This window comes from Odocoileus virginianus, unplaced genomic scaffold (assembly GCF_023699985.2).
Source record: "Odocoileus virginianus isolate 20LAN1187 ecotype Illinois unplaced genomic scaffold, Ovbor_1.2 Unplaced_Scaffold_23, whole genome shotgun sequence".
NCBI lineage: Eukaryota > Metazoa > Chordata > Mammalia > Artiodactyla > Cervidae > Odocoileus > Odocoileus virginianus.
The window spans coordinates 239,836-311,639 of NW_027224285.1; the positions used below are offsets into that span (position 1 = coordinate 239,836).

The 71,804-nt window shown below is 41.7% G+C and overlaps 1 protein-coding gene, 1 long non-coding RNA gene and 1 other non-coding gene across 3 annotated transcripts in view; 2 read left to right on the top strand and 1 right to left on the bottom strand.

Moving 5' to 3' along the window:
* The first annotated feature begins 2,505 nt into the window (after positions 1 to 2,505).
* On the top strand, positions 2,506 to 38,877 carry BMS1 (BMS1 ribosome biogenesis factor). Its single transcript, XM_070463055.1, is given in 24 exon segments — positions 2,506 to 2,683; positions 4,086 to 4,195; positions 4,198 to 4,294; positions 5,144 to 5,334; positions 6,320 to 6,399; positions 8,434 to 8,622; positions 9,229 to 9,371; positions 10,088 to 10,209; positions 10,885 to 11,078; positions 12,069 to 12,208; positions 21,595 to 22,358; positions 22,572 to 22,673; positions 23,506 to 23,663; positions 26,690 to 26,771; positions 28,628 to 28,701; positions 29,354 to 29,530; positions 32,001 to 32,189; positions 32,278 to 32,458; positions 32,658 to 32,716; positions 33,713 to 33,835; positions 34,819 to 34,966; positions 35,482 to 35,657; positions 37,667 to 37,828; positions 38,366 to 38,877. Coding segments are annotated over 23 exon segments (3,858 nt in total). The 5' UTR covers positions 2,506 to 2,683; positions 4,086 to 4,119; the 3' UTR covers positions 38,597 to 38,877.
* Positions 38,878 to 43,688: 4,811 nt separating this feature from the next.
* Positions 43,689 to 71,804, top strand: part of LOC139033625 (uncharacterized) — a 329,098-nt gene continuing 300,982 nt past the window's right edge. The window contains exon 1 of the long non-coding RNA XR_011486155.1: positions 43,689 to 48,726. This is a non-coding gene — a long non-coding RNA (uncharacterized lncRNA). The remainder of the gene's footprint in view (positions 48,727 to 71,804) is intronic.
* LOC139033629 (U6 spliceosomal RNA) lies at positions 67,586 to 67,692 on the bottom strand. The gene has a single exon (XR_011486159.1). It is a non-coding gene; the product is annotated as a U6 spliceosomal RNA (small nuclear RNA).

Here is a 71,804-nt window from a genome sequence, read left to right on the forward strand (position 1 = left end):
CATTTATTCTTCCTTGTCATAAAGTCTGGCAGGGTTACTCTTAGGTTAATGTTCAATTGCTCTTGAGTATGTATTGACCTGATTATTGGTTTTGTATTCATTATACCTGCTAACAATTTTGGTTACATGAATTTGATTTTGTTAATTTCACTGTGAAGTTGGGGTGGCCATCTTTGAATGTGACCACCAAGAACTGGGTGATAACTTGTTCACTGTTTTGCTATTCATCCTTTAACACTTAAGCAGATATCCAAATTGAAAGATGATGCCCTACCATCAGCTTTTGAAATTTGTTATGCCAACCTTTCACTGTGTTGCTTGTCCTCTGATCACCATTTAGTACTGAGTTATAGACATTCCAAGTTTCTGATGGAAATCTTGCAGCTTCTAGTGTTCTGCTTCTGCCATTCTTTCCATGGACATACACTCTCTCAACTTAATCCATTAGGTATCTAAATTTTCTTTTGCATTCTCCCCAGGGAATGCAAAAAGTGTCCTTTAAAACATGGATGTACACTTACGTGGTGGTGGTTTAGTCGCTAAGTCATGTCCAACTCTTGCAACCCCATGGACTGTAGCCCGCCAGGCTCCTCTGTCCATGGGATTTTCCAGGCAAGAATACTGGAGTGGATTGCCATTTCCTTCTCCAGGGGATCTTCCCAACCCAGGAATCAAACCCGGGTCTCCTGCATTGCAGGCAGATTTTACCGACTGAGCTATGAGGGAAGCCCATACACTTATACATGTTACTTTCCATTGTTATATACTGGAGTAACATCCTGGAGTAGGAAGGGATCCTGCACTCAAGTACAGAATTCCTTCAGGTGGACACGGTGGTAATTAATCTACAGTAACAGGCAGGCAGCAGAGAGCTACATGGGTGGATGTGGTAGTGGAAATCTTTGGTGGTGGGAGTCTCCACTTCCCTTTTTTTAGTGAAGTAGGAAGCAAGAAGGGGGAGGTGGTGAGAAGGATTAAAAAGAGAAGATGAGGTGTGAAATACTCATTTAGAATAATAGCATAGATCAGGCAAAGTTAGAATTATTAAAGTGAGGGTAGTCAGCATGGTTCTGGGTTTTCCTCCAGTTGTTTATTTGCATTGCTGCAGCATGGAATAGATGGGCAATTGGGTTTATCCAGGGCTTTCAATTTACCAAGCAGGAATGATGAGGTGACAGGGAGGTGAGGTTGAGGATGCAAGACACTGATTATCATGATTAACCATGGACTTGAAACTAGTTTACTAGGGAGGGAGAAGTCATAGGGAGTAAGTTAGTACTAAATGGGTTGGAGATACGGGTTGGGTCATGATGTCTTGACTCAGGGTATTAGATGGAGTGAACTGTAAAGAAAGCAAGTCGGAGTTAGAGTCGGATGCTTCTGGGGGCTCCAGTCCTTAGACAGGACAAAGTCCAGGAAGGGTACCATCTTAGGGAACGTGAAAGCTTGAAGTAAGGCAGAGGATAAAAGTGTCATTCATGGAGCCAAGAGGTCGTTGGAAGGATTAGAATGTGTATACTGAAATTTCCAAGAAGTGAGGGGAACAGTGTTGCACGATATCACAAAATTATAACCTCTTCACAGATGAGGGAACTGTGTGCCCTGTACAGTAGCCTCCGAAGCACAGCACAGAGGATATAGAGTTCAAAGAGTGAATACCTGTGGGATGCTGAGGGTGAAAAGCATAGGTGAGCCTAGTTTTAGGAGGTAGAAGAACTGAGCCTCGGGTGCCTTGGTGGGATCATACTGAAACGAAAATCTCCAGGAGGGAAATTTAAATTCTGAAAATGTACCTAGCATTGTTGGCACTAGAGCATCCCAGATCACCTGAGAGGTGGAAATGGGCAGAGCCCTGGGCGGGGGAGTTGTGCCCCAAGAAAAAGACAAGAAGTCCACCCCCCCCCCCTCACCCCACCCCCCCAGGCAAAAGCTCCGCTTTCAGGAACAGAAAATGGTCAAAGAATTTCATGCTGGGGCAGAGTGTCCTTGCTCTTAAAAGTCTGTTGGTCTCCGCAAAAGAGGGTCCTAACACTAAAAGCGTCCTCCAGCTCTGTCATCTTTAAGGATGAGCAACCAGTGCACACGTACCAACCAGCGCGACTCCCAGTGGAGTGCTAGTCCGTTTAGCCAGTTGGAGGATGCAGTACCTGGGGCTTTCGAAGTGGATGGGCTCAGTGACTCCGGTGTGACTAGGACAAATGTGTCATATCTAGCTTTAGTCTCGAACCAGGGAACGGGTACCGTGCCGCACCATCACCACGGCCTCGGGGTGAAGCTGGGCGTGTGCGGCGCCAGGGGGCTCTCAGGCTCTTAGCAGCAGCGCGCGTGGGGATGCAGAGCCGGGCGGGGCGAGGAGGGATTGGGCTGCGGAGCGGGGCGGGGCGGGGCTCCCGGTAAAGCGCACGGCGCAGTCTTTGCCAACCTCTGCCCTCAGCCAATCACAAGCCTTCCTTCTGGCTTTCCTCAGAAAGTCTTCCTCCCGTTGCCCTTTTTCTTTTGCCTCCTTGTTTCCCGCCGGCATGTAGAGTCCGCTGGTAGGTTACATTTCCGCTTCCGGCGCTGTCCATGCGGGCCTGAGGAAGAGTAGCAGTTGGGACCCTGGTAACGGCCGCGGACTGGGGGCAGAGGCGGCAGTCTGGTCTCCCGGGCTGGGGCTCTAAGAGAGTCGCGAGTCGCGCGCGCGGTAAGGTCCTCCCTCGGTTCTTCTGGACAGTCTGCTCCTGAGGAGCGTCTCTTGCGCGGGGCAGACAATTTCGTACCTGCCAGAGAAGTGTTGAATGAAATTCACTCAGAGAGCCAGGCCCGGGGTTGAAGGTGGCCGGGAGAGGTGAGAGGTCGTTTCATAGCTGGGTAATCCTAGCAGTGACTTAGACCTGAGCCAGATCTGTTGACTCCAAATTGCGCTTTTCTCACCACCCCCACGCCGCCACGCCCCACCCAACCGTAAGAAGGAGAAAGCCATCCGTACAAGTTCGGAACCAAAATATATTCATAGTAGAGAGGAAAAATAATGTCTCTGAAATTCTTCACCTGTTTAGTCAAAGCTTTCCTAGAATCCAGCTCTCCTAACTCCCGGCTAGTGTTTGTCTGGGTGGTGTTTTGTGTTTTTTTTTTACATTATGCTGGTATATGTGCCCTTTCTGTTTCCTCTGGTGAGTGTCTGTGGGAAGTCTCTGACTGACCGCCAACAATTGTGCAGACTTCTGATGTCCCTATAGAGTGTCACAGAGCATGGGTTTGGGTTTCCTCCACTAGTTTAGATCTTAGCTGTAGTCGTCTCCGTGTACAGTGCCTAGCTTATTATAGGCCGATGCAAATATTTATTGAACTGAAATAAATTTAGTACCTTATTGAATTAAGTAACCCCCCCACTTTTTTTCCCCAAGCAAGTGCGCAGATTGTATGCGACCTGATTTTCTAAAAAACTCTTCAGTCTAGTGGTTCCTAATTTATGGGCCATGAATTCCTGAAACTCGCAGAAATCATTGTAAGGGTTTCTGCAAACCTATGTGGTGTCAGCAGGGAGATACTGCCGTTTTTTAAAATATATATACATGTATTAGAACTTAAAAAATTTTGCATATTCAGCAATTGCTAAATGTAACACTGCTATTATGTTGGAAGATTATAAAATGATTTTATTTTCCAAAATAAAAATATCTAAATGTGAAAGCCATTTCATTAATCCAGTTGATTTTTAAGGCTGAGTTTATAGGGTAACCACTATAGGTTAACATAGGGTAACATGTGGCTATTTAAATTTAGAGTTGAATTAAGTAAAATTAAATAAAATTTAAAATTCAGTTTCACTAGTTCTTAATACCTACATGTGCCTGGCAGCTACTGTGTTGAAGAATACAGGATATTTAAGACAAAAGTAACCTAAGCAGAGGTAACCAATTTATAGAAAAAAGTGAAATCGGGGATAATATTAAGCAGTTTCCCCCCCCCTGTTGAGTACCAGAGGTGGGAAATATATATCTTTTCATAAAGATTTAAATGAAATTTACTATTTTTCTCTGGGTTTTTATTTTTATTTTTTTGATTGTAAAATGCTTCTCTTGCCTCCATCCCACTCAGTATAGGTTAGAGTTACTTGTGAATTGGTAAAAGGCCACTATGGACGCTAAGGACCAGAAGAAACACAGAAAGAAAAACAGTGGGCCCAAAGCTGAAAAGAAGAAGAAACGGCATCTGCAGATCTCCAGCTTGGTGATGAGGAAGATGCCCGGAAGAGAAACCCCAAAGCATTTGCAGTCCAGTCTGCTGTGCGGATGGCGAGATCCTTTCACAGGTGTGTTTAACTGGAGTCTAGTGGTTCTTCCATTTATTCTTTTTAAATAGTAGGAGCCTCTCCAGTTATTTGGGTTCATGAGTCTGTTCCAACTCTGAAGGACATGGAGGTACAGGCTATGTTTCTTGTACTGAAATATAAGAAGTCTTTCCTGTGGAAGCCACTTAGCCTCCAGCATCTGCATACAGATTGGCTTCTTTTGTCCAAGATAAAAGCTTAAGAATTTATAGAATTTGTAAATTTTAAACAATTTCTATGACAACAGGTACACTTGTGTTGTTTTCTGGATATCTTTCATATAATTACAGTGTGTTGTATTAAATAGCTTTCATTAATGAGTCCTTATTATAAGTATATTAAACATTATTGAATTAAATTCTTCTAATAGGAGAGCCAAAGCCTCCTCTTTTATTTATTATGGTACACTGCCTCCATGTTTGTCTCTTGTTTTCTTTTTAAAGTATTGAAGTCAGCTAATAAGGCAAACAGACTTAAGGTGTGTATGTTTTCAACTCTTTACTATTGAAGTCAGCCTGATATATATATATATATATTTACTGAAGTGGTTATTTGGACTGGGACCAGAAGTTAACAATGTATAATTGTATTCACATATTGTCTGTTCCGCTCTCTTTAAAGTCTTTGCTTCTAGGGAGAATGCCTTCTATATTTTTTTTTTTTAATTTTTTTTCCATTTATTTTTATTAGTTGGAGGCTAATTACTTTACATCATTAGTTTTTGTCATACATTGAAATGAATTAGCCATGGATTTACATGTATTCCCCATCCCAGTCGAATGCCTTCTATATTGAAAGTGAGTTTTTTTTTTTTTTTAAACACACAAATAGGACTCAGGATTTGAAGACAAAAAAGCATCACATTCCAGTGGTTGATCGAACTCCACTAGAGCCCCCACCAATAGTGGTGGTTGTGATGGGGCCTCCAAAAGTTGGAAAGAGCACTTTGATTCAGTGCCTCATTCGGAACTTTACCAGACAGAAGCTGACAGAGATCAGAGGCCCTGTAACAATCGTGTCAGGTAAGAGGTGCTGTCACAGCCCGGCGTGGCAAGTGTAGTCACCTGGGGGACATGCATGTCTTTGTTGAACACTTTCTTGGCTGGTAAATGTTAAAGTAATATTGTCACTTCATGTTACTGCTCTTATACTTTTATTGTGGCTGTAGCTTCAGAAAAGGATAGGTTCCCCAAGATAATAATAATGTAAATGTATACCTTATTCTGACTGCTATATGGATTTGCACGCTGTGCTCCTCTGAAAGGCTTGGCAGACCGGGGTGGGCTGGCTTGGTCATGGTGAGCACCTTCATTTAACAGATAGTGAGTACCTGCTATGCACCAGGCATAGCTCCTTGCTCTCATGAAGCCACATTCTTGTGGAAGTGAGAGTTTTTCATTTCTTTTTCCTGTGAGAACTCATTTGCTCTGGGAAATGTTGACCTTTCTAAAGTCTGAGGGAAGATGAAACAAATTCCCATATGACAGTGGTAGAATCTGAAGTCTCTTCTGATAGCAATAATATATTTGGATTAAGGCTTTTCTTTTTCTTAAGGCATTCCCATGATTATGACTGATTTCTTTTAGTTTAATTTAAAAATAATGATTGCTACAGGAACTTTCTGTTGCATTATGTTTGAGGGTTTTTTCCACTGTTATGAGAACAGGGAAAACTTTAATAGAGATAGAAGTGTTTACCCACTTCTAAATATCATGATCATGGCCATCATGAAGCCTACTTATCTGCCCATCCAGTTGGAATTTTACCTGTTTGAGCACTTGATTCATAGGATAGACTTTTGATACTCTTAAAAGTTAGAGAACATAGCAAGAAAACTAAGATGGAATTTGTTTGATTAGTTTTCTCCCATAAAAATGAATTTGTGATATACTCTTTTGAATGTATAAGGTGCGTAAAGCAGGTACAATTAAAAAATAATAACAATTAGAATTGACAGATTTTTTACAAGATTTTTTAAAAGTAAAATTTTCATTTTTTCACTTATAGGTAAAAAGCGCAGACTCACCATTATTGAATGTGACTGTGACATTAACATGATGATTGACTTGGCTAAAGTAGCAGATTTGGTAAGTCACTGGGGATAGCATGGGTTTCTGATGGGGACTTACTGCAGTGAGATAGGTTATTTATCACATGTTGAAGGAAAGAAAGGTTTAAGATTATAGAAAGAATGATGAGTATCATCAGGGATACAAAAGATATGTTTGAATTTGTGATGATAATGATAATTGTCATAATAAAAATAGAATGTGCATAATGAAACATATTCCGAAATCTAAAGGTAAACCACAGGTCAGAGAAAACCTTTAATGAATGTAGCTAGTAAAAGCTTATTGATGGGACTTCCTTGGTTTTCCAGTGGCTGAAACTCCCTGCTCCTAATGCAGGGGGTCCAGATTCAAATCCTGGTCAGGGAATTAGATTCCTCCATGATGCAACTGAAGATCCTGCGTGTTGCAGCTAAAACCTGGCACAACCAAATAAGTAAATGTATATATTTTTAAAGCTCATTAAGATATACATACATACATACAAGTTTATAATAATACCATTTCTTGGACCTTTGCTAACCGCTTCTACAAATTTAGCTCAGCTAATCCCCCAGGATGCCTTTGAAGTAAGTAGGTATTATAACTCTAGTTTATATATGATGAAATTGAGGCTCCCAGAAATAAACAACTTGTCTCAGAATGGGACCTCTGTTCTTGGTTGTATCAGAAGCTGTTCTTAAATTATGATAAAATACGGATCTTTTTACTGTATTGGGTAAAAAAATCTTATGACAACTTCTGAGTATTTACAATAGAAAAATCTATGCTTTACTTAGCATATGGAAATTTTATAGCCTTGATTGCATTTATAGAAATGTTAATGTCTGTTAATTACCTTTAAAACTAGCAAAAATAAAGCCAAAGAGGAAAAAAATTAAACCATATTGATTAGTAAGTGTGGGTTGATAGATACCTTTTTTTTTTTAAAAAAAATTTTTTGTTTAGCACCTCTGAAGAGCTATTTGGGACAAAGAGCTGCAGATTTTATCCTTTGGCCCAGGAACTCTCCTAAAACATAAAAGTAATTTAGTATAGGTGTTACAGTTGTGCCATCTTAATATCAGAGAAATAAGTACCATTCAAATTTTGAATAGGTAATGCTACCATTAATAAAAATAAATGTTATTGCCAATACAAAATAGTATAAACTTATTAAATCTTGTGTATTTAAAGTGATTGAAATAGTTCAGCATGTCATTAGTTTCTCTTTTATGTAATGTACACCATATACTAATTTTAAAAGTATACACGTATTAAGAAAAATGCCTTTCATATACATATAAGATTTAAAAACGAACACATGCCTTTGGTGAGAGATTCAAATTGCTATAGGGTATGCACAATGCATGATTTTTGCTTTCCTTTCTCTGACCCCTTATTCTCAGTCCCTCTCCAATATCTTTCCAGATATGTATAGAAACACACATACAACCCTTTTAAAGCTCACACTATTTATCATACATGCTGTTCTGTGCTTTGCTTTTTTTTCACTAGTATGTCTTGAAGGTGTAAAATAAGTACTATAGTTCAACCTCATTCTTTAAGTATCCAATTATGTAGATACTTAAAGATTTATTGATTTATTTATTCCAGCTTAATTTGATTGCTCTGTTCTGGGTTGTCACAAACCCTCTGAAGTCACAGTGAAGGCACAGTGGTATATGGATTTGTGTGCACATGTATGAACATTGGAGGATTAATAGTGGCTTCACTTATCTTTAGTTGACAAAGGGAGTGCTCTTCTCTATCATGGTGATTCTCTAAATAATCATTTGATTTAGTCTGGAGCAGGAATTGGCAAGCTTTTTCTATAAAGGACACATAGTAGATATCTTAGGCTTTGTGGGTCCCAGTTTCTGTTGTAGTTACTAAGTTGGCAGTTGGAGTGCAAGTGTAGTGTGGACAATATATAAACAAATCAACCTGGCTGCATTCCAGTAGAACTTTAGTTATAAAACAAGTGATAGGCCAGATTTGGCTCATGAGCCATCCTTTGGTGGTGGTCTATTTTGAGTAGCCTCCTTAAGAAATTGTGTCTTCTGTTTTTAGGTTTTGATGCTTATAGATGCCAGCTTTGGGTTTGAAATGGAAACATTTGAATTTCTAAACATCTGCCAAGTACATGGCTTTCCTAAAATCATGGGCGTTCTCACTCACCTGGATTCCTTCAAGCATAATAAGCAATTGAAGAAAACGAAGAAGCGACTAAAACATAGGTTCTGGACAGAGGTCTACCCGGTAGGAAGAGAATTAATTATTGAATATTAACACTGTAATCCTTTAAAAATAGAATAAGTAGGAGAGATTAACAAACATCTCTGCAGGATCACCTCCTTAGTTTCGTTAATATATCTGTTCACAGTCCCTGGAATATTGCCTTTAGATAGTCTTTGTTCTGGACTTCTTTCTGTGTCTCATTGGTCTCTGCATCCCTCCTGCACCAGGCTCTTAAGTATTTTGAATTTGTGATTTAATAGAATTTATCCAGAGTTTTTCCTTGTTGCGGGACCAGGAACTATAGTGCACACACACTGCTCCTCGTTCCTCTTCCCCATACTACTGTGTCCCATCCGTCATAGAATGTTTTCTGTGCCCAGGAACCTGTGTTCTTTATGTATCATACTCCAGACACATGCCACTGCTTAACTTGAAACTAAATATATTTGCAGTTCTGTCCCTACAAAGCCTTAACAATATGAATCCTGAAAGACGCCAGAGAAGTTCTGGAAGCGTTGGCACAGTGGGTTGCTAGAAGTCTCCCTTTCTTAGAATTGCTTCTTTGAAGGCCTTTATTTTGGTGCTGTATTGACAAGAATTTAATTTTTTGCTTTTCTTAATATTTAGGGTGCCAAGCTATTTTACCTTTCTGGAATGGTACACGGAGAATACCAAAACCAAGAAATTCACAATCTGGGCCGTTTTATTACAGTTATGAAGTTTAGGCCTCTTACGTGGCAAACTTCTCACCCTTATATCCTGGCAGACAGGTAAAAAGTGAATGTAAACTTTTTCCTTCCTGACTCATATAAAGCTAAAAAAGGTTAGCTTATTTTGTCTTAATTATTGAAAGTATGGAGAGAAGTATAGTTGATGGAAAATATCTACTGTTTTTGTACCATTACTTATAGATACAATGGCTTCAGGAGTAAAAAAAAAAGTATGAAAGGTTCAAAAAAATGTGAGGATTTTGAAGGCTATACTATGTGGGCCCCATCCTGCTGTTTGAGCCTTAATTCTCAGTGATGCTGTTTTTGGACTGTGATGCTCCGGTCACTCCGATGTGCCGTGTGCTCTCCTTTCTTTGTGCTTTTTTCATATTTTTTTATCAACCTGGAATACCCTTTCTCCACCTACCAAAATCTAAGCCACACTAAAAAACCCAGATCAAAGCTTATCTTCTCCCTTAAAGGGTTTTTCTGGATGTGTTCTCTACTTTTCCTTAACCCCGGGTACATGTCGTTTCCCATTTCTGGTGTCTTACTTAAGGAATGTGGACACTGTAGAGCCTAAGAGCGATATAGTCAGGTGTTGCTTCTTTTTCTCTAGTAGATGGTGAACTCTGCTCCCTTATTTTTGTATTTTCTATACTTTTCTAAATAATATGTGTAGGGAATTACTGAATGTGAGAATCATTGAAATGTGAAGAGAGTTATAAGAACTCTGACATTCATTTCTGCCATATAAAATTGGTTTGTTTTTCTAGGATGGAAGATTTGACAAACCCAGAAGACATTCGAACAAATACCAAGTGTGACCGGAAGGTTTCTCTTTATGGTTATTTAAGGGGAGCACACTTGAAAAACAAAAGCCAAGTTCACATACCAGGTATCCTTTTGCTATAAAATATATTTGTAGAACTCTTGGCATCACTTCAGTTCTCAGCTCAGTGACTCAGTCATGTCCAACTCTTTGCGACCCCATGGACTGCAGCTCGCCAGGCTTCCCTGTCCATCACCAACTCCTGGAGCTTGTTCAAACTCATGTCCATTGAGTTGGTGATGCCATCCAACCATCTCATCCTCTGTCGTCCCCTTTTCCTCCTGCCTTCAATCTTTCCCAGCATCAGGGTCTTTTCCAATGAGTCAGTTCTTCACATCAGGTGGCCAAAGTATTATAGCTTCAGCTTCAGCATCAGTCCTTCCAATGAATATTCAGGACTGATTTCCTTTAGGATGGACTGGTTGGATCTCCTTGCAGTCCAAGGGACTCTCAAGAGTCTTCTCCAACACCACAGTTCAAAAGCGTCAGTTCTTAGGAAAACTGGAAAATGGCCAAACAAGATAAAGCCATCTTGCTGAAATTTTAAGAGTAACTCAGCTCTATATTGGTCACCAGAGGTGTTGAGTTGACCAAATTTCCTCTACTCTGATAGTGTTGTTTAGCTGGACAGGCACAGTGCTAGTGTCAGGCTCTGCCCTTGTGGTTGAAGCCTTCTATGCATGTCATTTCTGCCACCAGTCACTTGTCAGCAAACACCATCTTTCTGTATCTGTCTTCCAGGTGTAGGAGATTTTGCTGTGAGTGATGTCAGTTTCCTCCCAGACCCTTGTGCACTGCCTGAACAACAAAAGAAGCGCTGTTTAAATGAGAAGGAGAAGTTGGTGTATGCACCTCTCTCTGGAGTTGGTGGTGTGCTGTATGACAAAGATGCTGTCTATGTGGACCTTGGGGGCAGCCATGGCTTCCAGGAATCGGTGAGAGGGAAGCCACGGGAAGTAATGTAGTCAGTTTTTATTTAACGAAGCTTTTTATCTTTAAAATAATGTATGGTAAAGGCCACAGTGCATGTTGTAAATGTTCAGAATATGTAAGTACAAGCAGAAAGGGAGAGTCATGTCCTCCATACATCCCCGCTGCCAAGACACACCAGGGATCCCATGTCACCCAGTGTGAGCTTTGGAAGCAATTTGGTGCCTGTACTTCCCATTTCTCCAGCTCTCTTTGGTCATTCTCTTTTCTTTCTGTTTTTCTCTAAACATACACACATTTACTTAAATTATATTCTAGATTATTATATGCAGATATCATATACATAGTATTTGTGTGTTAGACAGAGATAGTATTTGTTACATGCTGACTGTAAATGCTTTTGCAACTTCTGGGGAGCACCTCAGAATATGTGAATCTGGTTTTCCCTGTATTTGCTTCAGGCTTTTAATAGCCATGTTGTCTTTCATTGTATAGATAAACTTTATTTACTGAACCAATCATTGGAGGACTATGGGGCTCAGTCCCAGTGTCCCCTGGTTTGAGCAGTTGAGTGCTATAGTGAGTGCCCTCACACATGCAGCTTTGCTCACTGGGAGGGATCTTGTTATGTGGTAAATTCCTTGAAGTGCAATGTTTATATCAGAAGATAACACATTTTTTAAAAACTATACTCCAAATTTTTATTTCTTGGACTGCTCTGAAATGAGATTTTTCTGTAATTGCTTTCTGTAGCATTGGCAACACAGTATTCAGGTTATCAGATAGTTTACTCCATGAACTTTAGAAGAGTTTAATGAGGACAGAGATCAGTTGTAGGCCTTGTTGTAGGAATTCTTTTTTGTTTGTTTGAGGCAGTAAGAAAGGTTCTCAGAAACTGTGTTTAAGGTAATTTTGAGAAACTGATTGAAACCAGTGTGTTTTTCTTCAGAATCCTTGTGCATTCCTCACTTTCCCTTTCTTGGTGGCCTTGACAGGAAGAGGTGAGGCCCACTCATGAACTGGTCCAGAGTCTCATTTCCACCCATGCCACTATTGACGCCAAGATGGCTTCAAGTAGAGTGACACTGTTTTCTGATTCCAAACCACTGGGTTCAGAAGATATAGACAATCAAGGGTAAGTGTGCTGTTTTTCTATTCTTAATATGTAAAAAAACCTTTATTATGTAAGATTATATCATACATCATTTTGCCATCATAAAACATTTTGGTGGGATTCATTCCTGGTGGTTTGGTAGTGCTTTGCTTTGTATTGCTTCTGTTTCTGAGGGCTCTTCACTCATGTGACAATACATGGAAATATTTTCTTGAAATTATATGAAGGATTCAGTTTTCACAGACTCAGGAAGCTTTCAAATATTACAAAGCCTTTTCCAATAGATTGCTTTTATTTCTTAGGAGTCCTGAAGCCACTTGACTTTAATTGGCCAAAATAACAGGCAGAGTTCAGGTCTCTGTCCAGTAGCCACATACCTTGTCTCTAAAATTTTTACTTAGCTTGTGTTGTAGTATCTCCTGTGGGTTAATTTCGACTAATATCTGACTTAAGTGAATTATTTTCAGTCTGGGTTGGGAATTTGTATATATCTATAGAGAGTGGGTATTTTGGTTGTATATTAGTAGTAGTGACATGACTGCTAATAAAATTTAGTCTGAAAATGATTGAGATTATCTACTTTATAACTTACTATACATATATGTATATATATATATACATATGTATATATATACACACACAAAAGCAGGCAAACATCTAATTGATTTTTTCACAGTTTTATATAATGCTGCTACATTAAACAGCTTGGTAGTTTTTTCTTACCCACCCCAATTTTGGCATCTTGATTATTCTTTATCAGTTATTGCATTGGTGATTTAAAAATGGCGGTATTTGTAATCTGTTACTGCTTCTATGTTGTTGGTTTTTTTTTTTTCATTTATTTTTATTAGTTAGAGGCTAATTACTTTACAATATTGTAGTGGTTTTTGTCATACATTGACAAGAATCAGCCATGGTTTTACATGTGTTCCCCATCCCGATCCCCCCTCCCACCTCCCTCTCCACCTGATCCCTTTGGTTCTTCCCAGTGCACCAGGCCCGAGCACTTGTCTCATGCATCCAACCTGGGCTGGTGATCTGTTTCACCCTAGATAATATACATGTTTCGATGCTGTTCTCTTGAAATATCCCACCCTCGCCTTCTCCCACAGAGTCCAAAAGTCTGTTTTATACATCTGTGTCTCTTTTTCTGTTTTGCATATAGGGTTATCATTACCATCTTTCTAAATTCCATATATATGTGTTAGTATACTGTAATGGTCTTTATCTTTCTGGCTTACTTCACTCTGTATAATGGGCTCCAGTTTCATCCATCTCATTAGAAACTGATTCAAATGAATTCTTTTTAATGGCTGAGTAATATTCCGTGGTGTATATGTACCACAGCTTCCTTATCCATTCGTCTGCTGATGGGCATCTAGGTTGCTTCCATGTCCTGGCTATTATAAACAGTGCTGCGATGAACATTGGGGTGCACGTGTCTCTTTCAGATCTGGTTTCCTCCGTGTGTATGCCCAGAAGTGGGATTGCTGGGTCATATGGCAGTTCTATTTCCAGTTTTTTAAGAAATCTCCACACTGTTTTCCATAGCAGCTGTACTAGTTTGCATTCCCACCAACAGTGTAAGAGGGTTCCCTTTTCTCCACACCCTCTCCAGCATTTATTGCTTGTAGACTTTTGGATAGCAGCCATCCTGACTGGCGTGTAATGGTACCTCATTGTGGTTTTGGTTTGCATTTCTCTGATGATTAGTGACGTTGAACATCTTTTCATGTGTTTTTTAGCCATCTGTGTGTTTTCCTTGGAGAAATGTCTGTTAGTTCTTTGGCCCATTTTTTGATTGGGTCATTTATTTTTCTGGAGTTGAGCTGGAGGAGTTGCTTGTATATTTTTGAGATTAATCCTTTGTCTGTTCTTCGTTTGCTATTATTTTCTCCCAATCTGAGGGCTGTCTTTTCACCTTGTTTATAGTTTCCTTTGTTGTGCAAAAGCTTTTAAGTTTCATTAGGTCCCATTTGTTTATTTTTGCTTTTGTTTCCAATATTCTGGGATGTGGGTCGTAGAGGATCCTGCTGTGATTTATGTCAGAGAGTGTTTTGCCTATGTTCTCCTCTAGGAGTTTTATAGTTTCTGGTCTTATGTTTAGATCTTTAATCCATTTTGAGTTTATTTTTGTGTATGGTGTTAGAAAGTGTTCTAGTTTCATTCTTTTACAGGTGGTTGACCAGTTTTCCCAGCACCACTTGTTAAAGAGGTTGTCTTTTTTCCATTGTATATCCTTGCCTCCTTCATCGAAGATAAGGTGACCATAGGTTCCTGGATTTATCTCTGGGCTTTCTATTCTGTTCCATTGATCTATATTTCTGTCTTTGTGCCAGTACCATACTGTCTTGATGACTGTGGCTTTGTAGTAGAGCCTGAAGTCAGGCAGGTTGATTCCTCCAGTTCCATTCTTCTTTCTCAAGATTACTTTGGCTATTTCGAGGTTTTTTGTATTTCCATACAAATTGTGAAATTATTTGTTCTAGTTCTGTGAAAAATACCGTTGGTAGTTTGATAGGGATTGCATTGAATCTATAGATTGCTTTGGGTAGTATAGCCATTTTGACAATATTGATTCTTCCAATCCATGAACATGGTATATTTCTCCATCTGTTTGTGTCCTCTTTGATTTCTTTCATCAGTGATTTATAGTTTTCTATGTATAAGTCTTTTGTTTCTTTAGGTAGATATACTCCTAAGTATTTTATTCTTTTTGTTGCAATGGTGAATGGTATTGTTTCCTTAATTTCTCTTTCTGTTTTCTCATTGTTAGTGTATAGGAATGCAAGAGATTTCTGTGTGTTAATTTTATATCCTGCAACTTTGCTATATTTGTTGATTAGCTGTAGTAATTTTCTGGTAGAGTCTTTAGGGTTTTCTATGTAGAGGATCATGTCATCTGCAAACAGAGAGAGTTTCACTTCTTCTTTTCCTATCTGGATTCCTTTTACTTCTTTTTCTGCCCTGATTGCTGTGGCCAACACTTCCAAAACTATGTTGAATAGTAGTGGTGAGAGTGGGCGCCCTTGTCTTGTTCCTGATTTTAGGGGAAATGCTTTCAATTTTTCACCATTGAGGGTGATGCTTGCTGTGGGTTTGTCATATATAGCTTTTATTATGTTGAGGTATGTTCCTTCTATTCCTGCTTTCTGGAGAGTTTTAATCATAAATGGATGTTGAATTTTGTCAAAGGCTTTTTCTGCATCTATTGAGATAATCATATGGTTTTTATCTTTCAATTTGTTAATGTGGTGTATTACATTGATTTGTGGATATTAAAGAATCCTTGCATTCCTGGGATAAAGCCCACTTGGTCATGGTGTATGATTTTTTTAATATGTTGTTGGATTCTGTTTGCTAGAATTTTGTTAAGGATTTTTGCATCTATGTTCATCAGTGATATTGGCCTGTAGTTTTCTTTTCTTGTGGCATCTTTGTCTGGTTTTGGAATTAGGGTAATGGTGGCCTCATAGAATGAGTTTGGAAGTTTACCTTCTTCTGCAATTTTCTGGAAGAGTTTGAGTAAGATAGGTGTTAGCGCTTCTCTAAATTTTTAGTACAATTCCGCTGTGAAGCCATCTGGTCCTGGGCTTTTGTTTGCTGGAAGATTTCTGATTACAGTTTCGATTTCCTTGCTTGTGATGGGTTTGTTAAGATCTTCTATTTCTTCCTGGTTCAGTTTTGGAAAGTTACACTTCTCTAAGAACTTGTGCATTTCTTCCAAGTTGTCCATTTTATTGGCATAGAGCTGCTGGTAGTAGTCTCTTATGATCCTTTGTATTTCAGTGTTGTCTGTTGTGATCTCTCCATTTTCATTTCTAATTTTGTTAATTTGGTTCTTCTCCCTTTGTTTCTTAATGAGTCTTGCTAATGGTTTGTCAATTTTATTTTTTCAAAAAACCAGCTTTTAGCTTTGTTGATTTTTGCTATGGTCTCTTTTGTTTCTTGTTGTTGTTGTTGCTGTTTTAGTTTCTTTTGCATTTATTTCTGCCCTAATTTTTAAGATTTCTTTCCTTCTACTAACCCTGGGGTTCTTCATTTCTTTCTTCTCTAGTTGCTTTAGGTGTAGAGTTAGGTTATTTTTTTGACTTTTTTCTCGTTTCTTGAGGTAGGCCTGTAATGCTATGAATCTTCCCCTTAGCGCTGCTTTTACAGTGTCCCATAGGTTTTGGGTTGTGTTTTCATTTTCATTCATTTCTATGCATATTTTGATTTCTTTTTTGATTTCTTCTATGATTTGTTGGTTATTCAGAAGCGTGTTGTTTAACCTCCATATGTTTGAATTTTTAATAATTTTTTTCCTGTAATTGAGATCTAATCTTACTGCACTGTGGTCAGAAAAGATGACTGGAATGATTTCAATTTTTTTGAATTTACCAAGACTAGATTTATGGCCCAGGATGTGATCTATTCTGGAGAAGGTTCCGTGTGCACTTGAGAAAAAGGTGAAGTTGATTGTTTTGGGGTGAAACGTCCTGTAGATGTCAATAAGGTCTAGCTGGTCCTTTGTGTCCTTTAAAGTTTGTGTTTCCTTCTTAATTTTCTGTTTAGTTGATCTATCCGTCGTTGTGAGTGGGGATTAAAGTCTCCCACTATTATTATGTTACTATTAATTTCCTCTTTCATACTTGTTAGCGTTTGCCTTACATATTGCGGTGCTCCTATGTTGGGTGCATATATAATTGTTATATCTTCTTCTTGGATTGATCCTTTGATCATTATGTAGTGTCCTTCTTTGTCTCTTTTCACAGCCTTTATTTGAAAGTCTATTTTATCTGATATGAGTATTGCGACTCCTGCTTTCTTTTGGTCTCCATTTGTGTGAAATATTTTTTTCCAGCCCTTCACTTTTAGTCTGTATGTGTCCCTTGTTTTGAGGTGGGTCTCTTGTAGACAAGCATATATAGGGGTCTTATTTTTGTATCCATTCAGCCAGTCTTTGTCTTTTGGTTGGGGCATTCAACCCATTTACATTTAAGGTAATTATTGATAGGTATGGTCCCGTTGCCATTTACTTTGTTGTTTGGGGTTCACGTTTATACCACCTTTCTGTGTTTCCTGTCTAGAGAAGATCCTTTAGTATTTGTTGAAGAGCTGGTTTGGTGGTGCTGAATTCTCTCAGCTTTTGCTTGTCTGTAAAGCTTTTGAGTTCTCCTTCATATCTGAATGAGATCCTTGCTGGGTAGAGTAATCTAGGTTGTAGGTTATTCTCTTTCATTACTCTAAGTATGTCCTGCCATTCCCTTCTGGCCTGGAGGGTTTCTATTGATAGATCAGCTGTTATCCTTATGGGAATCCCTTTGTGTGTTATTTGTTGTTTCTCCCTTGCTGCTTTTAATATTTGTTCTTTGTGTTTGATCTTTGTTAATTTGATTAATATGTGTCTTGGGGTGTTTTGCCTTGGGTTTATCCTGTTTGGGACTCTCTGGGCTTCTTGGACTTGGGTGGCTATTTCCTTCCCCATTATTAGGGAAGTTTTCAGCTATTATCTCCTTGAGTAACTTCTCATGGCCTTTCTTTTTGTCTTCTTCTTCTGGGACTCCTATGATTCGAATGTTGGGGTGTTTCACGTTGTCCCAGAGATCCCTGAGGTTGTCCTCATTTCTTTTGATTCTTTTTTCTTTTTTCCTCTCTGCTTCATTTCCACCATTTTATCTTCTACCTCACTTATCCTATCTTCTGTCTCCGTTATTCTACTCATGGTTCCCTCCAGAGTGTTTTTTATCTCATTTATTGCATTATTCATTTTTAATTGACTCTTTTTTATTTCTTCTAGGTCCTTGTTAAACATTTCTTGCATCTTCTCAATCTTTGTCTCCAGGCTATTTATCTGTAACTCCATTTTGTTTTCAAGATTTTGGATCATTTTTATTATCATTATTCTAAATTCTTTTTCAGGTAGATTCCCTATCTCCTCCTCTTTTGTTTGACTTGGTGGGCATTTTTCATGTTCCTTTACCTGCTGGTGTATTTCTCTGCCTTTTCATCTTGTTTAGATTGCTGTGTCTGGAGTGGGCTTTCTGTATTCTGGAGGTCTGTGGTTCCTTTTTATTGTGGAGGTTTCACCCAGTGGGTGGGGTTGGATGATTGGTTTGTCAAGGTTTCCTGGTTAGGGAAGCTTTTGTCAGCGTTCTGGTGTGTGGAATTGGATTTCTTCTCTCTGGAGTGCAATGGAGTGTCCAGTAATGAGTTTTGCGATGGGTCTATGTGTTAGGTGTGACTTTGGGCAGCCTGTATGTTGACACTCAGGTCTATGTTCCTGTGTTGCTAAAGAATTTGTGTGGTATGTCTTGTTCTGGAGCTTATTGGCTCTTGGGTGGTGGTTGGTTTTGGTGTAGGTATGGAGGCTTTTGGATGGTCTCTTATTCCTTAATGTTCCATGTAGTCAGGAGTTTTCTGGTTTTCTCAGGATTTGGGCTTAAGTCTCCTGCCTCTGGATTTCAGTTTTATTCTTCCAATAGTCTCAAGAGTTCTCCAACTATACAGCACTGATAATGAAACTTCTAGGTTAGTGGTGAAAAGATTCTCCACCGTGAGAGACAACCAGAGAGGTTCACGGAGTTACATGAAGACTAGGAGAGGGAGGAAGGAGATAGAGGTGAGCAGGAGGAGAAAAAGGGGGACTCAAGAGGAGAGAGACAGATCTACGCAGTTATCTGTTCCCAAAGTGTTCTCCGTAGCCCAGACACCCACAAAGATTCACAGAATTGGATTGGGAAGAGAAGGGGAAAGGAGGAAATAGAGGTGTTCTGAGGTAGAAAACAGAGAGTCAAAAGTGGGAGAGAGTAATCAACACACTCCTGAATAGAAATGGGAACTGAATATTGGATTCTTAAATGTCCAAAATTTATATCACATACTGAAAAACAAAGATTAAAAATCTAGCGTAGAGGTTAGACTCTTTGAAATACAATATTTAAAAACAAAAACACACAAAAAAATTTAGAAATATATATGAAGTTCGGTTTAAAAATAGGGCTTCTCTTTTTTTTTTGGCAAGGTTATAGTGAAATGAAAATGAAAATTAAGGAATAATAGAAGAGTATTAGAGGACTTTAAAAGGAAATAGGAGAGAAAAACAAGAAAAAAAAAATTTTTGTTTTTCCCTAATTAAAAAAAAAATCGTAAAAATATATGAAAATGAAAGTTGAGGAGTAATGGGGGAGTAATAGGGAATTTTAAAAGAAAATAAAAGAGAAAAAATTTTTAAAAAAAGGAAAGAAAAAAAATTTTTTTTTTAATTTAACAAAAAATATACATATATATCTAGGAATTTCTCTGGAGCTGTTGCAGTCAGTGTAGGTTCAGTTCAATTTCAGATAGCTCCTCTTTCCAGCTTACACTTCTCGATATCTATAGGCCCCTTCCTTTGTAGTCAGTGTTACCTTCAGGGATTTTAATCTGTTGCACCGGTCCTTTCTGAAGCGGTTCCCTTTGTTTATTTGGCTTCTGTTTGCTGTCTCTTTGGTGTCTAATTTCCGCCCTGACACAGGCGGGCGGAGGTGATCTCTTATTTAGGTTCGCTAGTTCAGTTCAGTCCTGCTACGGGGAGGGTGGGGCGCTGCAGACAGATAGTGCTCTGTGTGGATAGCACTCACCGTGTTCTGGCCACACTGGGTTTGCCCCGCTCACGGGTGTCAGTGCTTTCCCCGTCTACACTGCTCAGGCTCCCGGCTGCTCTATATGGAGCGGGCCCTGCGTTGAGTGCGGTTCCAGTTTTCAGGTACTCCACAAAAGCGCAGATTCGGTTGCGCCTGCGTTTTGTGCCTTCCCCGGCCTGAGCGGCTCTGGCAGCCAGGGGCTTGGGCGCACTCTCCCCGGGTACGGCGCGCCTTTTCCCTCCGCGGCCCCAGCGCGCGCAGGTCGGGTGCCTGCAGCTTGTGTTTGTTCTCAGGAGCCCGGCGGCGGATGTCGACCATCCAGAATCTCAGGAAGTCTTTAGATAGACACCGGAGGCCTGTTTGCCGCCCACCTCCCCTGTGGGAGGGGGTGGCTTCTCTGGGGCTGAGTTTGCCCCTTTCCCCTCCCCCCTGCCTCCTACCTCCAGTGGGGATGGGCCGGCTCTTCTCTGGAGTTTCTCAGTCCCTTTGTTTTGCGAACGGCCGGCAGTGTGTTCCGCCGGTTAATTTTCTCCCTTGCTATCCCACAGTTTAAAAGAGCTCCCTCCGATTGCTCTCAGGGCCTTCAGGCCCGGTCCTTACCCTAAGCAATGCCGCCCGCTCCTCTCCGTTCCGCCCCCACTTGTTGGTGGCGGGTGCGGGCGTCTGGGGTACTTTTCTGCTGGGAGTTGCTTTTAGGCACGTAATCTGTGGGCCTTATTTAATTTTTCCTCCCAGTTAGGTTGCCCTCCGAGATTCGAAAACTTCCCCCAGACCCGCCAGTGCGAGGGTTTCCTGATGATTGGAAACTTCCTTCAGTAAAACTCCCTTCCCGGGATGGGACTCCATCCCTAGCTCTTTTGTCTCCCTTTTTATCTTTTATATTTTGTCCTACCTCCCTTCGAAGACAATGGGCTGCTTTTCTGGGCGCCTGATGTCCTCTGCTAGCGATCAGAAGTTGTTTTGTGAAATTTGCTCAGCGTTCAATTGTTCTTTCGATGAATTTGTAGGGGAGAAAGTGGTCTCCCCGTCCTATCCCTCCGCCATCTTGGCTCCTCCCCGCTTCTATGTTTTTTAGCTGGCATTCTTTGACACAGAGCTTTCACCTTTTTATTTTAGTATCACAGTTGAATAATGGGGTTTAAAAAGGGAATTTCCCAGCAGTCCAGTGGTTAGGACTTGGTGCTTTTACTGCTGGAGCCTGGGTTTGATCCCTGGTTTGGAAACTAAATTCTCTCAACCTTTGGGGGCAGCCCGCCCCCCCAAAATTTACTTATTATTATGCAATTACTATCATTATTGTTTGTGATGCCTTTATTGTCCCTTCAGTCTGTCTTCCGTGTCCTTTTGGCATGTTCCTGTTAATGTCAGAGCACATCTTGCTTTCTAATAATAGGATATTTCAGGCTTGCTTTGTACTTAGCTGCCTTGGACCTGGAGTCAATTATTTCTCTGAGGGTCATCTATTTCAAGCTTGGAAATGATGGGTTTTCTAAAAGATCTATTAAGCGCCCACTTCCATTTTGAGCCATTATTTTCTAAAATTAGACTTTCTTTTTTTAATGAAAGTTATCTCTTTATTTTCTCTGTACGTTCTTTTGAAGAGTGGTACTGCGTAAATATACATGAGTTTGCGTATTACTGTAACTATTCCAGTATTTATCAAATCATTCCTTTATGTGCTGTGTCATTAAAACCATTTCTTGACGTTATTTTCTGTTTCTTTGCATATTTATTGACTTGCCGTCTCTGGATTAGCTGGTTATTGTACAAATAGAATTATTTTGCATTTTTTTGTTCACATAGGCAGTGGATGCCAAAAGAGGAAAAGCAGGTGGATTTGAAAACTGGTCGAGTGCGTCGGAAGGCCATTTTTGGAGATGAAGAAGAAGAAGATGAGTCTGGAGATAGTGATGATGAAGATGATGAAGAAATGTCTGAAGGTGACAGATTGGAAAATAACTCTAGTGATGATGAAACAGAAGAGGGGCAAGATGCTTCAGTGACTGATAAACAGTATATGTCTGGTAAAGGTATAAAACGGCAAAAACTTGAGATGGAAGAAGACTTTGAGGTGGATTTGCCAGCGTTTGCAGACAGTGATGATGACCTTGAAAGGAGCTCAGTGGAAGAAGAAGCAGAGGAAGCTGATGAAAGCAGTGAAGAGGATTCCACTGCAGAGGAAGAGAGGGGTATTTTAGAATCTAAGGCTATTAGAGAAGGTGGTAAGCCAGAACTGTTACATACTGATGAGTCAAGTGATAGTTTGAATGTGGAGAAGTCTTTGACAAGGAAAAAAGCAACTTTCACCACTTCAGATTCAGGTCATTGCACAGCTGAAGAGGCTTTTGCATCTGAAGATGAACCTGAAGAAAATTCCTCTCTCAGTACAGAGGAGGAGGATTCAGAAAATGAAGAGGCTATTAGGAAAAAGTTTCCAAAGCCTTCTCAAGTGGTCAGTTGTCAGAAACTGGGGTCAGAGAACTTAATTGATGAGACCAGTGATGTAGAAGACTTACTCAAAGAAGAAGATTATAAGGAAGAAAATAACTATTCCACAGACACTTCAGGTATGCTTAAATTTATTTAACTGCCATTGTAAACTTGGCACTGAAAGGGTTCTACAGATAGAATGTCTACATTTGAGTTTCTGCTGTTTTGGAGATTTTGTTAACTGTTCAAATATTATAACTGATAAAAGGTTTTCAGGATGAATGAGCAATGAGCTTGAATCATAGGGGACAGATAAACAGATTTAACTGATGTCTGTGTTGTCCTTTCAGGTGCCCTCAAGTGGAAGGAAGACCTTTCCAGGAAGGCAGCTGAGGCCTTTCTGAGGCAACAGCAAACAACTCCAAACCTTCGAAAGCTTATTTATGGGACAGGTAAAAGAGCTCATTTTAGTTTCTTAAACTGTTTTCTGAAAAGGAGATTGGTTAAGAGGATTTCTGTCATACTTTTGACATCCATAACATATTCCCGGCTGTCATATTTTATGCTTGGCAGATGTTTTTAATCATCAGCTGATGAGGACTGTAAATCAGTCATACAAAGTAGATTTATGGGTTGGCCATAAAACAAAACTTTTGATAAGAATACTCTTATGTCATTTTGTACCCCCTGTAGAAAATCCTTCATGGGAATTTTTTTGTAGAATTTAGTATCAGAAAAAATTCTGCCTCTAAAGGTGTTTTCTCCTCTCTGAGAATGAGTGTTCTGTGTAACTCATTCTGTTTTTTCCTTTTACCCTGCTCTGATTTTATATTTTACTGATTTGTATATATATTCTTTGTGGAAAGAGCTTGACTCAGTAATGCAAAAGACAAAGTGGTGAACCTGATATTGCAGTCCCTATTTACTATATGATTAGAACAAAGCCAAGGAGTATATGTGACCTAGGAGCTTTGAATTGGATTGGTGTTTAATGATTTCTGTTCAGGTTTTGCCTGAGTAATCTTAGTGATTAGAGACTCAACACTCTTCAAGAGAAACTCTTTATGATAGTTGAAAGCTCTGTCTTTAAACATCCCCTCCCTGCCCCAACCCTCAGTATTCTCCCTCCAGACTACATGCTGAGCAGTAGTTTCCTGGCCTTTCTGTGTCTGTGGCTGATGTGCTTAGGGGCATCACCATATCTACCGCAAAGAGGGAACCTCAGTGCCAAGTCCTCTAGTGGGTAGATTTGTTCTCACTTTTCTATCATGGTGATTTCTTTAGTGACAGAGGATAATGAAGAGGAAGATGGTGATAATGGGGAAGAGCTTGGAGGATTGTTTCGTGTCAGCCAGCCTGCCAGCGAGTGTAAACACAAGGCTGACTCTTTGGACTGCTCCAGATTTCATGTAGAGGCGCCCCATGATTGGGATTTAGAGGAGGTAAGGCTGAATATTAATAGCATATTTGACTTACAAGAGAATTCAAGAATTGTTCTAAAAGATGATATAATTTCAAAATTGCCTACTTGTTATTAGGCTTATTTTTATAACATAACAGGGCATTTCTCCAGATATTGGAATGAGTGTTTCATGCATCCTGAGCAATAATATGTTCTGAGTTTAGTCAGACCATATGCATGTGTTATGGAACAAAGGAGAATGGTTAGCTCTTAGTGTGGATAGTATTATTAATCTTTATTTTGAAGTGTTGCATGTAGGTTTTCATACATATTTTGTGTTTTATAACTAGGAGATGTATAGTATCCCTGAGTTAACATTTAGAATTTCTACTATTTGTAAGGAAACAGATATCCATAATACTGATAAATTTTCATCTCCCACTCATCACTCTCTAGTCACAGAATTCATTCAGTTCTCAGACTTTTAAGGTTTAATCCCATCTTAGACCTCTTGCCCTCTATGTTCTGGAATATTCTTCTGACCTTTCCGTGGCTGGCTTCTTTTGATCATTCAGTTTAGTTGAAATGTTAGGGAGGGCCAGTCACTGTCAATTATCTGTTTTAATTCATTTTACATAATCCTTTTTTTTTTGGAGGGGGGGGCAAAATTTAACACAGATTATAGAAAAGCCTCATAAAGTAATTGTTTGACTTAATGGCTGGCTGGGTGAGTACCTCTGTGACCACCTTGTGTCCATCCTAGTCACAGTCCACTCTTCTCTGCAGAAGAGAGGTGATAAAATGATCTGCAGAGAACCATCCTATGTTGCTACTTGTGGCTATTGAGCACTTTAAATGTGGCTACTGAGACAGAAGAACTAAAATTTTAATTTTATTTGTTTTGTTTGATCTTAATTAGAATTTAAATAACCACATGTTGTAGCTACCCTCTGGACAGCACATCTCAGTGTGTTTTTGTTATTGCTTGTTTAGTATCATATCTAAGAAACCATTGTCAAATCCAGAATCGTAAAAATTGACTCCTATGATTTTGTGTTAGAGTTTTATAGTTTAACTCCTACATTTAAGTCTTTGATACATTTTGAATTAATTTTTGAATTTGGTATGAGATGAGCCCAACTTCATTTTTTTGCATGTGGATATCTAGTTGTCCTAGCCCCATCTGTTGAAAAGTCTTTTTTTTTTTTGAAAAGTCTGTTCTTTCCTCCATTGACTTGTCCTAAAACCCTGGGTAGAAATCTCTTGACCGTAGATACATGGGTTTATTTGTGGGTTCTTAATTATATTCCATTTATCTATACAGCTATCCCTGTGCTAGTATCATAGTATTTTGATTATCATTTCATCCTAAGTTTTGAAATTAGGAAGTCAATCTCCTGACTTTGTTCTTTTTCAAGAATATTTTTTCTTTACTGCATCCTTTGGATTTTCTGTATGTCAAACTTTTCCATTTCTACAAAGAAACCTGCTGGGATTCTGATAAGAATTGCTCTCGATCTGTATTTTGGGTAGTATCAATACCTTAACAATACTGTCTTCTAATATGTTAACATAGGATGCCTTTCCATTTATTTAGATATTTTCTTTTAATAATGTTTTGTAGTTATCAGAGTATCAGCTTTGCACTTTTGTTGAATTTGTTCCTAGTGTTCTTTTTTAAAAAAATATTTATTTATTTGACTGCATCAGGTCTTAATTACAGCATGTGGGATCTTTGTTGTGGTGTGCAGGCTCTAGAGCACAAGGTCTCAGTGGTTGCAGCACTGATATTTTTTCTGTGGGTTCCACAGGGTTTTCCATACCACCTGCGAATAGAAATAGTTATTCTTTCTGAACTGGATTCCTTTTATTTAAATTTCTTGCCTAATGGCCCTGACTAGAACATTTAGTAGTGTTGGATAGAAGTGGTGAGAGGAGACATATTTATCTTACTCCTGATCTTAGAGGGAAAGTTTTCTCAGTCTTACATTGTTAAGTATGATGTTAGCTGTGGGTTTTTTAAAGGATGCCCTTTATCAGATTTAGGAAGTTCCTGTCTAAGTTGTTGAGTGTTTTTTATCATGGAGTGTCTGTTTTTGAAAATTTGTTTGATCCCTGGTTTCCATAAGTCAGTTGCTAAGCTTCATGACAGCAAGGATCTTCCTAGAACCGTTTGTCATTCAGTGCCTGCAAAGCTTCTTGGCGTAGAACAGGTGTTCAGTAATAATTAGTGAGTAATCGTAGGCATGAAGGGATGAGTGAATGCGCAGACTTGCTTTTGCAACCATTGTAATCATACTAGCTTCAGGGCTACTTTTTCTTTTTTTTGGAGGGCACCACTCCATGTGGCATGTGGGATCTTAGTTACTTGACCAAGGATTGAACCTGTACCCCTTGCAGTGGAAATGCAGAGTCTTGACCACTGAAACACCAGGGAAGTCCCCCAAGGCTACTCTTAGAGAGTGAGATTATATATGAAAAACATGAACCATAATCAGAATGTTATCATGTGAAGATTTGAGCCCTTGGCAGTGAGGGACGTGTTCTGTCTTAGGTCAGGTTCTCTAGGAAGCACTCTGAAACACAGAGTTGTATACAAGTTTTAGTCTATATTTGAGAACTGCACCTCGCATCCACTACATGCATATACTGGATGATCTAGCTAGCAGATCTGGGACTGGGAGCCTCAGTACTTCTTTGCAGTGTTGTATTCATACAAGACATTTTGTCTTTGTTAAGAGTATTAACTAAAGGAATTAAGTTTTCAAACAGTCACGATAAGTAGAGATTAATGAATTGTTAAATGTCTGACTGTTTACTTATGAAGTCACTAGGCAGATAGTATTTCCCTATCCACTGTTAATGCTATGATATTTGTTTTTATCTCTGTTATTATACTATGTACGTCAAAGTTTGGAATGAAAATATCCATAGAATTAAAATGAATATATCTATAGAAGTATCTTGAAAAATATTTAAAGGCAAATTGTCAGCTACTGTTTCTAAAAGCAGTTATTTATTGAATGATTGGAGCCTGTCAACTGAGTGCTGACTTTTCTGTATAAGGTTATGAACAGTATCAGAGATTGCTTCGTGACTGGGAAGTGGGAAGAGGATAAAGATGCAGCCAAGCTCTTAGCAGAAGATGGTAAGTCCTGTATTCTTCAGAGAAGACTGCCTTCTCTATATCTTATTTTCTTCCATATCTTTAATAGTCAAGTTGAGATACTAGTCAGTTGTGAAATGCTTTGGGCATCTCCTTTGCTTGGTTCTGCCTGGATGCATATTGCGTCTAAGGTGGAAGAGGAAAGTCTCATGCCCAGTGGAATTTCCCCTTGCTGATAACCCCTGGGCACCTGGTGTGTCTCGGTGGAGGAAAGGAGATTCAAGCTCTTTGGGAAAGTGAGCACTTTCCTTCATCACTTACTTTCAGTGGCATTCCTGATTTACCTGGATTGCCAATGAGATCTGGTTCAGTCTGAGGCAAGAGTGACCCTATCTGGGCTGCCTTCTCTTGCTGCTTGGGGGTTGGGTAACACTGGCATTAAGTTGCTTTTCTGTGGGTTGTGGTATAGGGAGACACAGGCCACTGTGTCATTCCTCTGGTCCTGGGGACCCTCACCAACCCATATTTGTCTTTCCACCTTTGAGAGTTCTCCTTTGGTTGTCCCTTGTGCTCTTGCATCATTTCTGGAGTTGATGGTTATACACAGGAGGAACAGAAGAAATATGTCTATACCATCTTTTCCAGACTAGAAAGCCTTGGTGATTATTTTCACTGTAACTGTGTATACAAGAGAATTAGAGTCTTCATGATACTGAATTGTCCTTTCCAAACACATGGTCATCTATTTATTCAGTAGATAATACTAATAATACCTTCTTCATTGAGCCACGTTGAAGAAGGTAGTTAAGGAACTTAACTTAGAGCAGTCCCTAGTATGTGAAGCACTTAAAAGCATCAGTTAAGGTTATTCCATGTGTCCTTTAAAAACCATATTAAAACTTTTAGCATTTTTAAAATGAAGTTCCAGTACATTTCTTGTTTAGATTAGTCCTAAGTATTTTATCCTTTTTTATTTTTATTACAAATGAAATCTTCGCATCTTTTGTATCTCTTCTGGTCCTTTTGCTTTTTGTCGCATGAAAATATTTTGATACCTTTCTAAATGATGCCTCCCAAAGTTTAACTTCTCTGTTTCTTTTAAGGGTAGGATCCATAACTAAACTTAGAGCTCTAAAAATGAATGAACGAACACTTCTTCTGGGCTTGACATCCTTTTGGATACTACTGTTACTCTCAATGCTGTGTTTTATGTAATCTAAGATTTTCGCTGGGCTTCCCTGGTGGCTCGGTGGTGAAGAATCCATCTGCTAATGCAGGAGATTTGGTTTTGATCCCTGAGTTGAGAAGATCTCCTGGAGAAGGAAATGGCAACCCACTCCAGTATTCTTGCTGGGGAAATCCCATGGACAGAAGAGCCTGGCGGGCTACAGTCCATGGGTTCACAAAAGAGTCAGACACAACTTAGTGACTAAACAATAACACAACAACAAGATTTTCCCTAGGTATATCATATGGTTGTACTGTATTAATCTTATATTGAGACGCTTTCACATGTGCTGTATCATGACATGGATTTTCAAGTCACTCTTTGAACTTTTGGTTTGGGGACTAATGTACATGGCCATGCTTGCCACCTCTGTATGCTTCTCTACTCCAGAATATCTGTCACTAATCCTGGGAAAATAGCTCTTGGCTAAGTGGGATTTTGAAGTAAAATATGGAAAAGTGGATTAAATTAATTTACTTAACCTAAATAGGTGATGAAATACAAAATTTGACAGGAAAAAGAAGGCTCTGTAAATGCAGGATTCTTTAGGGGTGTGTAGCTATAAGAACAATGAAAATGAAGTTTGAGATGCAGAGCATATAGTGCACTCGGTGCTGGGTGGTGCTAGAGTGTCACATGCAGGGGAGTCATTTGAATGTTCTTTTCCCAGAGGAGCTCTATGGTGACTTTGAAGACCTGGAAACAGGGGACATGCACAAGGGAAAACCAGGCCCAGATACTCAGGTATGACTTGGCCATGGCTCACCCAGCGTCAGCCACTGGCCCTTCCTTGATCTGTGGTCAGTATGTTCTGCAGGAGGCCCCATATTGAGAAACACAAGTCTTGTTTATCTGTGTAGATTACAGACTGGATGAATTTCTTCCTAAAAGTGAAGAGGGTGAGAACAGACTAAAAATTGTTGATTTATTTGTTATCCTTGATTCTTTGAGTTTTTTTGAGTGATATTTATTATCTCCTCTTCTTGTTAGGATTCTTCAGTCATTGAAAGTTTTAGCTCCTGGGTCACTGTCTTTTGTCATCATTTTCCTCTTCTTACACTAAGTGCTGTTTTAAAAAAACTAATTCTCTGTTCTCCCTAATATTTTTTAGAACAGTTCCTGGGAACATTTGGGTTGGGGATACTTGCTGTTATTTTTATTCATGTTTGGCATTCCCAACCATATTAAGGAATTGCAGTTAATCGTAATGCAGTTGTCTTAATGTCTCTTGTTGCAGTGCGTGTTATTTAGAGCCAAAGGCTTTGTTTTATTTTGTTTTCATGATGAGCATAGCTATGATTTTTGCAGCTCAAATAGAACTTTTAAAATCTGCCTTAATATTTAAAGAAAAGGTCTCCACAAATTTTCACAAAATGTACTCTTCTGGAAATTTAAGATTGAAGATGTGGAGGAAGAAGTTAAAGAAGAAATTGACCCCAGTGCAGAGGAAAGTGCCAAGGAAAAGCTTTTAGATAAAAAGAGAAAATTGAAAGAGATGTTTGATGCAGAATATGATGAAGGAGAAAGCACCTACTTTGATGACCTTAAAGGAGAAATGCAGAAACAAGCACAGGTGAGAAAACCCAGTTCCTGTCAGCCTCATCGTAGTAGTGATGAGAGTGTGTAGCTTTGTTTAGGTCTCTGCTCCCTGACCTGCATCTGGGCCTCTTGTTTGCACTCCTAGGTTAAGATGCAGATGGGCGTGTTTATTCATGCAGTCATCTAATTATTTCTCCAGTCAGACATTCATCAGAACTATATCAGTATTTTGTACCAAGCATTATATGTTGAGGAAGCAGAAATGGCTGAGACATTGCCTCCATTTTTGAGGATCTCAAAGTGTAGTGATTTGAGACAGTGTGTTTATTTACATGCAGGCATTGTCTTAGTATTTTGATTACTGCTCCCTGGAGTGATAATTGAAAATTTTGAATGGGCATGTGATTCTTGGCCTTGTGTGGCTGATGCACATACCAGCGCTCTCCAGGGAAGATTTTCTGAAAACCCTCCTTAATCAGAGTTCAAAGGATACTTTGAATGTAAGGTCAGATACAGAGGTAAAGGGAGCATGTAGAATGCTGAAAGGGAGATGGTCTGGCTCTGCTGTCTGGGGTTGCTGAGCAGGCTGTTTGAGTTGATGAACTCTAAAGTTAGAGACACAAAGATGTGTACATAGTTGATGGTGAGTCTTTGAGTTATACTTTCACAGATGGGGCCACCAAGAATTCCTGTAAACTGGAGCACACCTTAATATGTCTTAAGCAGATTAAATATATGATTTATTGGGGATTTTTCTGGTGGTCCAGTGGTTAAGAATCCATCTTCCAGTGCAGGGGTTGCAGGTTTGCTCCCTGGTCAGGGATCAAAAATCCCACATGCCACAGAGCAACTCAGCCTGAATGCTGCAACTAAGACCCAGTACAGCCATATAAATAAATATTTTTAAATGTATGTGACTTGTGAAGATGCAGTTAAAGGGTTTGCTCAACCTGGGCCTTTATGTAGTCAAAGAAGTATGGTTAGTCATTAACAGTGATTCCTAGTGTTTACTGCCCTTTGATAGAAGTGACTAGGGAAGTGTAAGGCTAGTTCTATTTAAAATCACCTGGAACATTGTGGGTCATTTATAAAGAACTTTGAATGTGAAATGTATAAGGGGAAATAAGGATGACTTACTGAAAGGATTGGGTTGTCCTAAGTAAAATAGGAAAGCCTTTCACTGATGTCAGTCTGCCAAGGAAGATGAAGTTGGGATTGGTTAAGTTTGAGATACTTTTCGGACAAGAGGAGTGTCAGGTGGTCAATGAGGAGAGCTGTTGGGGGCCAGGGACTGTGCTGTCCTTATAGCATCTGGTTGCTTTGTAAAGCTTTGAGATGGGTGGAGTGACCTGGGGAGTGAGTGTAGGGGAGGAGAGGAGAAGACAGACTGACACCAGGTCCTCTGGGGGCTGGGTGGAGAGGATGAAGCAGCAGTGGGGACCGAGCAGCATTCAGGAGATACAAGATCTAAGAGAACATGCGGTGCGCCGAAACCACTGTAGATGGAGGTGATGAATTGTTTCAGATCCTGCTGATGTATTAACTGTGGTGAAGGCAGAATTGACCACTAAACTGTGAGGCCTTTAGTGACTTTGACAAGCATTTCGAGAGAGTGTTGGTTGAAGTCTAATTTTAGGGCATTTAAGAGGATAGGAGTGGCATAACTGGAAACAGCCTTTAGAACACATCTGTTACATTTTGCTTCAAAAATAAGTGGAGAAATGGGGCAATACTTATAGGAAGTGAAGTCAAAATGTTTTAAGATGAGAGAAATAATAGGCAAGATTTGTTGGAATAAAGTTCAAGAGTACATGATCTAGGGTGCAAGTAAAGGTTGGGATTAAATTGAAGCATGGGTAGTCTCTTAACAGCTGCCTAGTAGAGCTTCCTGTGATAATGGAATGCCACATGTTGATACTTACCACTTGAAATATGGCTATTGTGAATGACTGCACTTAAATTTTATGTAATTTTGATTAATTTCAATTTAAATAGCCGTGTGTTCCTACCATATTGAATAGTGCAGAGCTATAAGGCTGAATATGGGTATAAACCCTGGTAGAAGGGCTAATTGGAAGTTCTTTTAGATTGATTAAATTTTGAGTGAATTAGGAGACAGTCAACAGTTGAGAGTGGGGATGCAGAAGGAGGTATTGATTGATGAAAAGAGGAGACGTGTGAAGTAATTGGAGAGTAAAAAGAGAATCTGTGGATGGAAAAGTTCAGGGTGTGTGTCAACCAGCATTAAGGGCTTCCTTCAGAGTTGTTTGTATTTGCTATACTATAGTTTGGAGCACCAGAGAAGACAGTTGGGACATATCCTCAGCAAACTGTAAAGATAAAACATGTATTATTTTTAACTAGGATAAAGCCTAAGTAATTCTGTATATGATTCCTTTATTTAGAAATTGGCTTTTTTTTTTAAATGTTAATCTTACATTTAGTAAAGATAACAGCTTTGTGGATTTTTAATTGTTTTCTTTTTTCCCCTCTCATATATATAGCTTAACCGGGCAGAATTTGAAGATCAAGACGATGAAGCCAGAGTTCAGTATGAGGGTTTTCGACCTGGGATGTATGTCCGAATTGAGATAGAAAATGTCCCCTGTGAATTCGTGGTTAACTTTGATCCGCATTACCCAATTATTTTGGGTGGTCTGGGCAATAGTGAGGGCAATGTTGGATATGTACAGGTAGGTACCCTTTGCTGTGTACTTAACAGCTGAGGTTCTTTGGTCATACTTGAGGCAATAATCTTACCAAAATCTCTTCTCCCCTCAGATGCGTCTGAAGAAACATCGTTGGTATAAGAAAATCCTCAAGTCCCGAGATCCAATCATTTTTTCTGTAGGGTGGAGGAGGTTTCAAACCATCCCACTTTATTATATTGAAGACCACAATGGAAGACAGAGGCTTCTAAAATATACCCCACAGCATATGCATTGTGGAGCAACCTTTTGGGGTAAAAACACATTAGAATAGACTTGTTTATAGGTTAAATTTAGACCTTTTAGGATTTATCATTGTAATTTTGCTTTTTTCCTTTCATGAAATCACAATTCATAAGATTTTTCTCATTTCTGGGGTTGGGGTATATATGTGAAACAGAATCCAGAATGTGTGGTTCACTGTATTTTTTATTTTTTCCTGTTTCCTTTAAGGTCCTATCACTCCACAGGGTACTGGGTTCTTGGCAATACAGTCTGTCAGTGGCAATATGGTAACTATCTTGGATGTTTTACTTTATAGATTGTGTTTGAGAAATAATGTCTTGATTATAGAATATGTACCTGAAACTTTAAGTTGAAAATACTCATTTTTGGTATTTATAGCCTTCAGGGAGTGGCAGCCCGCTCCAGTATTCCTGCTGGAAAATCCTATAGACAGAGGAGCCTGGCGGGCTACAGTCTGTGGGGTTGCAAAGAGTCAGACATGACTGAGCGACTAACACAGTCTTCTCTTTGCTTTCTTTTTTTTTTTTTTTTTCCCATTTATTTTTATTAGTTGGAGGCTAATTACTTTACATCATTACAGTAGTTTTTGTCATACATTGAAATGAATTAGCCATGGATTTACATGTATTCCCCCTGTGTCTTTTTAATAAGTATGGTGTGGGAGCAGAGAAGAGGGAAGTAGAATTGTAGTGGTACTGATAATGTTTTGTATTTTTATGCTTTTATGGACATATTTTTCTAAAATTATTTAAGCAGTGCTCACCACAAGCTAATCACTCTACTGGGTTCTGACGTCCACTGGATACCAGCTAGATATTAGACTATCACCTAGTAATGCTGCTTTAGCAAAGTATGTTCACACAGCCTTCATTTGACCAATCAGAGCAGGTTTTATTAGCCTCATTTAACAGCAAAGAACACAGGATAATGAGCAAATGTAATCTATCCTAAATGTTCAAAATTTAATTTTTCAGTCATTGTGGCCAAATTACATATTCCCTTTCATTTATCCATCTTTGTGAAACTGTGTTACTATGAAATCACCCTCAGTAAAATGCTCAAGATATCATCAGTTTGGCTTATGTGTATTATAGTTTCAGATAACTTTTGTTAAAATACTGGTTTGTATGTTCACATATTCTTTCCTTTTCTTAGGTGACTAAGTGAATTGCACTAAAGTAATTTATTGCATTACAGAGAAATGTTAGTTTTTCTCTTGCTGATATTATTCCTGTATTCAAATTTTGGGGGTTCCTTTTTAGCCTGACTTCCGGATAGCTGCCACAGGAGTTGTCCTTGACCTGGATAAATCTATAAAAATTGTAAAGAAATTAAAACTAACTGGTTTTCCATATAAAATTTTCAAGAACACTTCATTCATTAAGGTCTGTATATCTCTTTATATATTCAAATATTTTTAATGTATATATTGTTAAAGGAGGAATGAAATACTTCTCATTTAGGTCTAAGGTATAGTTCTAATGTTTTCAGAAAAGTATTTGAAATCTTTTATAAACTTGGTTTTTTATATTTTTAGTTTACTCCTTTATATTGTTCTCTGTGTTACTTAAATATGCCCAGAAATCTTAAGGTGACATAAAATAGAGATATTTAGTAATTAAGGCTATTAATTATTATTTCCCTGTGAGATTGTCACAGAGCCAATATTGAAAATATGTAATCTCATTCACTAGGTTTTGTTTCCTACCTTTTTGGTTTGTGTAGAGAGAGGGGAGAAATCATGGGTTTGTCAAACAGATCAGTAGAAAAATAGACAAAGTAGTTCTCAAAATACTTCATTGGCAGGGGTATGGAGAAACGGATGTTATGTCAAGCAGTATAACATGGGAGGGTAGTTTGAGCAACATTTATTGAAAATTTCATTAGTGGGGTGTTTCCATTAAAAATACAGAGTTAAGATGATCATAAAATGTTCTTAAGGTAATATGCAACCATCAGCATTCATTTGTCTAGCTTTCTTTATTTTCGGAGTGTGTGCACGTAAGTAATAGGATATGAAATATAGTCCAGCCCTTTGAGACTATAGCAAAGGCCATCTAGGCTAGTTCAGCCAATAAACATCCATTTGTTCCTCTCTTCTACAAAGATAGCAGTAATGAGCATATTTATGAACCCACAATAGAGTCTTAATTAGTGTTATTTCAGGAAAAATAGAGTTGTATTCCTGTTGACCTACTAATTCTGCTTTTGGGGGGAAATACATTTTGATTATTTTATCACCCTTCAATGAATTATTTTCTGTTTTTTAACCAAGGATATATTTATGAACTAAGAGGTAAAATATCTGACTTTGTGTCTATATATTGTTAAAATATGTATATTTATATATATAAATATACACCTATAGGGAATGTTTAATTCTGCCTTGGAAGTGGCCAAATTTGAAGGTGCTGTGATTCGAACAGTCAGTGGAATAAGGGGACAGATCAAGAAGGCACTCCGGGCTCCAGAAGGTGCTTTCCGGGCCACCTTTGAGGATAAATTGCTGATGAGTGGTAAATCTCCTTTGTGGTATATTCTTAACAGCATGTTACTGTTCAGTATTGATTTCTAGCCAGTGTGAATTATAGGTGGGAGTTTAGATTTTTTGAAACAGGAGTCGGTGGTCCACCACTTTGCTGGTGGTCCAGTGGTTAAGACTTTGCCTTCCAATGCAGGGGTGTGGGTTCAATCCCTGGTGGAGGAGCTAAGATCCCACATACCTCATGGCCAAGAAACCAAAACATAAAACAGAAGCAATATTGTATCAAATTCAATTAAGATTTTAAAAATGGTACACATCAAAAGAAAAGAAAAGAGAAACAGGAGTCAGCTGTAGTTCTCCCTGCTTGGAACATCTTGTGCACTGCATCCAGCCACTTTTGTGGTATTCAAAAGTAGTTCACTTGGCACAGTCTCTCTTCAAATACTATGCACCCAGCTAGAGAAGTTTGGAGTATTTTGTTTTTTTGTGTACTAAGATGGATATGAATCTTCTGAAAATGTTAATGTAAATACACTCTCTTTCCAGATATTGTCTTCATGCGAACTTGGTATCCTGTCTCCGTTCCAGCCTTCTATAACCCAGTAACATCTTTGCTAAAACCAGTTGGTGAGAAAGACACCTGGTCAGGAATGAGGACAACTGGTCAACTCCGGCTTGCCCATGGCATCAAACTAAAAGCCAATAAGGATTCTCTCTATAAGGTACAGTTGCGCATGTGTTCTGTAGATGCATGTCATTCAGAAGTTCGTGTGTAATGTCCTTTTGTGGTTTGAGTTTTCAAGTAGAAAGTCTAACATTAAACTGGAATGAATGTGTTTATGTTCATAGACTATTTTGGAAGGAACACAGGACAAGTGGTAAAAGTAGTTTTCTCTGGATTAGAATGGAGACTTTTCATTGTATATACCTCATTTGAACTATTTTTCTTTGCATTAAACATATATATTACTTTTAAAAACATTAATGTACTTATTCTCATCGAAACAATGTGGAAGGTTATTTTTGAAGATTTTAATAAACTTTTTATTGAAGTGTTAACATACATACAGCTTCCCTGATAGCTCCATTGGTAAAGATCTGCCTGCAATGCAGAAGAGCCCGGTTCAATTCCTGGGTCGGCAAGATCCACTGGGAAAGGGATAGGCTACCCACGCCAGTATTCTTGGGCTTCCTTGTGGCTTATCTGGTAAAGAATCTGCCTGCAATGTGGGAGACCTGGGTTTGATCCCTGGGTTGGGAAGATCCCCTGGAGAAGGAAAAGGCTACCCACTCCAGTATTCTTGCCTGGAGAATTCCATGGACTACAGTCCATGGGGTCACAAAGAATCAGACACGACTGAGCTACTTTCACTTTCACTTTCAACATACATACAGAGATGTACACAAATAATAAGTGTATACAGCTCAATGAATTTGTTTTGTATTGTTTTTTTTAAATTGGAAGATAATTGCTTTACAGTGTTGTGTTGGTTTCTGCTGCACAGCATTGTGGATCAACCCTAAGTATACATAGGTCTCCTCCTTCTTCAACCTTCCTCCCATCTTCAACCCTATCCTACCCTTTAAATCTTAAGTTCTCAGTCCCTGCCTGAATTCCCATTTTCATTCAGGTTTTAGTCTCTGAGAATGTCCATTATTTTGTTCACAGGTTAACAAGGCATTTGAAAAGATTTGTTTGTGTTAATGGTGGATATTTAATTGTTTTGTAATAAATAGGTAATTCAGGGTATTGCTTTATCATTCTGCTAGAAACAGTTTTCCAGGCATTAGTTTTTCTGTAAAATAGTTAATAAAATTTGAGTCATGTTGCCATGAATTGCTTTTAAAATATACTTGAGGACATAGTACCTTGTTGTCCAGTTTGTGGAGCTTACTCATTTTTGAGAAGGATATTTCTCTGAATTCTTTCATTCTAAAATATTTTTGTTTTTAAACAGAGAATATTGAATATTATTGTGGGTGGTGTCTTTAACAATAAATTTAAAGATATTGCAGAAATATTCTCTATGTAGTCAACTTTAGTAAAGGTTTAGGGCAAAACTGTCATCTTAACTACTTTTGAGGCAGCTAAGGATTTTGTTCATTTCAATTTAAGTATAGAATTTGGTTAACTTAAAAAAAAAGAATTTGGTTAACTTGAGAATTGAATGTAGAGAGAGTTTTGCTTTCATTTGTCATTTAAATCTCACTTTTCTCAATCAGCCTTTTATTAGAAACAGAGTAAACTTCTTAATGAGAATCAAGGGTGGGGGCACTTTGGCTCTTCATTGGAGGAAGAACTATATCCTTAAATCCAGAGAGGCTGATAGTCAAGATGAAAAGCTAGATTATTCTTGTCAGGCTAGAAACAGCCATTTCAGTCCCAAAGATAAGGCCTGAATTTGCCATTAACAGAAAGGTTGAATCTTTTCATCCAGTCTGTTAAGATCTCATTGCCCATACTGTAGGAATTTGCACAGTTGATTTCTTAGAAGAATTGTAAATATGTATTTTATATTTATTCTATATATTCCTTTGTTTTGCCTATAGCTGTGCATGCTCATTGAAGCATTTGAAGTATTTGGTGGATGATTGAGTCCTCATTTCTCATGGTCAGCAAACTGTGGTATTACTGATTTGTAGAAAAATCAATCCATTGAGATTTCATGCAGATTTTAAGTGCGCATAGATCATAATTTAAATATGTCATAGTCTTTGTTTTCTTTTTCAGCCAATTGTGAGGCAAAAGAAACATTTTAATTCACTGCACATTCCAAAAGCCTTGCAGAAGGCCCTGCCATTTAAGAGCAAGCCCAAGACCCAGGCAAAGGCAGGCAAGACTCCGAAGGACAGAGTGAGACCAGCCGTCATACGGGAGCCTCAGGAAAGGAAGGTACTATCAATGGATGGCTTCCGGTACATTGCATTTAGATGTGAAAATCATGCTGTCAGTAACACACTTGGCGTTCTTACTGCATTCTCACTTTTCATGAGGAAAGGATAAGGGTCAGACTTATTCAGGGCACTAGATCTGGAAGTTAGAAGAAAAGCCAGAATCCATTTCCCTTCTTTTGTTTAGTCATGCTCTGCCTTATGCATTTTAATTGGAAATAAGAAGCACACAGCTGGCACATCACTCTGTCTATGGATACAGAGTATCCATAGAGTGATTAACAAAGGTGGTTTTGTGGTCATGGCCATTATTTAAGTATTTTGCTAAGCCAGTATGCTCCTACTTATATTTCCATGCAAATTATAATTCCCTAGTTCAGGATCAGTTTTCACTAGATTAATATTCATTTGGATAATGAATTGATTCTCATTTTGATACAGTCAGCTGCAATGTTTAGGATTCCTTAAACTTAGAACGAAGACATGCTATAGCTGTAAGGATATTCTGATGCTCAGGAATATTCTGATTCCCTGTCAGATCCTTGCACTGCTGGATGCTCTGAGTACAGTGCACAGTGAGAAGATGAAGAAAGCCAAGGAGCAGCGGCATCTCCACAACAAAGAACACTTCAAAATGAAGCAGAAGGAGGAAGAAGAGAAACTGAAGCGACAGAAGGACCTCAGGAAGAAGTTCTACCGGATTCAGGGTCAGAAAGAAAGAAGAAATCAGAAGTCCAGCTTGAAGGGGCCTGAGGAGCAGTTGAAGTGAGCTGCAGACAGACAGACTGTCATTTGAACCTACAGTGATGAGTGTTTTCACATTGTAAATGACAAGTCAGGGGACTGGACAAGCCTCTTTGGTGCATTACACAGACTGTGCCTTTGAGAGGAGAAATGAGACTGCTCATAGGACACCTGTTCATTCTCAACATCTAGGTTATGGCAAAATAAAGCTACATAATTTATGGTTTTCTAGATCCCCTCACATTCCTCTTAACCTGTCTCAGTTTTATTTTGTGCTATGAAAGTATTAAAATATTTTCTTGTTAATTTTGGCTTAGTTTTCATTAAGGATGAATGCTTGATAGTTGCTTTTTCAGCCACATTCATGATGCGTTTTCCAGGAGGGAAAAAATGTTAACTTGAATACTCAGCGTTAAGATAAAATTTTAGAGATGGATATGTAATTTTATGTCTTCATGTTTTGCAAGTTAGCGTTAGCTGTGCATTCTCAATCACTTCAGTCATGTCCAACTCTGTCACCCTATGGACGGTAACCCATAAGGCTCATCTGTTTGTGGGAATCTCCAGGCAAGAATACTGGAGTGCATTGCCATACCCTCCTCCAGAGGATCTTCCTGACCCAGGGATCAAACCCGCATCTCTTATGTCTCCTGCATCGGCAGGCAGGTTCTTTACCACTAGTGCCACCTGGGAAGACAATAATAGCTAGTTAACACTAAATACTCATTTAATGCTTTGACCAGGGATGATGTATATCTGTGGAGATAGTTAGGTATACTGTCTGAAGTTCATATTGGTTAACCCTCTAGGTCTAAAATACATAACTGAGAGACATCAACACCTACCTGGGAGTGAGCAGAATCATCTAGGGATAGGAGAGGATCAAGATGAAACAGCCAGGTCTTAGTGCAGTGTTCCTGTCATTAGCTAAGTGCCTCCACATACATCAAGTCCACATGTTCAGGCCAGCGCCAAAGAAGCCCAAGTGATCTTGCTAAGGCAGCCACTCGTCTAAAAGCTGAACAGGGCCAGCTAAGCAAGGCTGTGCACAGAAGCCAGACATGTAACTCACATCAGCAACGAGGGCAGCCTGTCCTTTCCAGTGTCCTAGACTGCTGCACGCAGACTTGACCATCACAGCGCTACATGCAGCGAGGGGCTCCCGGCTCTGCCACTGTTTATGATGTGACTCCGGAAGATGATGCTGTGAATGCGCTGCACTCAGTATGCCAGCAAATTGGGAAAATTCAGCAGTGGCCACGACTGGAAAGGTCAGTTTTCATTCCAATTTCAAAGAAGGGCAATGCCAAAGAATGTTCAAACTACCACATAATTGCACTCAACCCACACACTAGTAAAGTAATGCTCAAAATCCTCTAAGCCAGGCTTCAATAGTACATGAACTGTGAACTTCCAGATGTTCAAGCTGGATTTAGAAAAGGCAGAGGAACCAGAGATCAAATTGCCAACATCCATTGGATCATCAAAAAAGCAAGAGAGTTCCAGAAAAACATCTGCTTTATTGACTATGCCAAAGCCTTTGACTGTGTGGATCACAGTAAACTGTGGAACATTCTTCATGAAATGGGAATCCAAACCCCCTGACCTGCTTCTTGAGAAATCTGTATGCAGGTCAGGAAACAACAGTTAGAACTGGACATGGAAAACAGACTGGTTCCAAATAGGAAAAGGAGTATGTCAAGGCTGTATATGGTCACCCTGCTTATTTAACTTATATGCAGAGTACATCATGAGAAATGCTGGGCTGGATGAAGCACAAGCTGGAAGATTGGGAGAAATAGCAGTAGCCTCAGATATGCAGATGACCACCCTATGGCAGAAAGTGAAGAACAAAAGAACCTCTTGATGAAAGTGGAGTGTGATGAAAGAGGAGTGTGAAAAAGTTGGCTCAAAGCTCAGCATTCAGAAAACTAAGATCATGGCATCAGGTCCCATCACTTCATAGAAAATACATGGGGAAACAGTGAGAGACATTTTCTTGGGCTCCAAAATCACTGAAGCCATGACTGCAGCCATGAAATTAAAAGATGCTTGCTCCTTGGAAGAAAAGTTATGACCAACCTAGACAGACAGCATATTAAAAAGCAGAGACATTACTTTGTCCACAAAGGTCCATCTAGTCAAGGCTATAGTTTTTCCAGTAGTCATGTATGGATGTGAGAGTTGGACCGTAAAGAAAGCTGAGTGCTGAAGAATTGATGCTTTTGAACTGTGGTGTTGGAGAAGACTCTTGAGAGTCCCCTGGACTTCAAGGAGATCAAACCAGTCCATCCTAAAGGAAATCAGTCCTGAATATTCATTGGAAGCACTGATGCTGAAGCTGAAACTGTAATACTTTGGCCACCTGATGCAAAGGACTGTCTCATTTGAAAAGACACTGATGTTAGGAAAGATTGAAGGTGGGAGGAAAAGGGGACGACAGAGGATGAGATAGTTGGATGGCATCACTGACTCAATGGACATGAGTTTGAGTAAACTCTAGGAGTTGGTGATGGACAGGGAGGCCTGGCATGCTGCAGTCCATGGGGTCGCAAAGAGTCAGACACAGCTGAGCGACTGAACTGAACTGGGCAAATTCCCAAGTATCTCTGAGTTTCAAGTTTCTTATCTGTAATATGGGGGTGATAAACTAACCGTGCAGTTTGTGAGGCTTTAATGAGACCTAATGCAAAATGACTGGCACAGAACAGACTTTTAAATTTTTTGTTTCTCCTGGCCCCATTTTAAAGAGTTGTAAAGGGTCCAAGAGTTTTAACACTTACATAGATTTTTAACACATATTTATATGTTCATGTAACCACCACCACTGTCAAGATACCAAAGAGTCCCATCTGCAAAGCGCTTCCTCATGCTATGTAGCTCAAGCCTTACTCACTTCCAACCCCCGTTAACTGCTGATGAGTTTTTCATCACTACAACTTGTCATTTCAAGAATATGTAAGTAAAACAACAGTATGTAATCTTTTGAAATTGGCATTATGTCTTTGAGACTCATCCTGATTGTCCTGTGTATCAATGGTGCATTCTTTTTGTTTACTAAATAGTTACCAGCTATACAGACAGACCACAGTTGGTTATCCATTCTCCAGTGAAAGGTACTGTGGTTGTTTCCAGTTTGGGGCAATTATGAATATAGCTGCTATAAATATCTGTATAGTGGTTTTTGTGTGAACATGTTTTCATTACTGCAGGGAAAAAAAATAACCCAGGAGAAGCACTTCTGGGTCATACAGTTTAAAAGAACTGTCAAACTGTTTTCTGGAGGGGCTATACCATTTTGCATTCCCACCAGCTAATGGATATGTAGTGGTATCTCACTGTGGTTTTAATTTGCATTTCCCTAATGACCAATAATGTTGAGCATCTTTTCATATGCTTACTTGCCTTTCATGTACTGTGTCTGTCCTCTCTGGTGAAGTTTATATTCAAATCTTTTGCCTACTATTTATTTGGATCATTATTGTTGATTTTGAGAGTTCTTTGTATATTTTGGAAGAAGTCCTTTGTCACGTATGTGATTTGCTAATACTTTATCCTAGTCTACTGCGGTTTTCTCATTTTCTTAAGAATATCTTTAACAAAATTTAAAATATTTGTCCAGCCTAATTTATTAATTTTCTCTTTTATGGATTGTGCATTTGATGTCCTCACTAAGAATTCTTTTCCTAGCCCCAGGTCAAGAACATATTCTTGTATGTTTTCTTCTAAAAGCTTTATAGCCTTATGATTTTCATTTTGAGTTAATTTTTATATTAAGATGTGAGATTTAGATTGGAGTCCTATTTTTTTAAGTTAAATTGTTCTAATACCATTTGTTGAAAGGCTATCCTTTCTCCATTGAAATACCTTTGCATCTTTGTCAAAAATCAGTTGGGCATATTTGTGAGGGTATATTCTGGGCCCTATTCTCTTTCTTTGATTGATGTGTCTCACTTTGCCACAATATCTTGATTATTGTAGCTTTACATTAGGTCTGTAAATTGAGACGTGTGATTCCTCTAAATAGCTATTTTTTCAAAATTGTTGCTGCTGTTCTAGGCCCTTTCCCTTTATAAATTTTGATAAGCTTGCCTACGTTTACCAAAGAATCCTGCTGTGATTTTGATGGCTTTTGATCTATAGATCAACTTGGGAAGAATTGACATCAATATAGATTCCTCCAGTCCATGGCATATCTCTGTTTATTTAGGACTTTTTTTGGCTTAAAATTGTTCACTGCTAGGTTTTAGAAAAATGCTTGGTTTTTGTGTGTTGAACTTACATTCTGTGACTGTAATATGCCATTTAGTCTAGATCTTTTTGTGGGAAGGGGCAGATTTCTTGGGATTTTATACTTAGACTGTCATGTCTGCAAGTAGACAGGGCTTTTACTCCTTCCTTTGTAACGGCAAAACTGGTGTGTTGCAGTGGCTAGCACTTTCAGGATAATGTGAAATTGAAGTATTGAATGTGGACATCCTTGCTTTGGCTCCTTGTAGATGCTGTTTCTCAGTTTGAGGAAATCCCTTTCTATGCCTGGTTAGCTGGGAATCTTTATCATGAATAAATGTTATAAGGGATATGGTTCTGTAGAGTTCTTAATGTCTATTTGATTATGGTATCAGGGTAATGCTGGCCTTATAAGATGATTTGGAAAATGTTCCTTCTCCTTTTATATTCTTGAATTGAGGGTAGGATTGTTGTTATTTCTTCTTTAAATGTTTGGTAGAATTTGTCAGTGAGGGAATTCCTTAAACTCCATGCTACCAAGGCAGGGGAAATGGGTTCGATACCTGGTGGAGGAACTAAGATCCTGCAAGCCATGAACTGTGACCAGAAAGATTTTTTTTTTAATGTTTATTTAACAATGAATTTAGTATATTTAATACTTATAGGACTACTCAGATTATTTCATCCTTAGTGAATTTTCATAGGTTATGAAATGGAATTGATTTATTTCACCTAGATTGTCAAATTTATGGGTATAGAGTTATTTGTGTGTCCCTTGTGTGTGTGTATGCTCATTCAGTTGTGTCTTGACTCTGTGACCCAAAGGACTGTAGCCCACCAGACTCCTCTGTCCATGGAATTTCTCCAGGCAAGAATACCCTGGAGTGGGTTGCCATTTCCTTCTCCAGGGGATCTTCCCTATCCAGGGAATCAAATCCGCATCTCCTGCATTGGCAGGTGGATTCTTTACCACAGCACCACCTGGGAAGCCCCCTGTATGAATCCCTTACTATCCTTTTACTATCTTTTGGGTCTGTAGTGACATCACCTCTTTCATTCCTAATACTGGTAATTTGTGTCTTTTCTACTTTTGTTCTTTGTCAGTATTCCTAGAAGTTTGTTTGTTTTTATTTCAAAGAATGAGCTTCTGGTTTCATTGATTTTTCTCTGTTCTTTTGCTGTTTTCAATTTCATTGGTTTCTCCTCTTTATTATTTTCTTTTCTTATGTTTGCTTTGATTTTATTATGTTCTTTTTTCCTAATGTCTTAAGATTGAAGCTTAGATTAATGATGTGAGACCTTTCTTTTTCCCTAAAACAAGCATTTCATGTCATACATGTCCTTGTAAGCACTCTGTAGCTGCAGGTCCCAAGCAGCCTTCTATGGGTTGTGGTCACAGTATCAGTTCCGTTTACATACAAAGCCCTTGCAGTATTATTTGGGTCAGTCTCATATGTGCATTACCCATAGCCTATGTGGGCCTGGGACATTGATCTATTTCTTTGGCCTCTTCTCAGAGTCAATGATATGCTGCTTAGAGTCATATCTATGCGTGCACAGCTCGGGAGGGAGCCAGGAGCTCATTAACAACTTTTGGGGGTCACTCTCCTGAACTCTTCCCACTCCTTGATTTCCTGGTACTTTCCCTGTTTCCTTTTTAGCCCTCAATCTAAACACTGCAGCTTCCATAATACGTCTGTGCCCACATCCAGAGTCAAGCAAAGGACCAAGAGAGTAAGAAAACAATGGTTAAAACAACAGCAACAACAAACCTCCTTCCAGCCTGGATCAAAAAAGGGCATGCTTATGGGCTACAGAGGGCTGGGCAGGAGAACATGGAGTAGAGAAGAGGGGAGATTTCTTGCACGCTCTCTGGGTTTTAGGAGACTCTTTCCTGCTCCTCAGCCTTAAGGCTTTCTTGAGTGGTCTCTGTTTGCACCTACATCCACCTCGAGGTTCAGGCTGCCTCGCTCGGGTGAGGATAGCTGTGAGGTACCAGCAAAGGAAAAATGGTAAAACTCCCCACCAGCTCAGTGTTACTTTGAATTATGGTCTTCTGTCCCAGTTCTCCTGCTGTTATTTTATTTGACTCTAAAAGTCCTCAAATAGCTCCTCTGTGCATTCTATTCAAGTTTTTACACTTGCATTTCAGTGGAAGACACAGAAAGTGAAATGTACTTACTGAATGTTTTTTCATGATCTGAAGTCCCCTTTGTTTTTCCCTTTAAAACGAATTCCTATAAATAAGATTCTGAGGCTACTTTTTAAAAATTGCTTTTTATTTTGAAATAATTATAGATTCACAGGAATTTGCACAAAAATTTACAAGGAGTTTTCCTTGGGCTGTTTACCCAGCTTCCTCCAGTGCTAACATCTGGCAGAACTGTAGTACAATATCAAAATCAGGAAAATTTACCTTGGTACAAATCCACAAAGCTTATTCAGATCTCATGAGTCATTTATGTGCTAATTTATGTGTGTTATTCTGTGTGATATGTGTGTAGCTTTAATGATGACAATCATACATAACTAACATCACTGGAAGGCTTCCTCGTGCTACCACTTTAAAGTCACATGCCCCTCACCCATCCCTAACCTCGAACAACTATTAGTCTGTTTTCTATCTCTATAGTTACGTTACTTCACAACTTTATGGAACCATATAGTATGTGTCCTTTTAAAATCAGCTTATTTCACTCAGCATAATTTCCTTGAGTTCGTGCAAGTTGTTGTAAGTGTCAAGTCTCTTCCTTAAAAAAAAAAATTACTTTTGGCTGTGCTGGGTCTTTGCTGCTGCCAGGACTTTCTCTAGCTGCAGCAAGTGGGGGCTACTCTCTTGTTGCAATGTGCGGGTTTCTCATTGCCGTCGCTTCTCGTTGCAGAGCATGGGTTCTAGGCATGTGGGCTCAGTAGTTGCAGTGCGTGGGCTTAGTTGCTCCACAGCATGTGGAATCTTCCCAGACCAGGGATCAAACCCACGTCTCCTGCATTAGCAGGCAGATTCTTTACCACTGAGCCCCAGGGAAGCTCAGTCTCTTCCTTCTTAATGCTGCATGGTATTTCATAATATTTATAATGTTCTACAGTTTGTTCAGCATTCCACATTGAAGGACATACGCATAGTTTCTGAAAAGTGAAAGTTCAAGTCAGTCAGTTGTGTCCAACTCTTTGTGACCCCATGGACTTTACAGGCCATGAAATTCTCCAGGCCAGAATACTGGAGTGAGTAGCCTATCCCTTCTCCAGGGGATCTTCCTGACCAGGAATCAAACCCGGGTTTCCTGCATTGCAGGCAGATTCTTTACCAACTGAGCTATTAGGGAATCCCTAGTTTTTTATTATTACAAATATAACTGCTATGAACATGCATGTATAAGATTCTGTGTAAAAGTAAGTTTTCATTTCTCCAGTAAAATGCCCAACATGGCATTTTCTGGGCCAAATGATAAGTCCATTTTTAGTCTTCAGAGGAACTTCCAAACTATTTTCCAGAGTGGCAGTACCATTTTATAGTCTCACCAGCAATGTATGAACACTCTGGCTCTCTGCATTCTTGCAAGCATTTAGTGTTAGTGCTTGTTTAAAGCCATTCTAATGGGTGTGTAGTCATAAGTCATTGTGGTCCTAATTTGCACTTCCCTAATGACTAATGATGTTGCCCATCCTTTCATGTGTTTATTTGCCATCTATATAGCCTCTTTGGTCAAATATCTGTTCAAATCTTTAGTACATTTTCAATTTTGTTTGTTTAATGTTGACTTCTGAGAAATTTTTTTAAAATAAATTTGTAGACATCTTAAGTTCTTTGTTAGGTATCCAGTTTGCAAGTATTTTATCCCATCTGTAATTTGTCTTTTCATCATCTGAACAGGATATTTTGCAGAGCAAAGAGAATTTTTAATTCTGATGAAGTGTGGTCCAATTTATCAATTTTTCCTTTCATGGATTGTACTTTTGGTGTCAAGGTTTCAGAACTCTTGGTCTAGTCTCTCCTCCCTCCACCCCCCCCCCCCCCACTTCTGCCTGTGCCTTGATCTCAGACTTCTCAGCCTCCAGAACTGTAAGAAAGAAGCTTCTGTTGTTTAAGCCATCCAGTTTAATGACACTTATTTAGCCCAAATGGACTAAGACAATGGGAGAAAACCCAGGAGCTCAGTGCAGTGCCACCTCTCAAGTCTCCTTCTTCCTATCAGTCTGCCTTCCTCTTTCCACCTTACAAATCCTTTTATGATTGAAGGGATTTCCAATGCATTTAGTCATATTTAGAGGGAAGGGGCAGGAACAGGTGAATCTATACCACCTTGTCATGGAATGCCCAATCTTTCAAGTGTTTGGAATGTGTCCCACTCAATGTCTGTCCCTTGGGATGGCTGTAACAGTTCATAACCCCACCAGCAATGTTTGCATGCATCCATTTTCTTCATCCATACAAAAACATCTGATGTTGAGATCTTGTTTTTAAATTTTGCTTCTTGTTCCTAATAAGGTGATTAACTAATATGGGCTGCTAACTCTATGAACTCAAACCTTGAAGAAGTCACAAATGGAATAACTGATAGAGCCCAGAACAAAGGTGAAAATGCAAGAGAAATCCAGGGGAGGCAGAGCCAAGTGGGGTAAGGGAGGGGATGGGAGATGCTCCAGTTTGGAAGCTGCTGCTCAGCTACCTCGGGCCAGGCCAGAGCAGCATCTCTCCCACTCGTACCACCCTGGGGGCTCCCTGCCTGCCCAGCATTGCAGATTCTGTGCCAGACACAGGCGAGACCAGAGCAGCCCGGAGCCTACCTGGAGTGAGTGCCACACCACCCGGGCAGATCAGCTGGCTGCCCCATGGCACCTCCCCATCCCAGGGGCCAGTCAATTACAACGCAGGTTGACAGCCCCAGGACAAAGACAACAACCAGGCTAGAAGACAGGGAGGTTCCCTGAAACCAGAGTGGCCTTGCAGGGATGAACAAAAAAGAGGATGCTAAGCCAGCCCATCTCAGCCTGTGCTCTGCCCTGAAGAGCATCCTGCCCACCTTCCCTAACCGACCTGGAAGGTGCTGCCTGGCTAAGGCTGCCGGCTCCTCCTCCCAAGTGTACTCAACCGGCTAAGTTGCTGACCTTCATCAGGAAAAGTGAGTGGCTTGGCCTCCCATGGTGGCCCAGTGGTTAAGGTGTCACTGCAAGAAAAGAGCAGTGGTTAAGGGAGCATGGGCTCAGTCCCTGTGAGGAAACTAAGATCCTACTTGTCTTGTGGTGTGGCCAGAAACAAACAAAAAACCCAACGAAACAAGTGAGATAAAACAAACAGAAATAAAAGAGAAAAAAAATGGCTGTAGGGGAAAATGAGACATGTGAGAAGAGTAAACACCTAGAGGAAAAGATCACAAACACCACCAGAGAGAGCAGATAGACAAGACAGGAAAAGCATTTACACATGAATAACAAATACCCTCAGTAGGGTACTGGAATTACGAGGCTAGATGAGGCAGTTATGAAGAAGAACCAGCTGGGGATAAAGGGTGTAAACAATGAAGAAATGATGAACTCAGTGGGAAGGTTAAAGGGCAGAAGAACAAATGAATGAATGGGGAGGAGCCAATGAGATGGAGAGTTAAGGGAGGATGGAGGTGAGAAGCAAAGTGTTCCTATTTATCTATTAATAATATGAGTGCCAGAGGGAGAGGAAAAGATCAACAGATAAGAGGAAATATTTGAAAAGCAACTGAATTTTCCCATTTCCGATTCCTGCCAGTGACACATGTGCTCAATGCTTTTAATTTTTGCCAGTCTGGTGGGTACAAGAAATATTTCATTGTCATTTAAATTTGCATTTTTATTAGATTTCTAGAGGGCTTTAACATCTCTTCAAGTGTTTATCAGCCATTCTTATATCTTCTGTAATTAGTGCATATTCTTTGCTTGTTTTTCCGTTGGTCTGTATTGACTTTGTAAAAGCTCCTTAGGTATTCTGGATATAAACCAGGTGGCTGTTTATAAATCTTATAAGTATTTTTTTCCAGTGTAACACATGTCTTTTGATAAGTCCATGATGCCTTTCCTTGTATAGAGGTTTTAAATGTTCATGTGATCAAATCTGGTGTTTCACTTTTTGGCTTTGAGGTTTTGTGCCCTGTCTGGGTGAGTCATTCTTACCTCTTTAATTACAAAAATGACCCTCTATTTTAAATATCCTCTTATTAAAAAAAAAAAACTTTCTGTATGTTTTCTAAATTTTTATTCTTTAGCTTAAAATATTAATTATTATTTTTCTTTTCAATTTCATATTTATCAAGTGATTATTGGTTTTATTTATTTTAACTAATTTATTTACATTTAATTTAATTATTTTGAAATAATATATGAACATAGATTGTAAACATTCCAACAATATAGGAATAGCATAAAAAGAATGGTTTTCTCTTTAACTTCCTTCCAAATTCTGCCTCACAGTTAACCATGTACTCTGTCTGATGTGTATCTTCCTGATCTCTAATTTTAGACACTTACATTCATGTATATTTATTTTCTTCCACTGAAGCTCTCTCTTATCACTACTGTATGCGTCTGGAGGATCTTTCTATATCATTGCAGCCTGTGTGTGTGTGTGTGTGTGTGAGAGAGAGAGAGAGATCCTTGTTCAGTCTGTTAATCCTGTAGAGAGAACTGGGAGCTTCCCATTCTCTCCTGTGTTCTGGTAACATCCATAACAGCAACCCCTTGTCTCTGGAGGTTGAGGGAGCCCTCCTTCATTACCTTTTCATTTATGTTTATTATTCTTTTCGGGCTTCCCAGGTGGCACTAGTGGTAATGAACCCACCTGCCAATGCAGGAGATATAAGAGACACCAGTTTGATCCCTGGGTCTGGAAGATCCCACTCGGAGAAGGAAATGGCAACCCACTCCAGTGTTCTTCCCTGGAGAATCCCATGGACAGAGGAGCCTGGTGGGCTATAGTTCATAGGGTCTCATAGAATCGAACATGATTGAAGCAACTAGCATGCACGCTAGTTTCTGCCTCTTGTTAGGCTTATTTTGGTGATTTATATATTTCAGGAAAATCTTCCTTTTGAAAACAGAGTGAAGCTTTGCCTACAATCTTCTTGTGGTTTAAAACATCTCCTTCATATCTGCAGTTGTGTCCCTTTTTTTAACCTCATGTTTTCAGCTTCATATTTTTTCCCCTTTTCTTTTGATTTTCCAGATGTCTGCCTATTTTAATGGTCTTTACAAAGAACTGGCTTTTGGTTTTACTTATCAAATCTACTTCTATTGTTGTTTTAAAATTTAATTAGTTTATTTCTTATTTCATCCTTTTTTTTTTTTAAGCTTGGCTATATCTTTCCTATATTTAAGAATACATATTGATACTCAGGGCTTCCCCAGTGGCTCAGCAGTAAAGAATCTGCCTGCAATGCAGAAGTTGCAGGAGATGCGGGTTTGATCCCTGGATAGGGAAGATCCCCTGGAGGAGGGCATGGCAGCCCACTCCAGTATTCTTGTCTGGAGAATCCCATGGACAGAGGAGTCTGGCAGGCTACAGTCCATAGGGTCACAAAGAGTCGGACACAACTGAAGTGACTTAGCAGGCAAGCATGTATACTCAAAGCTAAGAAATGTCCTCTTATTTGTACATATACTATAGGTTTTGATAGATCATGCTCTTATTGTACTGATCTTTCTCCATTTACAATGGGGTTACATCCTGATAAACCCATTGTAAGTAGAAAATATCTTAAGTTGAAAATGCATTTAATACACATAATCTACCAAACATCGTAGCTTAGCCTGGCATAACTTAAATATGCTCAGGATACTCAGATTAGCTATAGTTGGGCAAAACCATCTAACACAAAGCATATTTTATAAGAAAGTTGTTGATATGTAATTTACTGAAAACGAAAAACAGAACAGTTGTCTGGGTACAGAATGGTTCTAAGTTATCAATTGTTTATCCTTGTGATCGTGTGCCTGACTGGGAACCACAGTTCCACATCATGAGACAGTACTGTACCACATTTCCCTAGCCCATGAAAAGATCAAAACTCAAAAACTGAAGTATGGTCTACTGAATGCATATCACTTTCACCATATTATGAAGTTGAAAAATTCTTAAAACATTTTTAGTCAGGGACCATCTGTAAAGAGTTTTTCATTTTAGCTCTTATTTGCTCTTCAACATAAGCTGCCTTTCTCTTTCCCCCCTTTTATTCTGTTTACTACAAATTAATTTGGGGATATGGATTTCTCTCTACTTCACAATTTTTTTGAACTTCATATTTTATATAAATACCTTATGGCTATTGAGATCCGACATTTTATAATTCCCGTTGTGGAAATTGATTTGGTCCAAAATGCATTTCTAATGCTCTTATTGTCCCTTATTGTACTGCACCCTGGTGACAGAATGTGGTCTGTGAGAGATGCTGAGGGCTCCTCGCTCATCGAGCACAGCATCAATGTTTCCAAATGCTCTACAGGAGCTTGACAAGAACATATGTTCTCTGTTGGGTTCAAATCTTTCTGTAAAAGCACATTAGAGATATTCCAATCTGTTCTCTTGTTTTGTAATAGCCTCATTTGTTTTGTTTCCTGAAATCTCTCAAGCTAGTGAGACTTTTAATGTATCCAGGATGTTTCTCTGCTTAGGCTGAAGGGGTAGAGTATAGAGGGGCCAGATGCCTGTCGTCCAGGTTTGGCACCTTTTCATTTGCTCTCGTTGCATCTTGCCAGGTAAGCACTCCCCTGTCTCAGAGCGTACTGAGCACGGTGGCAAGGGGGGGTGCATTTCCCTTGGGCTGGGGGCAGTTCCACCTGTGCTGTTGCAGCTGAGACACTGCCCACTCCTCCGCCTCATGCTAGATCTTGTTGGTCAGCTGGCTGCCACCTGGCCTGGGGTCCTGGCACGCCCACAGTGTGGACATGGTCCCAGCAGGGATGGAGAAGAACTTAGGTTCCTCGGAGAGAACCAGGGTCTCCCCCGGTTGCTGCTGCTCTGACCAGGATGTCTGGGGAGCCCCACACCTCCTCCCCAGTGGGGTCCTCTTCCTGGGGTGGCTTTCAGGGTGTTCGTCTCGCGGCCTGTCTCTTGTACTGTCTCAGCTGTTCTTTGACTGCTCACCCTCTGCTCTCCCGAACTGACTCGCATCTTCCGTGGGGTTTATGAAAACCAGCTCTCACGTGGTGCTCAGAGTGCGTAGCTCCTTAAAGCAGGGGCTCAGACAGGTATTTGCACATCCATGTTCTCAATAGCCAGAACTTAGAAGAAACCTAATTGTCCATCAGAGTACGAATGGATGAACAAAATGTGGTGCGTCCATGCAATGTAATATTATTCAGCCTTAAAAAAGGAAGAAAATTCTAACATACGCTACAAGATGGATGAACCTTGAAGGTATTGTGCTTAGTAAAACAAGCCAGACACAAAAGGACAAATATTATGTGATTCCACTTATATGAGATATCCAGAAAAGACAAAACTGAAGAGATAAAAAGTAGGACAGTGGTTGCCAGGGGCTGGGGGAAGGGAGGACCGAGAGTTGTTTCATGGTTTGGGAGTTTCAGTTTGGGAAGATGAAAAAGTTCTGGAGATGGTGGTGACGTTTGCACAACATTGTGAATGTACTTAATACCACTGAACTGGTGGTTAACACTTAAAAATGGTTAAAATATAAGTTTTACGTTATGCAGATTTTATCACAGTTCTTTTTTTTAAGGCCTGAATTTTGGAACCTGTCCGCCTGCCTTGGCTATTAAGTCGCTGGCTCTTAGGCAGGTTACATACCTCTTTGTTCCTCAGTCCTCATCTATAAAATGGAAATCCTAGTATTTTAAGCATGATTCTGGGGGATAACACTGGCAGAGTTGTTCGATCGGTCCGCCCAGTGTTAGCAACGGCCATGGCCACCTTCCCTGGGTGCCACCTTGGGGGTGGGGATTGCAAGAAGAAACTCATTTTATCATCTCGTTTATTCCCAGTCTTCTTCCAGGAGAGCTTAGCCAGGTTTCCCCTCCCACCCAGTCCTCAGCACCCCTCCTCATCCTGCCCTACTTGTTCCTTGACCTCTAATAACATCCACTCATGCTCAGCTCTAGAGTGGCCGCCACCAGCCCCTGCCCACTGACGTCTGGGTTCTCGGTGAGCTCAGCGCAGGCGTCCATGTGATGTCTCCTAACACTTCATTGCATGTTTGTTGAGACACCTGCTTCCGCCACTAAATGGTAACAGATCCTGGACAAGGTCCTCAGCTGTGACTGACCGAGGCCATGGGGCCCTCCTTGGATCCTCCGCTGCCACAGTCAGCTTGCCGGGCTTGGCGTTGGGAGCCCCACCTGGGAACTGACCATGATGTCACGTTCTTGGCTGCCCTAACGTCCCGCCCTGCCGCCCGTCAGCAAATGCTGTGGGGCTGGACTGGACACAGTGTGTCCTCTTCTCAGGCCTCACTTTCCCCATCTATGATATGAACCAGCAAGGCTATCGTAGCTCAGATACTGTGTGCCTTCCTGATGGTGAGCGGTGTCTAACCAGTGTAAGCTGAGCAGAGCCATCCAGGTGCGAAAGATTGTGCACACGTGTGCGTGTGTGTGCATCACGTGTACGTGCGGGTAAGCGTGCACAGGTGTGTGTTCAGACAGAGGACGGCCCGAGTTCCCAGCAGAGCGGAAGACTTTCTTTCTCTTCAGACCCTGGAGGATAAGAAGAGGAAAAGGACTGTTTCCGACGTCTTGGGGTGAGTAAATTCGCCGCTCACTGGGCTTGGACTCGGCTTCCCCGCGCTCGTCCAGGGAACTACACGCAGAGGCCAGGAGGGGGCGCCGCAGACAAGCAAATGAAGAGCGACTGCCGGTGGGCCTCCGGCGGATGGCGAGGGGGCGGGCAGCGCGTGACTCTGATACTGGCCTACCGCTGATGGTGAGAGTAATAATTATGACTGTTCAGGACAGTTGGTGCTAATTTAGCGCTTATGGTCCCAGGCACTGGGCTGACCACATAATGTGCATTGTCTCATTTTATTTCTCCAAAACTTGGAACTCTGTATTTTTGTAAATCTGACGTTATACATCCCCGCTCAGGGTTGAGCTAAAAGTGTAGAGACCCGGGTTCTGCCCCTCAGTCAGTGGTTGTGTGACTTTGGACACGTTTTTGAGCCTGAGGTTCTTCTACATAAATCTACAACAAATAGATTTTTTTTTTTAGCCTGTGTGTGTACATTCACAGGTGTGTGCAAGTGTGTATATGAGTGTGCACGCACACACGTGTGTTTTCATGGATGTGTCTCTGTGAGCGTGTGCTTGCACGTGTAAATTAAGGCTGTCAGAGCTGGACTTGGAGAAGTCAAGAGGCGAAGCCAGGAAGGCAGTTACACCGGGCGTTTGGTGCCCAGGAGAGATGCCGTGGTCCAGAGGCATCCCCGGTGTCCTGTTTTGGGGAGAGGCTCAGAACCTGCTTACAGAAGAAAAGAGGAACACTGGGGGCTGGGTCAGGACAGCCCCGTACTTCAGGGCAGGTGAAGAGAGAGTGACTGAGAAGACGGGAGAGAGTGGCTGGAGAAGGCAGTGGAAAGGGGGCGCTGAGAAATGCATGTGCTGCCAGGAGGGCATCCTGGCCCCGGGGCTGAGGCTGGCCCTTGGGAAGGAGGCTGCAGTAGGGACTGTGCTCACAGCTTGGGGCCTCGAAGGAGGCCCACAGAGCGTGAACAAGTGGGCGTAAGACGATGGTGCCACTCCAAGGCACCACTGAAGCAGGAGAGAGATGGGTCCATCTACAAGCATAGTTGAGACAGGTAGTTAATCCATTTTTAAAAAAACTCATAAACTCACTCCTTACACTATGGTTTAATAAAGATTCCAGATGGATTAAACCTTTAAATGTAAGAAAGAGAGGAAAATTTAAACAGAAGACTTGTGAGTGGGTGGTTAATTAGAAGATGATTCCAGGAAGCAGGAGTGAGGGAGTGGAGAGGAGAAGGGATAGAGGAGAGGCTGACCTTGGGCCTCAGAGGTTGACAGCTTGGTGGCCGGGTGTGGGTGCGGTGAGGGGTGTGGGGGGTGTGGGGGATGGGACTCGTCCTGCCACTGCTCCCTCGGGAGTTTCTCCAAGGTCTGGATGCCTCTCACATACAGGCTCCCTGAGTCAGGGAGGACAGTGCTAGAGAAGACACAGTGTTTGACATCACAGGGTCCACTGAGACCTCCTAGAGCACAGCAGCACCTGCCTCCACAGGTTTGGGAAAGAGAGAAGTTCTGACCGCCAAGGCCATGGCCTAAGGACCTGCTTATGCTTGCTTAGACCCTTCCACGCTTCTTTTCAGGTCTGCATGTATTTCCATGGTTGTAGTTGTGGAATGGTGCACTACTAAGCAGTCTGGACTTGCACACTTAGCTTTATTTATTTTTATCACTTACTTATTTGATCATGCAACTTTGGGGTTCTAGTTCCTCGATCAGGGATTGAACCTGGGCTCTTGGCAGTGAGAGCTCGGAGTCTTAACTACTGGACCGCCAGGGAATTCCCAATCTACTTAATATGAGTACTTGGATCTCTGTCCTGATATTGCCATTGCTGAGACCTCCCCCGTGGCTAGACACTCAGATTGCTGCCATCATTCTGCTCTTCCCATTGTAAAGGTTCTGCCCTGGGGCCTCTGTGCGACTGGCTGGCATGGACTTTCCAAGGTGGACCACACTGTGAACTGCATTGTTATTTCCATCCTCACCATCATTGTCAGCATTGATGGAGAACTTTCTATGCACAAAGCCCAATTTCAGGTGCTTTATAGGACTTTAGTCTCAGCCCTCATATGAAAAGCAGAGGCACAGTTGTCACCCAATTTACTGATGAGGTGCTGGAACTTTCAGAGGTTAAGTAACAAGACCAAAGGCACCACCACTTTCATCTGCTTTCTCCCCAGACCAGCCCTTCTCCCTCTGCCTACTCCCCTTCTCACAGTAACAGAGACACCACCAAGAGTCTCACTGGGTCCATCCAGCTGGCTCAAGGGGTTTCATCAACCCCTCAGCCCCTGGGCTTCCCTGAGATATGGAGCTAACCAGAATCCTAACTCTGGGAAGGTGGACTGTAGCGTATATGTTACTGTCAGAGCCTCCACAGGGCCTGGCACAGGGTCCTGGAGAGAGATCTTATTCTATGAGCCTCACAGAACTCCAAGTGCCTGCATGTGTGCACACACATGTACACCTGTATGCACACACACACACCCTATGCCCCCTTGTTTCAGAACCTTGAATTATACCCTCCCTTGCCCATCCCTGTCTGTCCTTTAAGGCCATACTCCAAACTCATCTCAGCCATATCTGGCCCTCTTTTCTTCCCTTCCTCTTAGAAATGATCCTCTCCTCCGCCACTGAACATTCGTTTGGTGCTTAGTGAATGTCACAGCCTCCCCTGTTAGGTGCAGCTACCAAGTGCAATCTGTGTGCCAAGCCTGAGCTCCTCTGAGAGGGCTGTGATGGCCACCCCTGTGCTCGTCAGCAGGCCTGTGTCCTGGTTTCTAGGTGTTGTTCTTTCATCCCTGTATTTGTCTGTTTGTCCAGCAAATCAGTGTGGAGAAACTCTCATGTGTACTTTCTCATTGTGATCAGGGTATCGGACTATAGCTGACCTGAGAACTATTATAAAAAGTATTCTTAGAGAAGAAACCAGGAGGCATCGTTAAAAGACATTGGCCTTGGGTGTATCCCTTGGGTGTGGTTGGGTTAGTAGGAGTTGTGTCTCCAGGGTACTGGACCTGCAAAATGAAGAAGCAGACTTTGAGATCATCTCCCTATCCCCACCCCAGACATTAACTCCAGTGGGAATGGTCCTGTCTTTTCTTTCTAATAACAGTCAACTTAACAGCCACTTCCCTGAGCCTCTCCCCAAAACAGGACACCGGGGATGCATCTGGACCACGGCATCTCTCCTGGGCACCAAACGCCCGGTGTCAATGCCCAGTGTAACCGCCTGCCTGGCTTCGCCTAACAGAGCTTCCCTGGTGGCTCTCAAGGTAGGGAATCCACCTGCAATGTAGGAGACCTCAGTTCAATTCCTGGCTCAGTAAGACGGGAATGGCAATCCACTCCAGTATTCGTAACTGGAGATTTCCATGGACAGAGGAGCCTGGTGGGCTGTAGTCCATGAGGTCACAAAAAGTTGGACATGACTGAGCGACGAACACCTAACATCCACTATCATCTACTGGGTGTTTTCTCTGGGCCAGGCTCTGTGTTTAGTGCTTTACATACATTCTGTTATTTGGAACCTCAAAGAAACCCTATACTTACCCCATTTCGGATAAGGATAATGAGCCCTAGTGAGGTTAAGAGTTCTAAGTCCCTTAGCCAGTAGGTGGCAGCACTGCGGTTGGCCTCACCCCTGGAGCTCTTAGGCTTACATCCAGAGCCTTGAATGGTACAATCTCTTTTCAGCAGTCTTGACAAGCAGCTGTGATTGGTCCTGCCCCACTGAGGTGCAGACAGGCTGGAGCCGGGACCATCGAGCTGAAAGACCTGGAAAGAGAGTCCAGAGCTCACGCCTTTGAGCAGGGCACCCTGGTGTGAACCAGTGAACTCAGATCCGCGCTCACCTGCTGCACGCAGTTTTCTTAGGCAGCACTCCTTACCTGTAAAACTAGGGGGACCTGTGATGTGGGGCCGCTGGGCAGATAACTGGGCCTTCCAATGCCAGGTGTCTGCACATGTGACCACAGGAAAGGCTGCCTCCTGGGGCTTGGCACCCAGTGCTGCTGGCTGGCCCTGTGATATCCCTGATCCCCAGTGGGGTGGCCCCCGATCCCCCACCCTGGGTCCCAAGCACTGGCCTTCCTCTGTCCTGCTCTGTCTGGTCCTGGTTACCCTAAATTGGCCATGTGTGAGCAGTAGCCCTTCTGGAAGCCACGTCCTCCAGAGAGATTTGATTATGTCCTGGTGGTGCCACCTCGTTAATGCAATCAGGAAGTTTCCTCAAGACTTCAGCTGCTTTGCTGGCAGCCAGGCCTGGCTCCCTGGACGACTGCGCTGCTTCTTGGCTCACGGCTTCTCTCCAGAATGAACGGGCTTCAGGGACCCTCCTGTGCCCAAGGGAGGGGCTGGCTCTGGGGCACAGCCTCGCCAGAGAGTCTTCATGTTGCCTTCTTCTCTCCTCTCTCCCTTTGAGGTCCTTGGCTCTGGTGTTACTCGGAATCATTGAGAGTTTGTTTTATCTGCTTAGAAAAAGCACTCAGCATTGAAGAATCAGTACTTCGGGCATTCCAGACAATGGCCATTTTCCATCAAGGTTAGGCGCTTAACTGAAAATTTTAGAAAGAGAGGAAAATTGGGGAGACTCCAGAAATTCTCTGCATTATAAGCTGTAATCAGAACGAAAGAGTTGTGTTAATGCCTGAGGGTTCTCTCCTGGGAATTGTCCAGAGTGCAGCTTCAATAGACACTGGGAGTCAGGGTGAGACGGAAGTGAAGGAGTCAGACATTCTAGGAAGCAGATACAGGCAGGGCTGGGGTGCACCTTGCTCCTTGCTTTTCCTGCACCCCCACCTCCTCACTCCAGCCTGCACCCAGCACTGACCTCAGAGGCAACTTGATGTCGTGCAGTCTGAAAATGTGGGGACTGGCCTTCCAAGGGATGAGTTTGTGTTGTAGCTGGATGAGCAGGGGGCATTGGGGGCTGTGCAGGGTGTGTGCTGGTCAGGGTCTGGGGCTGAATTGAAGGTCTGAGTTTTCCCAGCCACGCAGGGACTAGAGATGGAAAGTGAGGTTGATGTGGGGGTGGGGTCCCTGTGGAGAGCAAAGGTTTCCCAGGACGCAGCCAAAAGAACCGCTTCTCCAGGTGCATCTGGCCTGGCTCACTGGCACAGCCCCAGTCTCTTTATTTTATTTTTTGAAATATTTATTTATTTGGTTTCGCCAGGTCTTAGCAGTGTGTGCAGTATCATTGATCTTTGTTGTAACATGTAGGATCTTTAGTTATGGCATATGAACTCTTAGTTGCGGCATGTGGGATCTAGTTCCCTGACCAGGGATTGAACCCGGGCCCCCTGCATTGGGAGCTCAGAGTCTTAGGCACTGGACCACCAGGGAAGTCCCTCTCTCTTTATTGAATAATACTGTTCCTCAATTTTTGTAGATTTTCCTCCCATTATTACTGATTGTGGGACATCTTTTCTGGAAGGAGGTCAGGCATAAAGATTGAATAAGAAATAATAGGAGCTGACTGTCTGTGAAGGACTCTCTGCCCAGGATGGGTTATGGCTGTGGGCTGGAAAGGAGTGGGACTGATGGCCTCAGGAGCAGGTGTCAGGGAACACACGCCTACAGGGGCTTCATGGCATGTCGTGTAACATAGACTCTAGAAATACACGGAAGTGCCGCAGGTGAGCATGGCTGAACCTCCGTGTGCACCGGAGTGAGAGCCGGATCGCAGTCCGTGCCCCTTATTCAGTTGTCGCCACTGTCATGTTTCTTGGCTGTCTTGACTTGTCCCTGTGGCAGCACTGTATGTGTTTGTGTTGTGCTTTGCTCACTGACCTCATGCCAGAGACAGAAGCCTCAGGCTTTACGTGAGCTTGTGTCTGACAGTGTCCTGCCTGCGTCTTGCTGAGATCCAGGTTGTTCCTATTTTTCTGCCCCCTGATGAAGATAGTGTACAGTGAGCCTGTTAGTGCATAGACTGTTTCTCTTCTCTTCAGTCATTTCTGAGGGTAATAAATGTGGAATTAGTGCACCTGAGGAGGAGCATTTGCATGCAGGCTCTGTGTGGGGCCAGCCCAAAGCAGGGAGCCAGTTCCCAGGCCACTGTCCCAGACTCTTGCTCCTGCACTCAGACTTGTCACTGCTGGGTTTGGCATTAAGACATTAATTTGCTGTAGCACTCAATCTGAATTTCTTTGACTGCTATGTAGTTTGACAGATTGCTCTTCTTTTTGTTCTTGTGTTTTGTATTGTTTTGCTATTTGTATTTAATTCTCTTAAACTATTTGTTCAGACTCATTGCAACTTTATCAAGGACTTGCTGAGTTCATGAAAAATTGAGTGAATTTTTTATGTATCATAAAACTAGTCACAGGTCAGTCATATTTGTTTTTTTGAAATGTGTTTCATTTATTGGCTGCACTTCAAGGCTTGTGGGATATTAGTTCCCCAACCAGGGATTGAACCACGCTCCTTATAGTGGAAGGCTGAAGTCTTAACCAGTGGAACACCAGGCAAGTCCCTGGCCAGTTTTATTTGATAGAAGTATTTTCTAGTTTGTAGTTCCTTCTGGAGAAGGAAGTGGCTAACCACTCCAGTTGAAGAAGGAAGTGGCTAACCACTCCAGTTGGAGAAGGAAATGGCAACCCACTCCAGTATTCTTGCCTGGAGAATCCCGTGGACAGAGGAGCCTGGCAGGCCATGGTCCATAGGGTCGCAGAGAGTCGGACATGACTGAAGTGACTAAGCATGCAACCACTCTAGTATTCTTGCTTGGGAAATCCCATGGACAGAGAAGCCTGGCAGGCTATAGTCCATGGGGTTGCAAATGAGCCAGACATGACTTAGGAACTAAATAACAACAACAACAGATTTCCTTCTAATTTTAGTTTTTACCTTAGAAATTCAGATTGTTTTCTACCCATGTCATGGAAGAATGTTCATGTCATGCTAGAATATTCATTGGAAAGACTGATGCTGAAGCTAAAACTCCAGTACTTGGCCACCTGATGCGAAGAACTGACTCATTGGAAAAGACCCTGATGTTGGGAAAGATTGAAGGTAGGAGGAGAAGGGGACAACAGAGGAGATGGTTGGATGGCACCATCAACTCAATGGACATGAGTTTGAGTAGGCTCCGGGAGTTGGTGATGGACAGGGAAGCCTGGCATGCTGCTGTCCATGGGGTTGCAAAGAGTTGGACACAAGTGAGTGACTGAACTGACTGAACCCTTGTCATAGCCTTGATTTTTCTGGGAACCACCCCACCCCGATCTGGGGATTAACGGAGCCTGGCTGGGAGTGGTCTTGGGGTCCTGCACACCACATCATGCTGTGCTATTCAGGAGTAAAGGCCCAGGAGCTGGGGAAGGGCATACACCTGGACAAGGGCTGGGGGCACACAGTGCCTCCTGGGATTGGAAGGACCAGGTAGGTGAGCTCCCCACTTGGCCCTGGGAGGGCAGCACAAAGGAGTTCTTACAAGGCTCGCCCACACATGAGAAGGAGAGTCCCAAGGACACGGGGCCACACAGTCGTCCACGTTGGCCCTGCGCTGAGTGGGCCCTGGAAGTTGCTCTGGGGACGGGGCAGGAGCACCCACAGGGGAGGGTTTTGTGCTACAGAGTCAGAGTCAGGGAGGGTCTGAGCCACATGTGCCGAGCAAGAACCCCGCCCCCTGTTCAACCCCCCAGTGCTTTCCATTCTGCAGACCCAGCGTCTCCTCAGCCTCCTGCCCACTGTGCCCTCCCCTTGGGGTGCCTTGGCAGCGGTCAGTCCTGCTGATCGTGCACCATACTCTTCTCACGAACCTTCCCTTGCTTCTGCTGCAGTTGATCCCGAGGCCTCTGCATAGCACTTCCTTGGTGCCTCATCCCAGAGGACTTCCTGGTAGAGATATTCCTGCTGGCTATGTACCTGGCCCACAGCTAGGTGTGAAAGATGGCTGTCAGACTAATGTGTTTGTTGGATGGTGTGGTCTGAAGGGTGAGTAAGGTTCCTTTCTGGTCCCTCTGGGATCCCCTCAGCTCCCCCGATGTGAGTGTGGACTTTTGGGGTTCTCTGAGTGGAGTGGGAGGTTGGGAGGTGCTCCTTTCTTGCCTCATCACAGAGCCTGGGCATAGTTCCGGAAGGCAGCCAGCCATCTCCTTGTCTCCGGCCTCTTTCATGTGTGAGTCACCATCTGGAAGTCGCCTTCATTTATTTTAATTTAATGGGACTCGGCTCATCCTGGGAGCACGGCCACCAGCTTGTCCTTCCTTCTACTGTAGCTTTACGCTTCTGTGGAGAAAGGGGGCAGGGTGCAGAGTGCTTTGCCATAAAGCACTTCCCCCTCATCATCTTTTTAAAAAAAATTTCTTAACAGAAGCAATGGGAGAAATTTACTGGCCTGTCAGAAAAGCCATTGCTCATCAGACTGGAGAAAGAAAAAGCAGAGGTCATCAATTCATGGGCAGTGTCTCAGGAAGGGATTAAATCATTTAGCAACATGTTCTTAAGAAATCATTGCAGCCTCACACTGCCATTTTCTTTCTTGGACCTTCCCATCAAATACATTTTCCAAATGCAAGGTGAGTCAGCTACTGATGGTCAGAAGGCTGAGCCTGCTCCATTTCTAGAAGATGATGCAGACCTGTGTGTGTGTGGGTGTGTGGATGATACACACACATGTGCCTGTGTGTGCCAACAGATCTGTATTTGTGTGATACGTTTGCATAAACATACACACAACCATTGTCTAGCTGTAATGTTCAGTTTGTTGTTGTTGTTGTTTTGGATGCATCATGGCACGTGGAATCTTAGTTCCCCAACTGGGGATTGAACCTATACTCCCTGCAGCTAGAAGTGCAGAGTCTTAAGTCCTGGGCCTCCAGGGAATTCCCTGATGTTCCGTTTTCTTATGTTTGTATTATTTGTAAGTTGCCACAAATTTATTCTGATAATGCATATATGTGTGTGTATATGTATACACACATGTATGTATGTGTACGCCCCACTATAGGATCTCAGAGGCTGGGTCCGGGTCCCCTGGGTGTGTGTCACTTCCGTCATGTGCAGGGCTCCGCAGCACGTGGCATGGTGTCATCAGGTGACCGGGGGGCTTTAAACTGCCCCAGGCCAGGAGACCCCTTGAGAGTCAGTAGCCCAGTAGTTGGGAGCTTTGGCTTTGAAGTCGGCTGGAACAGGTTCAAATTCCAGCTCTGAGCTAGTGAGTCGTGTGGCCTACCCTCTCAACTGTCTTCCTGGGGCCACATGAGCCTGGAACACATGATGCTGTGGCTGGTATTCAGGTTGATGGATGCAGGTTGATGGTTGACAATGTCCCTGAAATTTTAGCAGGCTCTCTCAGAAGGATAAACAGGACACTAGGGTATTTGACTAGGCATGAGGCATGGATAACTAAGATATTGTGGTGGCTAATTTTATGTGTCAAACTTGACTGGGCCATGGGGCAAACAGTTTAAGCATTATTCCTGGGTGTGTCTGTGAGGGCGTGCATGGACAAGATTAGGACTTAAACTGGTAGACTGAGTAAAGCAGATTGCCCTCCCCAGAGGAGTGGTCCTCATAATCAGTTGAAGGCCTGAACAGAGCAAAAATTGGAGGGAGGATATGTTGCCTTCCTGCCTGTCAGATTGAGCTGGAATGCCAGTGTTCTCCTGTCCCTGGACTCGGCTAACACCATCAGCCCCCTAGTACTCAGGTCTTTGCCCTGGGGCTGGAATTACAGCACTGACTCGCCTGAGTCTCCAACTTGCAGATTGTGGGGCTTCTCAGCTTCCATAGTCACAAGAGCCAGTTCCTCATAATCAGTCAGTCTATGTATGTATGTATCTCATCATCAATCTATGTATGTACCTATCACCTATTAGTTCTGTTTTTCTCTCGAGACCCCTGACTAATACAGACATGAAGATCATCAAAACAACCAAGCTGGTCATGAAAAACAACATAAAACAGACAAAATATCCCTGTTGCAATTAAATAGGAAAACTTTCTAAGCACTGATTGCTTCCTTTGTTCATCCAAAAAAACACTTGCTGAGTATCTCCTTGTGCTGGGCCCCGGTCTAGGGATCCAGGGTGGATCTGGATCCTGTCTGTCCCCGTGGGGCTCAGGTTTCTGGGGGAGATGGGCTGTGAACTGGTGAGTGAGTAGAGAGGTGCAGAGGGTGGGCACTGTGCAGGCAGCAGCAGGGTCATGGCAGTGAGGGTGAGGACGGCCACACACCTGCGGAGGGCAGCGCCGTGGGCACCGGCCACCTCACGGGGTCTGGGCGTTGGGTGGGCAGATGGGAGAAGCTCTGCAGGTCTGTGGAGCAGCACGGGGTTGGAGAGCTGCCAGACCCCCAGGAGTCACTCCAGGTGAGGCAGCTGGCACTCAGCCAGGCTGACAGGCTACATCTTCAGTCTTCATTTCATCCTACAGGAGGCATTCAGGCAGAGACCGCCCGAGGCAGGGCAGGCTTGTGGCCCTTGCAGGGCTCTGAGGGCCTGGAGCATCCCCCTCTGGCCTCCCTCCCTGGAGCACCTTCTATTTTCAGCTCTGCTCGATGGTGTCACACTTCCTGCCCAGGCTCAGAGGGGCCAGCCGCACTCCTTTGTCTGGTTCTCCTACAGTGTTACCTGCAGTCGCCCCTGGCCCCTCACAGGAGTCAGGAGTGTGACTGGGAGCCTGCTAAGTGGTCAGTGCCCTCAGCCAATGGGTTCTAAGAGTCCCTGGTGGTGGCATGGTGCCTGGAGATGAGCCCATTCAGCCACCTTGGTGGGCATCACCTGGAAACTGGCCCAGCCTCACCCACGATCACTCCTGGAAGGTTCATGGGGCAGTTCTCACTCACCACCCCTTTCCCTGTGCCTGTTTAGGTGGTGACAGCTGGAAGTGCCCCTTGGGCAGCTGGAAACAGTGGTGGGTGGAGCTATGCCAGGGATGGAAGACTAGTGTGATGGCCGGAGGCATCCTTCTGTCAGAAGACAGTGGGGTCTGTAGTTGGTCTGGTCCTCCTGTGCTGCCTCCACCTCCCTCCTGGAGTCACCCAGGCTCTCTGTGTGTCTGCCCCACACCTGGGTACTCAGGGCTGACCCTTAAGTCACTGGGGTCCCTCCCTGGGGCCTCACAGCCTGGCCTAAGAGCTATCTCCGGGGGGTCAGGCACTGAGCTTTACCGTGTTCTCCATGGTTCTGCTTCCCCCAAGAGAGACCAAGGGCTGAAGTCGGAGACACACCAAATCCATCTTTCATGCTTATTAAGCAAGCTCTAAGTGAATATACCCTGTGCCTTCGGGCATTAACTGGATGGGGGATACAGAGTTAAAAACTACAGTCTCTTCTCCCCAGGAGCCAGCGCCTATGGGAATAGGGCATTAGGTTCTCGGGGCCTGCGGGAGCACACAGGAGCCCTGCCTCAGGGGGTTGGAAGTAGAGGGGTGGGGGCGAGAGTCTCCCCAAGTGAGTTCTGGAGTGCGAAGAGCTGACCTTGAGGGGGAGAGGGTGATTCAGGCCGAGGACACAGCAGCACCAGACCGAGAGGTGGAGGGACATGGCTCATCTGTCTGACCAGGACTTCCCTGGTTTTAGCAACAAAGGTCCTAAGGGCCAAAGCACTGCATCCAGGTCCAGCTTGAATGGTTGGTCCTCCTGCTGGGAGGCAGGGTTTGGGTGTAAGAGGAGATCAAGAAAGCAGGCCAGGCTCGGAGGGTAACAAACACGCCCAGGAGCTTTAACTGGGCCCTGTGTGGTATAGTGGATCCTGGGGGCCCACTGGGTCAGACTGTGCTTCTGAAAGGTTCTGAAGCTGCACTCAAGGGTGATGGGTGGGAAGACAGAGGTCAGCCAGGAGACGTCTGGGAATGAAGGCCGGGCATCAGGGTCCCTCAAGTCAAGGAGGTCAAGGACCAGGGGACCCAGTGAGTGTTCCAAGGAACTGACCGGCTCTGTGTTGAACCCATGGAACAGCAGGCATCCTGCACTGGTCGAGATAGATGTGCAGCAGACCCAGACTGGAGTCACCCTAACTGCAGGGTTCCCAGGGAGTTGGTCACTGAAGAGCCAGCGGCCCCAGGAGTGTGCAGGCTGAGGGCAGCTGGCGGGCAGATGAGAGTGGGGAAGAGCCAGGGGGCCCGTGGGGAAGGTCGGGGGCAGGGACAGCAGGAGGGAGAGGGCGCCAAGTGAGGTGGCCGTCGGGGCCGGGGAAGGGACAGCGGGCAGAAGGGGGTCCTTCTGGTCTGCCGGGTCCATGCTTCACAGGGAGGCCAGTGTGAACCAGTGGGCACAGAGGTGTGGCCGTTGGTTCCCCGAAAGGGTGATCAGCTGCCTCTTGATCTCCCTTGGTGGTGGAGTGTGAGTGTGCGAGAATGACAGGAAAAGATACTGGAGGAGGAGAGCCAGCCAGGCGGCCCCCAGCCAGGGGAGGCCTGGGCACCATCATTGCCTCAGTCTCCTAGTTTGAGTGGAGCAGTAGGTCCCCCTGTCCACAAACTGGCAGAGCCAGAAAGCATCTGACAAACTCAGCACCTGGATCTCTGTACCTGACTTTGTTGTAGTTTTTTCTGTGGGTAGATTTTAAATTCTTAATGTTCAAAACATATTCAGGTTTTCTCTTTCTCTGTGAGATTCTGCGCGAGATTTTGTTTCTTCAAGTTATTGTCCATTTTGCCAATATTTCAAATGCATTGGCATAATAATCTGTATTTATCTTAAATTTTATGTTATATTTAAAATTATATCCTCTTCTGTCCTATGTGCTAATAACTTTCTCTTTCCATTCTTTTCATCATTTGCTCTAGAAGTTTATTTTTATTAGTATTTTCAAAGAACTACCTTTTCGTTGATTTTACTTTTGGCCGCACTGGGTCTTCTCTCGTCGCTACGCAGGGGCTTTCTCTGGTTGTGATGAGCAGCGCTACTCTCCCTTGCGGTGCAAGGGTCTCATTGCAGCGGCTTCTCTTGTTGCAGAGCACGGGCTCTAGGCACACGGGCTTGGTTGCCCCACGGCATGTAGAGTCTTCCTGGATCAGGGATCGAAGCTGTGTCCCTGTATTAGCAGGCGGACTGTCAACACTGGCCCACCAGGAAAGTCCCAGAACTCCCTTTTTGATTTGGCTGATCCTTTATGTTTTATCTTTCTTTTCTCCTTCATTGCTCTGATCGTGATTATTTCCTTCTTCTTTTCTAGAGGATATTTTGTTTTTATTAACTTCTTCTTCATTTGGACTCTTTAAATATTCTTTTCTAACAGATAACATTAAAGATCATAAATTCCTCTAGTGCATTTCAATGGCATCCCTCAGGTTTTGATATGTATTATTTTCATCAATGATGTGTTATAATCAATCGTACAGTATGAATTATTTTATGCCTCAACTTTTGCACTCAGTGTTTTGTTTGTGAGTTTTATCCACGTTGTTGCCTGTGGCTATAAAGTATTCATTTTCTCTATTATACAATGTTTCATTGAGTGATTATGTCATAATCTGTCCATCCTAATGTTGGTGGATATTTGGCTTGTTTCTGACCCTTGGTTTTATGAATGATGCGGCTGTGACCATTCTTGCACATGACTGTTTATTTGCCTGTGCCAGGTCTTAGTTTTGGCGTGTGGGTTGTTTTTCTTTCAGCTGTGGCATGTGGGATCCAGTTCCCTGACCAGGGATCAAATCTGGCCCCCTGCTTTGGGAGCATGGAGTGTTAGCCACTGGCCCACCAGGGAAGTCCCTGAGCATGACTCTTGAGATACATGTTCACACGTTTAGGTTGGGTATATATCTAAGAGTGAAGTCTCTGGGTCATAGGAGATGCTTGCATTAAACTCCAGTTAATAGTGCCATCTGTCTTCCAAAATGTTGCTACAGTACTCTTGCCAGCGGAGTGTGACTACCCACCTCATTCTCCACAGTCTTGTCAGCACTTGATATTGTCAGTCACCATTCTGGTGAGTGTGTAATGGTTCCTCAAAGATGTGTGAATTTGCATTTCCTTGATGGATATTGAGATTGAGCAAGTCTGCATATGTATGTTACCCCCTGGTGTGTCTTTTGTTTCAATTCCATTTTCAGTTTTCTACACTGTTTTTCTTTTGATTTGCCTGTCTTTTCCTTATTCAGTAGGCTATAGAGAGAGAAGTAAAGTAATTTGGTTTTTTGCGTGTCATCCTTGCGCAGGGGCCATGCTAATCTTCTCTGTATCGTTCCAATTTTAGTATATGTGCTGCCGAAGCAAGCACAGTAATTTGGTTTTTTATATGTATTGTAAATATATTCTCTTAGTATGTGGACTGCTTTTTCACTGTTTGTGGTATCTTTTGATGAATAGATATTCTTAACTTTTATGTAGTTCAATTTAGCAATCTTTCTTTATGGTTAGTGCTTTTTGTATCCTGTTTAAGAGGTCTTTCCCTACCTCCCAAATCATTCTCCTGTATTATCTTCAATTCACCTAAAGTGGATCTTTATGTATGATATGAAGTAGGAGTCAATCCTTATTTTTTTCCCATAAGGATATCTGGTTGTCCCAGCACCATTTATTGAAAACTCCATCCTTTGTTCTTTGACCTGCAATGACAACTAAAATCAAGTGCCCATGAGTGCCTGAGTCTGTTTCTTGCTTCTGTATTCTGTTCCACTAACCTGTCTATTCTTGCACCAAGAAACTGTCAGGAAGCTTAAAATAATTGTTATTGATATCTGATAGAGCAAGTTCCATCACTTTGTTTGTCTTCTTAAAGCATGCTTTTGCTATTTACGGTCCATTTCATCTCTATTCTAAACATTTTAGGAATTAGCTTGTCAAATCTCTCTAAAAACCCTGGTGGGATTTTGGCTGTGACTGATTGATTGCATTGAATCTATCTATGTGGGGCTGATTAAATCTTTATTGTATTAAATCCTCCAATCTAAGAACATGATACATCCCTGCAGTTATTTAGTTGTTGTGTTTCTGTGTAGAGCTCCAGCACACAGTTTGTTAAATTTATTGTATATATGATATCAGGCTTCCCTTATAGCTCAGTTGGTAAAGAATCCACCTGCAATGCAGGAGACCTTGCTGGTTTAATTCCTGGGTTGGGAAGATTTGCTGGAGAAGGGATAGGCTACCCACTCCATGATTCTTGGGCTTCCCTTGTGGCTTGGCTGGTTAAGAATTTGCCCACAATGTGGGAGACCTGGGTTTGATCCCTGTGTTGGGAAGATCCCCTGGAGAAGGGAAAGGCTACCCACTCCAGTATTCTGGCCTGGAGAATTCCATGGACTATGTAGTCCATGGGGTCACAAAGAGTCAGACACAACTGAGTGACTTTCACTTTCTTTCACTTTCACTTTCTTTATGATATCACTTAAAAATGTAAAATTCATTGTTGGGACTTCCTTTATAGCACAGTAGATAGGAATCTGCCTGCCAATGCAGGGGACATGTGTTCAATCCCTGGCCTGGGAAGATTTCACATGCCACGGATTCACTAAGTCTGACCACAACTACTGAAGCCCGTGCACCTGGAGTCTATGCTCTGCAAGAAGAGACGCCACCACAGTGAGAAGCCCACACACCTGCCACAGTGAAGAACAGTCCCCTCTAGCCGCAAGCTGAGAAAGCCCATGCGAAAGCAACAAAGACCCAGCTCAGCCAAAAGTCAGAATTAATTTAAAATTTCATTGTTGCTGCAGATGTGTAACAATGCAGTTATTTATTTGTTTATTGAAATAGAGCTGATTTATAATGCTGTGTTAGTTGCTACTGTACACCAAATTGATTCAGCTATACATATACATATATTTTTAATATTATTTTCCACATGGTTTATCACAGGATATTGAATATAGTTCCCTGTGCTATACAGTAGGACCTTGTTGTTTATCCATTCTAAATGTAATAGTTTGCATCTGCTAATCCCAAACTCCCAATCCATCCCCACCTGCCCCCCTCCTCCTTGGCACCCATGTCTGTTCTCTATGTCTGTGTGTCTGTTTCTGTTTCACAGAAAGGTTCATTTGTGTCATATTTTAGATTCTACAGATGATTTATATCATGTGGTATTTGCTTTTCAATTTTTGACTGACTTCACTTTAATATGATAAAAGTCCATCCATGTTGCTGCAAATTTCATACTTTTTGTAGCTGTGTAATATTCCAACAATGCAACTGTTATTTCTAAATATATTGATCTAAAAAAAGAAAAAATAAATATATTGATCTATTTATCAAGATTGCTAAAATAATTTATTCATCTAAAATTTTATCTGTTGATCCTTTGGATTTTCTGTGTATACCATTAGATCATCTTCAAATGAAAGCAGTTTTATTTGTCTTTGTATTTTAACTTGCTTGCTTGACTAAGGCCAAAGTTGATAAATATCAATAACCACCTTTCAAGAAATACCTCAGATCCTGTCTGGCATCCCATTTTACTATTATTCTTCTGTACTATTTCAGTTCCAGCTTGTTTTGTAGAGCAAGCATTTTTAAATTTTGATAAGACCCAACTTATTAATTGTGCTTTTGTGTCAAGTCTAAGATCTCTTTGCCTGGCCTCAACTCCAGAGATTTTCTCTTGTATTTTTTTCTAAAATTGTTTATAGGTCTATATTTTATATTTGAGTCTGTGATCCATTTTGAGTCAATTTTTGTATAAGGCATGAGGTGTGAGTAGAGATTTTTTTTTTTTTGCTATGAATATTCAATTGCTAAAGCCCAATTTGTAGGAAAAGTTATCCTTCCTTTTCTTTTTAAAATTTTTTACCTTTTCTTCTTGAAGTACTCTTGCACCTTTGTCAAGAATAAGTTGAACATATTTATGTCTGTCTTTTTCTGGGCTCTTGAGTCTGTTCTGCTGATTGTGTGTCTGTCCATCCACCAATACTTTGATTACTGTGCTTACAGTAAGACTTAATATCAGGTAGAGTGGTTCTTCCTGCTTTATTTTTATTTGTCAAGATTATTTTAGTTATTCTAGGGCATGTGTTTTTCCATTTAAGTTTTAGAATAATAATCACTTCTTGGCCTTTTGGCTAAGATCAAGTGTAAATTTTAGAATAAGCTTGCTTATGCCAAAAAAAAAACCTTGCTGAGAATTTGATAGGAATTGCATTAAACCTGTCAATCAGTTTAAGGAGAACTGACATCTTTATAATGGTGAGTCTTTCAGTCCATGAACACAGTATGTGTTAACATTTATTTAGGTGTTCTTTGATTTTTTTTTTCTATCAGTGTTTTGTAATTTTCAGCATACAGACCATGTACATGTTTTATTAAGTCTATACTTAAGTATTTAATTTTCTTCAGAGTGATCAGAAATAGTGTTGCATTTTAGATTTAAGTTTCCACTTGTTCATTGTTAGTTTATAGAAATACAATTAACTTTTGTGCATGATCTTATTTCCTGAGGGGCTTCCCAGATGGCACTACTGGTAAAGAATCCACTTCCAATGCAGGAGACACAAGAGACGTGGGTTCAATCCCTGGGTTGGAAAGATCCCCTGGAGTAGGAAATGGCAACTCACTCCAGTATTCTTGCCTGGAAAATTCCATGGATAGAGGAGCCTGGTGGGCTGCAGCCCATGGAGTTGCAAAGAGTTGGACATGATTGAGTGACTGAACATACACTTATTTCCTGAGACACTGCTGAACTCACTTAGTTCTTTTATATGTTTTGTGTAGGTTCCTTTGGTTTTTCTATATAGACAATCATGCCATCTGCAAATCAGGACAGTTTATATCCTTCTTTCCAATGGTTATGCCTTTCTTTCTTTTTTTTTTTTTCCATTTATTTTTATTCGTTGGAGGCTAATTACTTTACAATATTGTAGTGGTTTTTGCCATACATTGACATGAATCAGCCATGGATTTACATGTGTTCCCCATCCCGATTCCCCCCTCCCACCTCCCTCTCCATCACATCCCTCTGGGTCTTCCCAGTGCACCAGCCCTGAGCACTTGTCTCATGCATCCAGCCTGGGCTGGTGATCTGTTTCACCCTTGATAGTATACTTGTTTCAATGCTATTCTCTCAGAACATCCCACCCTCGCCTTCTCCCACAGAGTCTAAAAGTCTGTTCTGTACATCTGTGTCTCTTTTTCTGTTTGCATATAGGGTTATCGTTACCATCTTTTAAAATTCCATATATATGCATTAGTATACTGTATTGGTGTTTATCTTTCTGGCTTACTTCACTCTGTATAATGGGCTCCAGTTTCATCCATCTCATTAGAACTGATTCAAATGAATTCTTTTTAATGGCTGAGTAATATTCCATAGTATATATGTACCACAGCTTTCTTATCCATTCGTCTGCTGATGGGCATCTAGGTTGCTTCCATGTCCTGGCCATTTTAAACAGTGCT